The following is a 58362-nucleotide window of genomic DNA, read 5'->3' as shown; positions in this document are numbered from 1 at the left end:
ATCTCTTCTCCCCACCCCACCCCCACTAGGGCCATCTACCACTTGCTTGTGCAGCTTGCTACCCTTAATATCACTATTAGCATATTCCTTAGATAAGATCATCACTGTCAACACCCCTTTGTCCTTTTGTCATTGACATCTTTGGCAATCTCTTCTTTGTCTCCACCTATCACTGGCCCTCTATCGAGCTCTACCTGTCCCACCCCCCTCCAACAGCTTATATTTCACCTCACTTCTCTATTTCCTTAGTTCTGATGAAGATTCATTTGGACTCGAAACGTTAACTGTGTTCCTCTCCGCAGATGCTGTCAGACCTGCTGAGTTTTTCCAGCTATTTTTGTTGTTGTTGTTGTAGGCACAGAACATGAAGTACTCGCTATTGTTCAGAAGCTGCAGAGGTGGATGTGATCCATGGAGGGAGGGGGTGGTAAGTGTTGAAGAACACTTACCACCCCCTGGGATCTGAGGAGCACTAAAGCATCAAAGCCGAAGGCAGGATAACCGTGAAGGAAACTGAAAGGTATTTTTGTCAACATAGATGACAGGCCAGAGGTAGTGGAGGTAGAGAAGGTAGCTGAGAATGATGTGGCAGAGGTAGGGGGAGGGTATTTTTTTTCCCACTGTTAGAAAGTAACAGGGGTTTCAAGCAGACCGAGACAGGTGGGAGACTGGAGATGAGAAAGAGACTGGAGGTAGCCTTTTCAGGGATAGTAAATTCAAAGGTCTCCAGACCATGCCTGATCATGAAATTGAGGGCTGACCATATGTGGAAAGGGACGTGATGTGCAGGGTGAGTTTGAGAGAAATAGATAGGGTAAAGAAGCTAATGGGGGGACAGGAGGGTGATTTTCAGGTTAAGTTTAAATTCAAAAAGAATCAGAAATAGCTCAGTGAAGATGCTGAGACTGAACAGCAGGGAAGAGATGTCATTGAAGAAAATCAGATCGCGAGAGTAAAAAGACTTTCATTTATATAGCACCTTTCACAACCTCTGGAAATCTCCAAGTGCTTTCCAACCAATGAAGTGCATTTTGTAGTATAGGAAACGCAGCAGCTGATTTGCACACAGCAAGATCCCACAAACTGCAATGAGATAATGATGAGGCAATCTGTTTCTAAGCTGTTAAAACAGGTGAACTCCCCTGCACTACTTTGAAGAATGCCATGGGGTCTTTCACATTCATCTAAGAGGGAAGATGGGGTTTTGGTTTAAGTTCTCATACCAGAGACAGCACGTCCAACAGTGCAGTACTCCCTCAGTACTTGACTGAATTAACATCCTACATTATGATCTTTAGCCATTAGAGTGGGCCTTCAACCAACTTAAACTCAAGGAAAAGAGTTCCACAACTGAACCAAGACTGACACTTAGTAGTATCCTTAAAGTGGAGCTATTGTGGGCACTGGAAGGTGAGACATTCAAGCGTAGAGAAAGAGCCAAGACAATGAGACATGTTAGAACATCATGCGCAAACTTTTCGGCCTGAGGGTCACATCTGGGAATGGGAACTGTATGGAGGGCCTTAAGTGCTCAAGGAACTAACATTTAATACCTCTGTATTACATACAGAGGTCTTGTGGTTCAATAGGTAGCTTCCCTACCTCTGAAACAGAAGATTCAGGTTTGGATCCCACATCAGGAACTGATGACTAAGGAAGGTGTGTGTTCAGAATGTAGCCAAATAGGTTGAGTATCAACTTGTAAATCCTTCCAACATACACACCAATGTCAGGCAGTAAGAGGGGAGGGATTCCTGGTCATACATGTGCATGTTGCCACAAAGCAACTTGGAGTGGAATTTTACAGCCCCTCCTGCAGGTGGGATTTTCCAGTCAGTCCTGCCGAAGTCAATGGGCTTTTGAATGGCTCACTGCATTTTACACCCCCGCCCCCACCATGATGGTGCCAAAAAATTCCGCCCTTGGACCTCCTGAGTGAACTGTAACACACCAGCACACTGTTTATAAGTAGATTTTCAACAATGTCCATTTAAGCATTGTTTCTCGTGCTGATTGTACTTGTTTTTTGACTTATTCATGGTATTTATTACATTTTAGAAAATGATTGCACATCCACTTTAAGAAAAATCACATTACCTTACAAATAGGCCCATTTATGTATTATCATCCAGCAGAGCCAGGTTTTGGCCTTTGAGACCCAAAAATTGGACATTTGTCTAACTCTAAAATATACACATAAACCCTTGCACTCATCAAGTAATTCCTATTGATATCAGACTATCTTGTAATGTGGAGCATGTGGTCCAGCCCTCAATCACCCTAAGGTCAACAATACTTCCTTCCCTTGGACCACTGTCCTCTGAAACCTGCACCAAGTCAGCAAAAATCAGAGGCTTTACTTATACTGTGCTGCTCTCAGTGCTCCCTCTCCTGTCACACGGGCACTACACTTCTTAAAAAAATGCCTGTCCCCAGCCACCAATCATTGGCTTACCTTCAACTACTTCCTGTGGTCATTGGACACCCCTGGATGGCCTAGCATGGCTGTAGGCGAGATGTGTCCCATGGGCTGTGGTCTTCCTGCTCCTACGTTACAATGTGAAGTCAGGTGGAGGCAGTCTCACTGGGTTAGCAGGAGAGGAAGGAGACATCAGAAGTAAGCCATATCTGATTAGGCTCAGGATGCCTGATTTGTTTGGCCAAGGTGAAACCATGATTACATGCAAATAAGTGAACCTTTTGTGGGGTGTGACTTGAAAGGAAACTCATAAAGAGGGGGTTGATGGGGTGAATGTGGGAGACAGTGAAATGAAGAGGCAGGTGAGGATATTAGATTCAGAGGAGCAAGGCAGATGGAAGTGTCAGCAGAAGGGAATGAGACAGTTGGGGTGACAGTGGAGAAAAGCTTGTGTTGTGTGCAGCACAAGATTCCCCTCTGGAGACAGAGCCCACTAAGTAAGGGTATGAGTCTGGATTGCAGAGGGAAAGGAATACAGCAGAGGTGTATTGTGTGGCTTGAAAACAGGATAGCTGTGGAATAGTTTTGGAAAGTTTAGGCAAGGGAATCAAGGGGTGTCTTTGAATAGGGAATAAGAGATGAAAAATACTTGAGAGACTGTTTTAAAAGAGCTGGAAAGAAACAGCTTGGAAGTTAAATGACATCTGTACAGAGTACTGGAGAGACCCCATCTAGAATAGTGCATCCAATTCTTGGCATCATACCTCAGGAAGGTTATATTGGCCTTAGTGGAGGTGGTTGCAAGGTACAGAGCAGATTCACCAGAAGCGACACTGGGTCTAAAAGAGTTAAGTTCTGAGGATGGGTTGAATAGCTTTGACTTGTATTCCCTTTATATAGAGGGCTAAGGCATGATTTGATTGAGGTTTTAAGGCTGGTTAAATGATTTGATAGGGTAGATAGAGAGAAACTATTTCCACTGCTGGCAGACTCTACAACAAAGGGTTGTAACTTTAAAATTTGAGCTAGGCTGTTCAGGGGTGATGTCAGAAAGCATTTCTTCACATAAAGGATAATGGCAATCTATAATTTACTCCCCTATTGAGGCCGGGGTCAATTGATTCCTGTGAAATAAGGGTATTAAGAGTAACAGAATCAAGACAGGTAAATAAGATGCAGATCAGCCATGATCTAGCTGGATTCCACTTGAAGGGCTGAGTGGCCAAGTCCTGGTCCTATGGATGACTGTACATACTTAGAATCATGGGTTAGAAGAGAACAGGGAATTGGCACCAGTGTATGTGAAGTTTGGTTAGCTTGCAATCAAATGAACAGTTTGGAAATGTAAAGAGCTGTGCAGGAATGATAAGATGAAGATTTTCAGATGCCCAGTGGAGTCAGCTTTGAGATATGGTACTGACACTTGAGCATTTACTGGTAAACTAAGCCGTACCTTCACAAGAGAGAAATCTTAGATACCAGGTGACAACATCCTCAGTGAGATCCATTTGGAGATTTAGACAAAATAACAATATTTCTGTCCCATTGACACCAGTCCAAGTTCAATATTAAGGTAAAAGCAAAATACTGCGGATGCTGGAGATCTGAAACAGTTTGAATTTGACCAATTTGAAGAATCATATGGACTCAAAACGTCAACTGTGTTCCTCTCGGCTGATGCTGTCAAATATGCTGAGTTTTTCAAGCTATTTTTATTCTTATTTTTGTTTTTGTTTCAATATTAAGGGATTGGATTTTTTGCCACTCTCCTGCCTGAAGTCAGATGGGATGGCAAGGCAAAAGGGGGGATATTGGGCTGTGAGACCCACCGCTGAATCCCCTCACCCAGTCCATATCGGAACTGCTACTGGCTGCCACGTCCCCACCTACCCAATGTCAAAGCTCAGTGGAGGAGATGGAGGGACATGGGCTATGCTCTCCTTGGCCTTTTCCATCTTGCCAGTCTCTGTTCTCTTGGACAGCCAGCTGAACTATGGGGCACTGGTGGGAATGGATTCAAATGGAGAGAAAGGTGATCAATCGAGGCCTGCTCAATCTCCAAATAATTAGCTGATGAAGATCTCAGTCTCTGCGCAGACGTACAAAGAACAAACCAGGACAGTCTCTCTTCCTCAGGTCCCCTTTAATACTCCTCCTATTTCTGCTACAACATTACCTTGATTACCCTGAGGGGCCACGGTGGAGGATCCCGCTTGCTGCTGGAAATCCCATCAGTAGATCACCATGTCTACCTATTGGTCCTTAATGCCTAAACCCTGGTCTGGCATCTGGACAGTGGATGGAGATCCTAACTTTTATTATCAGGATGTAGGCATTGTATACAAGGCCAGCCTTAGTTGCCCATCATAGAGTAACAGCAAAAATAAAGTAAAGGAGAGACCTGGTAGTCATTCATTCAGAGCAAAAAAAGGAATGGGTTTCTGAATTATTACCCTGGGAATCCAAACCCAAAAAGAGAGATTACTCTAGAATCAAATAAAATACTCAACTTGTACAGGAGACAGAAAGTTCTCTCCTAGACGGTTCCCACTGTGCAAGAGGAATGAAGAGGTTGCAGTAAAGTCATAGGGCCACCAGCTGTTGTGAACTGATGAATGTGTAGTAGAAAAGAAGGGAGAGCTGGAATGGAGGAGATTGGAAATGATGGAGTTAATCAGCCAATAAGCATTCAGAGTGGAACAGGAACAAGGTTACAATAATGTTAGTATTAATAGGAGTTCAAATTGATGAAGTAAATGTACAGACCAACAAAATTTTCAGAGATTAGGAAACAGATGCATGCGCCTTTTTCCTCATAAACATACATCAATACATCTCCATCTTAGATCTCCAGGAATTGCAAATATATCTCGAGGGATATTTAACATTTTAAATTCTCGTCCTTGTGTTTAACTCCCCCTGTGACCTCCCCCCGAATCTGCATTTCTATAAACTCATCCGACCAGACAACCCTTCCACAGCTCAGTAATCATTCTTTTTTTGGAGTTTAAAAAGTCGCTTCTTCCTTTGCAATGCTGGAATGAAATCAAATGCTTCAGTGTAATTTGCAGTGCATTGAGTATAACATTGAAGTAGCATTTATCATCAATATAGATTGGATTCAAAATTCTTCAAATGAAATGGAGGTAGTCACTGGTAATTTAAGAAACAACAACGCTGTTCTCTGATGATGGGCCCTAATGGATTCTTCAACTAGTAGATACTTGTTTTTTAATTGCTGCTGAGTATTAATGCGCTCCATGTACTGGGGCACCACTTCAAGCAAATCTTTTATCTCAGAGTGCAGGATAGCTGTAATGACCTGATTTGGCTTTATTAGTGATGTTATCTTCAAAAGAAGCCTGTGAAACATGTTTCTCCAATTCACAACCATTATTCTGAAGAGATCTTGGTGTCAAGACATTAGGGGTTGGAATATTCAGTGAGGGAGCAGCTACAAATGCTTACTGTTCATGTATTATGCCCCAGTGACACCAAGCCAAGTTCAATATTAAGGGATTGGGTTCTTTGCCACTACCCTGTCCGAAATCAGATAGGATGGCATGGAAAATGGGGGGATATTGGGCCGTGAGACCCCACTGTTGAATTCCCTCTCCCAATCCACAACAGAACTGCTGTTGGCTGCCAATTCCCCTGCAAAGAATGAACCGGGACAGTTTCTCTTACTCTGGTCGCTTTAATGCTTCCTCCTTTTTCTGCTACAACATTACCGTGATCACCTTTAGGGGCCATGGTGGAGGCCTCCACTTGCTACTGGAAATCCCACCAATGGATCATCATGTGTACTTAATGGTCCCCATTGCATAAACCCTGGTCTGGCATCTGGACGGTAGGTGGGGATCCTAACTTTTATTACCAGAATGCAGGCATGATATACAAAGTCAGCTCCAGTTGCCCATCACTAGTTGCCCTGAGTGTAGATTTTTGAACTGCTGCAATTCTTTACCGAGGTGTGATACAACTTGAATAGCTTGCTAAGCCACTTCAAAGCGCTGTTTGGAGCCAACCACATTGTTGTGGGACTGCTATCAGTTTAGGCCAGATCAGGTAAGGATACCTGCATCCTCCAGTTTTTCACCAAAGTAACCATATATGCTGAGCTTTTTCAGCACTTCTTGTTTTTATTTCAAGCAAATTCTACTGCACAGCACTTCTCACAGTGAATTTCTATGACTCATCTAATAGCTTCCTTGTAACCAAAGGAGTTAATGAGGAGGAATATTGAGAGTCTCAACCCATTCCACATTATAGGCATGGACTCAGCAAAGATCTGCTTTAAAATGGGCCTTTTTTGCTAGATAAAATGGACATTCTGGACAATGAGATAGAAGTGTTTCAAATAAAAAAAGAGTTGGAAAGGTGAGATAGAAATAGGCTGTTTCCAGAAGTTGAGGGGTCTAGAATGATGGACCATGGATACAAGATTAAATGTCTGAGATTTGGAAGAGAGAAGAAGAAACGTCTTCATAGACAGAATTGAAAGGCTGTGGAATTCACTTTCAGGGTCAGAGGTTGAGGCAGAAACTATGTCAAAAATTCAAGGTTAGATTGGAGAAGTGGGTGAAGGGAAAGGGAGTGAAGGGATTTGGGAACAGGTTAAGTAAATGTGATGAGGACTATTTGCTTGTGTGGAAGCCAACCACTAACATGGGCTAGCTGGACTGAATAGTCTGTGAAATGATGATTCGGAATTCTGCACTGCTTGACAGTTCCATTTGGAGTGACTACAGGATAGCTGACATGGGAACTGATAACTACTTCAGTAGAAGGTCCTGTACCGAGGTTGGAACTGAATCAGGAGTTGGTAGAGCAGAGAGAGCTTTATTCAGCAATTGGATGGCTTACACTGACATGGTGACTGAAATGCAAATTTTCCAATAATAAAACCACTTACAGTGATTTAATCAATAATTCAAAATAGCCACATGTGTTAGCAATTGCAGTCAGGGGCGATTGTTCAGCTTTGGTGGACCATCACAGAGAGGCTGCAGAAGGGAGGTACAAGAGTAATCCCAAATGCATAGGATGACAAAAGATCAGAAATACCTGGGCAATAAAATTGGTTCATGCTATCAGTGTCAAACAGGCTCATAGTGAGTCACAGGCCAATCTTTTGTTTCACCATTTGACTTCTTTGGAAAAGATAATTGTTATTACACAGGCCTATGACTCGCCATGAGCCTGTTGGACACTGATAGCATGAACCAATGTTATCACTTAGGTGTTGGAAAATGGAGAATTTTGCATTTCAGTCACCATGTCTGTATAAGCCACCTGGTCAGGCTGGATACTGGATAAAGCTCTCTCTGCTCTGCCAATCCCTGATTCATCTTCAACCTCAGTACTGACATGAAAAGCAGATTATAGCCACAGCTTACTTATGGGCGTATTGACCTTTTTAAGGAAGGCTTGTGTGTTTCTAAAGAAATGCAAGCAAAGGCACTGAGCAAGAGATGGCTGATAAAGTAAAGTGACCACTTTCTGGAAGATCCCGATGTGGGTCTTATTGCTCTTTTTTACACACTCTGTGAAGGGTCATCAAAGCTGAATATTAAATTTGAAGCTTAGTCTGAGTAGCATCAGCAGTGACTCAGTGGTTGCACTATCGTTTCTGACGCAAAGGTTTGAGGGTTCAAGCTCCACTCCAGAGGCGTGAACACAGGCAAAATTTGCCCTTGGTGTGCAGGATCAACAGGGGCGAGTAGGGGCAGTCGGGAAGCCAACCGCTGCCTGTGATCGACAGCGCACTACAATTTCACATTGGCGAGCCAAGTAAGGCCAGCCCAGCAAGATACGTGAGCGGCAGTGCCGAGCACTGCCTGTGCAGACAGGGGGAAGAGGGCGATCAGGCCTAGCGCGAACTTTGCACATGCATGTGAGAGAACACTGAATAATCTCCCTGAGCCACGGAGCTTCCTCAGGGATATGAAGAAGATATTGAAAAAATTAATAAACAGCAGAAAAAATGGAATAAAACATGTCACATGAGCAGGGACATAAAAACATAAAATGTTATTTTATTTTTATTTGCTTTTGGAAACCTCATCTCGCCAACGGATGAGGTTTCCAAAAAGGTTCAAAGGCCGCTTAGCCTTTTCACCTGCTCACCAACTGTTAGGTTGAACAGGCAGTGAAAAATTAACATCAATTGATAACTTAATGGCCTTAATAGGCCAGTTAATTGTCAGTGGGTGTGCTGCCAGCTCTGGGGTGCGCTGGCCAACTGAACTATTGTGCAACTGCGCCTTGACATCATTTCACATGCGGTCAGGTCGGGTGCATGCCCGCCTGCCGAGCTCAAAAATTCTGGCCATAATCTAGGCTAACACATCAGTGCAACGCTGAGGGAGTGCTGCAACTATTGGCATTGGGTGCTCTCAGGTGACATACTAAACTGAGGCCCTGACTGTCCTCTCGGGTGGAAGGAAAAGATCTCATGTCACTACTTGGGGGTGTGGAGTGGAGTTATTCTGGACAATATTTATCCCTCAAGCTAAAATCAGAACATTTGGTCATTTCATTTCATTTCACTGTTGCCTGTGGGATCTTGGACCTTGCTGTGTGAAAATTGGCTGCTGTGTTTGCCTTGATTGTAACAGCGATTACACTTCAAAAGTACTTGATTGGTTGTGAAGTACTTTGGGACACCCTGAGGTAGTGAAAGATAGTATAGTAATGTGAACTCCTTCTTTCACTGTACCTCCTCAGCACAATCTCTATGGAGGGAAGCTGTCCCTGTTCCCCAAAATTCCTTTTCCTTTCTCATCTCTCCTCAACATCACTTAGCTGTTCAAAGTGTTGAGTCTTCTGTTCTTCTCCGGCACTTAACCGAATCTCCTGTTTCTAACCTTAACCATTGAGTATAATCTTTTTTGACCTATATGTAATACTGTATATTTACCAGAGACAGGGGTCCATAATTGTCACTCAAAGCTCCCACTGCCATTGTTAACAATTGAAAATAGTTGCCAAGATAGATCTTTTTAGCCATTTAAATTTGAATGACTGGGCAGCTAGCTATATAATTTGTGAGGTAGGTTTTTGTGGTAGGGCTTTGAATCTATCTATATATTAATATCTATCTATGAATTTATGTTGTTATCTCTTCCAGCTGAATTCTGCTAAAGTGAAAGCATCTCTATTGTTGCCAGGAGACACAATTTAGTTGCTGTAGCAAAAACTGAAGGGAAGCAGTCACTCAGCATAGCTTGGTAGTGGTAATAAGATAGTGATATGGGATTAAAACATGAGAAAGTCTATCCCCAGAGACCCATCTGACGAGCTTGCTGCTTTAAAGTGTTGGACTGAAATTGCTGTGCTGTGCTAGTGGGAAGTGAGTTAATGTTTAATGTTAGAGCCTGGTTGCTTTTCAAGAAGGGTTCAATACAAGTGGATGGTTTGGTTAAAATAGCGGATATAGCCATTTCATATCTTCATTACTAACTGGTCAGATTTTAATTTCAATGTTTTGACTGTGAAATGATGCATCAGACATGTAGTCAGCCTCTGACGTAAGTGTCGCAAATATAGGATTTTCCTTCATTGATAGCTCTGATGACTTATCAGCTTCATGGTAAAGATTCCATGGTGCACAAGATGTGTGTTGTGTCAAAACGTCTGAAGATGCAGTAGAGTCTAGCGGTATCTCTGAGATTCTGTGTAGCTTTATTACATTAGATTTGGATTCTATGAATTAAGTCAAGTTGATTGGGTTGGGTTAGATTGGATTGGGATAGTTTGGATAGGATTCACTCGAAAACTTGTATCAGGCTCTTAGAGGGGAATTTTAACCCTCAAAAACTAGTGGGTTTGGACTGAGTGGAATGTAACAATTTTAAAAATCTCAGATCCAAACTCAACCCACCTTGAAACTGCCCATTTATGGAAGGCGAGATGGGGCAGGGCAACCAATCCAGTCCCAGAGAGTTGATTTATTCACTTAAACATTTTAATGAGGCTGTACGCCTCAGATTTTATCTCTCTTCCAGTTTTAACATTGAATGGCTGGGTTTCCGGGCCGGAGAAAACAGAGCAGCTAAAGGGACATGAGCAATACTGAGCATTAGAGTTAAGGCCTTTCTAGTTCTATTGGTGGGTCAGGAGGAGCAAGAGTGCTTCTTCCCAGCAATTCAATCTACCGCTTCTCTCCACGATTTGACACCCATCATCATAAAAATTCCCCCTCTCCATGGTTGGAACCCCATCCCCCCTCCCCCCTCCCCCCATCCAATGATGTCACCTCTCCCTCTTAATCTCCCCATGGTAGTAGCCCCTCCACTTCCCATTATGGCCCTCAAACTGTCTGCAACCTCCCAAGAGGCCATTGAATGTTTTTAAGGCAGAAGTAGATAGATTCTTGTTAGGCAAAGGAATCAAAGGTTATTGGTGGGGTGGAGGGAACGTGGAAATCGAGACACAAGAAGATCAGCCATGATCTTATTGAATGGTGGAGCAGGCTTGAGGGGCCGAATGGTCAAACCTGTTCTTATTTCTTATGTTCTTATGTAAGATCACCCCCTTAACCTACAAGCTGCATCTTCAACCCCAGCAGGACAAAACTCAGCCTTATTGTTCCTGAGGCCCCACCCTCCCCCATTATAAACATGCCATGGACTGCCTGTAGGGCAAGTATATTTTTTCTGTATAAACATAGATGCACAATTAAACATATTTATCTGTTAATATTTTTGTTTTACCCACTTGATGAATAACATGTTACCGGTGCCGAACAATAATTCTGCCTTCGACGTGCCTACGCGTAAGTAATAATCGGCACTCCCCCACCTCTGTGCTTTGCTTCCATTGATGTCTTTGCTGAAGTTGCAGCTTCACATAGGCGGGTTTTATTAAATGGGACCAATGTTTCCAGTGCTGCTCAAGAAGCGGTGCTGTATTCATTGGAGCATCCACACCAGAATGTCTCCAACAGTGTTTCACTGGGCTTGGTGCGAGGGAGCTGCCTGATGAAATGTCAGTGAGCTCTTCCAAAAGCTTTGACAAGACGGAGGGCGACAGTTTAGTTTCAATATATTCACTAAATTGGCCAACCGGGATTATTCCACAGCGAGTTCTGGAAAATAAGTATTTGCTGAGTAGAACAGAAAAAAAAGTGCCTTCAGCTGCAGTTTGATTGTTAAAGTCAACTTTTCCTGGCCGAAAGAATGTAAGAGCTCAAACGTACCCTTAGGTTCCCCCTCCCTGCAACTGTCACCGGGACAGGCTGACAAGGAGGGTAAACCTTCATAAGGCTGCGTACATTGGCAGGATAATTGCTACTTTTTCAGTAACAAAAATAATCAACACAAAGGGATCGTTTTACAATATAAAAGATTTATACTTTTTTAAAAATCTGCCTTTCATCTCTTACATACTATTTTTTACTTGTTGGAGGGATGTGGGCATCACTGGCAAGGCCAGCATTTATTGGCCATCCCTAAATGCCCTTGAGAAAGTGGCGATGAACTTCTTGAATTGCTGCAGTCCATGTGGTGTAGAAAGGTTGGTTGGGAGGAACTTTGACTCAGCAATACTGAAGGAACGGCGATATAGTTCCAAGTCAAAACGGGGAGAGCTGGTGCAGACACGATGGGCCGAATGGCCTCCTTCCAAGCCATAACAATTCTGTGATCCTGTGGGTGATTTGGAGGGGAATTTGCAGGTGGGGGTGTTCCCATGTGTCTGCTACCCTTATTCTTCTAGGTGGTAGTGGCCTTGGGTTTGGAAGGTGTTGCTGAAAGAGACTTGGAGAGTTGCTACCATGCTTTTTGTAGATGATGCACACTGCTGCCACTGTGCACTTGTGGTAGAAGGAGTGAATGTTGAAGGTGGTAGAGGGGGTGCCAATCAAGCAGGCTGCTTTGTCCTGGATGGTCTAAAGCTTCTTGAGTTTTGCTGGAGTTGCACTCATTCAGGCAAGTGGAGAGTATTCCATCGCACTCCTGACTTGTGCCTTGTACAGACTCTGGGAAGTCACGAGGTGGATTACCCACCACAGAATTCTCAACCTCTGAGTTGTTCTTACTGAGTAGTCAATAAGAACAACTGAGTATTCAGTTGTGAGGGGAATTGAGTATTCAGTTCCCCTCCCAATAAACAATAACATTCTACTAGCTTTCCTAATTACTTGCTGTACCTGCATCCTAACTTTTGCGATACATGCACCATTACACCCAGACCCCTCTGCATCTCATAGCCCTGCAATCTCTCACCATTTAGATAATATGCTTCTGTTTTATTCTTCCTGCCAAAATCGACAGTTCCACATTCTCCAATACTATATCCTTTTGCCAGATCTTTGCCCACTCACTTAACCTTTCTATATCCTTTTGTCCTCTTCACAACTTACTTTCCTATCTATCTTTGTGCCATAAGCAAATTTAGCAACCATACATTTGGTCACTTCATCCAAGTCATTTACATGGATTGTAAAAGTTGAGGCCCCAGCACTGATCCCTGTGGCGCACCTTTCATCACAACTTGCCAACCAGAAAATGACCCATTTATGTCTATCTCTGTTTCTTGTCAGCTGACCCAATGACGGAAGGAAGTTCCATCATAAGGTCAGAAGTGGGGGTGTTTGCTGACGATTGCACAACGTTCAGCTGCGACTCCTCTGATACTGAAGCAGTCCATGTCTAAATGCAGCAAGACCTGGACAATATCCAGGCTTGGGCTGACAAGCGGCAAGTAACATTCGCGCCACAGACGTTGCCATGGAGAATGCCTCTACCAATCAGAATCCATTGACAACCAATGAGCACTCTCTTCTCAGTATAAAGTTGTTCCTTCTCTGACATTGGTATTCTTATGACTGTCCTGATGCATGCAAGATGAAAAGCTTTGGCAAAGTGTCTTTTTTCAGCAATACTCTGGGGTCAATTAGAAAACCAAAATATTCTTTTCTCAGTCCTGTGATCCTGACTAGCTTGGTTTTAATTAGCATTGCCAATCTTAGGCAGTGTTTTATAATCACTTAAACCAGGATTTAATGTTTATTCTCTGATTGCCATTCTCCTTGAACTATATTGGAAACGGTTCAGCTGATTTGGTATGAGGTCCTGTAATACCACCTATTGGTGCGGGAAGAAAACTGCAGGCAACATCAAACAATTCAGTAAAGTTCTGTCAGTGGAGGCTTTAACTTTTGAAATACATGAGCAATTCTGTCCAACATTTCGATTGCTAAAAAAGGTAGAGTAGTTTATAAAGCATTTTAAACAGCAGGACCTCTCTCTTTTGGTGGCACGGATGGTTAAGGTGAAGTGTAGGTCAGAAGGCCCCTGGTTCAGTGACAGCAGGATGACAACAGTTAAAAAAGGAAGATCTGCCTTTATAGTTTGTCTTTTAGCACCACAGAACACCCACAGTGCTTTACAGGTAATGAAGTATACTTTTGAAGTATAGTTACTCTCATGATGCAGGATAGCTGCCAATTTACACACAGCAAGATCCCACACACAGCAATGTGATAATGATCCAGATAATCTGTTTTTCCGATGTTGATTGAAAGGTAACTCCATTGTTCTTCTCTGAATAGAGCCTTGGGGCTGGATATTCCCATCCTGGATTGGGCTGGAATAGAGGTGGGCAGGAAATAAAAATGGCCGAGACATCGAAGGGCCAGAGGTCCCGCCTCCATTTTCTGCCTCACCGACCTTCCCGAGGGCGGAGGGAGATGTTGGCTTCAGAACTCGCCCGTGCCAATTAAGAGGCCAATTGAACTTGCTGAGGGCTTATTAAAATCCTGTCTACAAAAACCTTTGGTATATTCCCGGAGAGGCCTAGAATTCAACAGCTGACTGTCACACAGCTGAAAGGAGGCAAGGACCATGTCTGGGACAAGTCATGGAGGTGAGGAGAGTTTCAAAACGTAAGCCAAAATGCTTTTCAAAGGTTAAAAGGCTTAACCTTTAAAGTTAAAGTTGCAGCAGCCCCACACAGGTCAGGGGAGGAGTCAGGATTATGAACTCTGCCAGCCCAGGAGTCACCACCCACCTGGCAACAGGTGGGCACTGGAGCAGTGGACACAGCTGTTTGAAGCCCACCCGAGACATCAGGAAAGCAGCAGCTGGAAATGGGAGCTACACCGTCAGGCATTGAAGACCATTGGAAATGAGGAGCAGCAGCCTGCAGAGGAAAGGCAGAGCACTGGGCATTAGGAAGCCAGAGGCTAGAGGAGAGGGACAAGGAGCATGAAGGAGAAGGCAACACCACCCTGAGCACAGCATCAATGGACAGAGGCACAGAGAGCTGTGGATGACTGAGAACCAGTGCTGAAGGAGATAGTAACTCTCCAGGCAGATGATTACTGACATCACTGAAGTGGCAGCCTTGATTTTTGTGTTTGTGTCCTGGAGTGGATTTACACCCATAGCCTTCTGATTCAGAAGCAAGAGTTCTACCAACTGAGCCACGATGGACATGTATGACCTTGAGCTAGGGAAAGGAAAATTAGCCCACGACTCATGGCTGCCACCCAGCTGCTGTTGGAACGTCCCTGAGTGTAATCGTGGGGCAGGGACTGCACTGGAGTTGGTTGTGGTTCAGTCTATGATTAAATAGTAACATGAAGAAATGACAAGTCAGCTAAGGTATGGGATGGCATTTGTGAGCCATTCAATCAAATCTCGGTAAAGAACAAACTGATGGCCAAGATTTTTCCCTCATCGGGCGGGCTCGGTGGGGGTGGGTGGGAGCGGTCAGGAAGCTGACCGCCGCCTGCGATCGGGGCTGGACCGCGATTTCACGCTAGCGGGCCATGTGAGACCCACGTAGCATGAAACGCACACGGTAGTGCTCAGCGCTGCTTGTGGTGGGAGGGAGGAGGATGAACGTGCAAGTTCGCCATGCACGTGGATGCGCACTGGAAAAGATCCCCGAGACAAAGAACTGCCATAGGAAGATGAAATGTTTAAGAATCAAAAATAAATAATTTTAAATTGTTAAAAAATATGTCCCTTCATGTGACTGTCGCGTGAGCAGGGATGTGTTAGAAATTAGGATGAAATTTTAAATTTTTTTTAATGACGGATCAAAACCTCATCTCACTCGTGGATGAGGTTTAGCAAAAAATGCAAAGGCCGCTTGGTCTTATCGCCTTCCCTCCAACCGTGAGGTTGGATGGGCATCAAAAAATTTAAAACAATTACATTGTTAATGGCCTTAATATGTCTTTTAATTGTTGGCAGGTGCGCTGCCAATTCCTGTGTGCGCCCACTGACCAAAATATCACGGGACTCCACGTTAACTTTGGGACACTCACCCAACATCATTGCGGGTCATGTTATGCTCAAGTGGGTTGGGAGCGTGCCCACCCGCTCAGCGAAAAATCCTGCCCGATAAATCTCAGTGAAGAACGATTATAGTTATTTTGATTTTTAAACTGAAGAAAAGCAAGTTCCCAAATAAATGTACATAGTCTCAAAAATACTCAGACAACCTTTATTTCAATGTTTTTCCTTTACAAATTGTGATTCAATCCAATCCTTTAAATATTTACACCATAAACGCGGAATACAGCAGAAATCCCAATTCCCTTTATAAAATACTCAGCTCGTTTTCCTTCCCATAGCTGACACACTGCTTTCATTGGCTTTTGCAGCACCTTATTGAACATTAGCACCTTGTATACCTTTGAAAGCAACACACAGAAGGTTTCAGTTGCAATGACCCAGAATGCGAATCTGCTATTTAGTACAGATGTGCTTCTTATACCAGACACCACAGGATAGGTCACATCTGTTGAACACTCTCAGATGAAGTGAAATATTGCTTTATTATGAACAATTACAGCCCAAATGTAGACATGGTCAACAGTGGAGCATGGGCGCTTGTATAAAATTCTCTGGGCTATTATTTTAGAATAATGTTAATCCATTTAAAATAAAGTGACAGTTATGTCAAAATAACAAATAATACACCAACATTTGGATAAAATAAAGAAAGAATATGCATTTATATAAGTGACTTCGACAGCCTCACAATGTTCCAAGGGTTTTCACACCCAGTACAGTACTTGTGAAGTGTAGTCGCTGTTGCCATGTAGACAACGAGGCAGTCAATTTTGTGCACAGCCAGCTCCCACAAGCAGCAATGAGATAATGAACCAACACTCTGTATTAGTGATGTTGATTGGGGCCAGGACACCGGGGAGAACTGTCATGCTCTGTTTCGAATAGTGTCACAGGATCTTTTATACAGGCTCTTTAGGACCTCTGCCAAAAGATAGCAGCTCCAGTAGCTAGTGCAGCACCTCCCACGGCATTCCACTGCTATGTCATTCTGGAATATGTGCTCAAACCTCCAGGGTGGTTTTCAAACTAACAACCATCTGACTCAAAGCTCAGAGGGCTAAACCTGAACCCCAGATTAAAAAATACAGTGTGCCCAAGGTGAGGTCTGAGATGGAGTGGTTCATGAAATTACATTGTCTGATTAATAAAGGGCCTATTGCTGATGCTGTATAGATTTTGTATGTTTGTATTTCTGTGTAATATTCAGCCACTAGTCTTGCCCACAATAACCTAGGCTGCTCGTCTAATCCCCAAGTTGACATAATTTCCTCCACATTTTTCCCAAGTGTCTTTCTGAAGAGGGTCCTGCCCTTTGCTCGGATATCCAATTGGGCAACCAAAGGATATTCTTGACTACGTAACTGAGGGCCAAACACTTGTTATGAATTAATTTTAGAAACCACACCTGCACCTGTCAGTGGCCTGCAAGCTTTAAGCAAGCTATGCATCATTCATAAAAAAAAATGTTCTTGTGGAGCAGGAGGGCTAAGAATGCTCCTCAACTCCACAGCAGTCACAATCACCCCTTCCCCAACATACTGAGGGGTAGTGCCAGCAAGGCAAGCCGGGGAAATTGCAATCTGGCTCAGGCAAACTGTCTGTGGAGGTCGGAGGATGAAGGATTCAGTTCCATGGATCCTTGGGCTTCTTGGTTCAGGGGCAGGTTGGCTGACTCACTTCCACCCCACAGCATCCTCCTAAATTCAAACCCATCACTAAACACCACAGTCTGGGCTCATGGTTTTAGAAGGGCAACTTGGGTTTGGTGCCCAGTTAGGTACCGACTACCTGTAAAGACCAGAATCCCATTCTTTCCCTCCAGGAGAGGAATGGCAAAAATATTAATTAATTCATCAAATATACAAATATATTTTTCATATTGGTGTTCAAAGCCTAGGGATGATTCTTTTTCCTCACCACACTGTACATTGTTGATCTATGTCACAGCTAGAATTAGAACAACAGCTAATTAATCATTTGTATATTTTCTCATTGTATTATTTGAAAACAGCATGTATTTACAACAATAATCTGCATTGACATAGTGCCAATAACATCCCGAGGTGTTTCACAGCATCGCGATCAGACCAAAGTTGACACAAAGGCAAAGGAGGATATGTTAAGGGGTAGAAAAGGTGTAGGTTTTCAGGAGGGGAATGAAGAGGCAAGCTTTAGGGAAGGATTTCTGAGACGGAGTCTACATTCCTGAAGGTACGGCCATCAATGCTGGAGTAAAGTTGGCGGTGGATGCGTGAGAGGCCACAATTGGAGGATCATTGAGATCGTGGAGTGTCATAGGTCTGGAGGAGTTTACAGAGATGATAAAGATCGAGGCTGGGGAGGAATTTTAATACAGCGATGAGCATTTTAAACTCAAGTCATTGGTTGACCAGGAGCCAATATAGGTTGCCAAGCACAGAGCTGATGTGGATAGGATATGTTCAGCTGAGTTGCAGATGAACTCAAGTTTATAGTTGGGGATCGGCAGGCCAGAAGAGCATTGGAATAGTCAAGTTTCATGGTAACAGCGTTTTTATTTAATGGCGAATTTCATCACAGTGGGTGTTTTTATAAAGGATACATCAGATTTGCAGAGACAAACAAATCATCTGACCTGCAGTGAACTGGATACAGATGGGTTAATATTCCGAACCCATATAGCTATTGACATATGGAAGGCTGCACTGCCCACAATTTTCTGCTCGTTGGTATGAAGGAGTAAAAATGACATTGTTAATATCAACCAGGGCAAGGAATGGCAGCTGTCACCAAGCACTCCTGGAGGTGGAGCTCTAACTTAATGCCTTAAGGAGAACACAATGGAAGAAAGCCTCAAAACAGAACACTGGGTCATTGTTGCTAAAATGAGCCTTACTGTCAATGGAGCCAGGCAACGACGGAAATGCAAGCAAGTCTTCTGTAGATTGCAGACCTTAGGGAATTTGTCAAATAATGTTGGGGGATCCAAGAGTTCATCAGCATTCTGCCTATCTGAGTTCAATCCACCATGTACTATGAACACTGTGTTTTGCAAACCCTGCATTTGATAGCTTTTTTTTACTAACATGCTACTTGTTGTTTGTTAATATTTGTAGGGTCGCTTATGTTGAAAATTTCAGAAATCCCTTCCTTGTATCGTCATATCTAAGGTATATTTAAGTGGGCCCAGTAAGAACTTGTGAAGATATAAAATGTTGTGAAAGGATCACAGGGCAAGATATTTTTGTTCGGTTGTTGGCCTTTGGGTCAGTACGGATTTGAGACTCACACCAAGGCTTGAGCTTACCTTAGTTAACATTCCAGCATGAGGGAGATGCAATGTCAAACACTGGCCTGTTTTGGTGAGTTTGGTAAAAATCCCAAAGCACTGGGTAGACAGTTCTCCTAGAGTCTTAGTTAACATTGGTCCCTCAACCAAGCAGCACCAAAATGTAGGATTACTGCTTATTCAACTTAAGACTGAGGGGTATCACTGGATCAAAATGGCTGCCCTGCTTGACTACATGACAGCAAATGTATGTTGGATATTCAACATGCTGTACCATACAAGTGGAAGCATTATTAAAATCTGCATGGCATTAACTAGAAAATTGAATTTTGAGCGTTGTATCAAAATGTTTTCACACATTAATTAATGTTAACATACGCTTTGGTGTCAAACACATAAACAAATACCGGAAAACTACAAGGAGCTTATTTACAAATTAGGGTTTCTCATTCATGATACTTAAGGACCACATCAGAAAGTTGTTTTCACAGTCGGATTTACTTATAATGAAGGTAATTTTTATATTCAACGGCTGGATGATTATCCATTGGAAGAGAGAGAAACTTCTTTTTAGAAGCCATCATTTCTACAATGAGTGAGTTCATTGCAGGCAGTGAAAGTGAAAATTACGTTCACTGTGCAGTGAGGATATTTGGATTATCAGACCACTAGTATTTGCATTCTATCCAGGATAGTGAGGACTGCCTCCATTTCCAACAGTTTCTCTCATGCTTCATCCTTGCCATGTCAGCACCAAGAAACATGTAGAAAGACTAAGTAAAAGCCTTTACATCTGTACAAAGTACAAAATATGTCCACAATATAACAATATATTCAAACAGACAACAAGGACAGCAATGCTGAACACAACATCACCAAGGAAAGAGCAAATGTCAAGGAAGCATTTTCTGTCCTCAACATTTTTAGAAGACTGCAGAGTGCTCCAAAAAAAAATTAAGTTTGGTACAACTCTGAGTCCCTAAGAGGAGACCCGTTCGAAGGGATCAGAGACTGGAGTGAGCAATTCGGTGCATCCGATCTGCCATTCCCGTAAAATTCCAGCTGTATATTTTAATGAATGGGACAACTGAGACTGCCATGAATCAGGCCCATCATTTCTCCAATCTCTATTGCTTAAGACTACAAGCTGGAAGTGGAGTCTCACAAAAACAATCCTCAAGTTTTCTTTTTTGCTATTGTGAAAGGAGAGATTGCTTTTCCAATGGCTTTTCTGTTCCTCTGTCCATTGCCTTGGGTAGACAATCTCTGTGATTGGTTGCTGGTCAACTTGCTTGTAAACATCTGAAGATAGGAGTCAATCTTTTGCAACAGATGCAAGAGTGAAATTGCGCCATGTGATGTAACTTAATCATTGAAATCATTTGTGTGAAATTCCTTGAACCATTAAGGATTAACAAAGTGGGTGGGGGCACACACATGCATACATACAGTAGTATAGAAGAGGGTAACGACAAATCAGCAACCTATTTGCACCCTGCTCATTGACTTCGATCGAACAGAAATTCAGATGGGGTGTAAAACAGGCTGCTGATTTGCTCTGGCCTGATTTGTAGTACCCACCAAGTTAAATTTCATCCCCACTGTCTCAACTCATAATAAAGGACAAGAGAATTCCATATACATACAAATTAATCACTGTACACTAACCTCACACAGTATCATTTCAGTGTACAAGTTTTCCCAAATGTAATTCTCAGCTGGGTTTAGGGAGCAGTATGTTTGTCGACTTGAGTCATTGCATGAGGTTCTGGGATCGTTATCATAAGCGAATCTAGATCACTACTCTTTAGTTTGCTCAGCTTGCGGCATGGGAACTCTTAATAGAGGCCCTAGAGTGACCGCACATTGCAACTTCAAACCTCATTATTCCTGCAATGTCTATTTCTGTGGAAAATTTCTGGCATTGAGCTGATCCAATACAAATCATTTCAAACCACAGGAAGCAAAAGTTGGACAATCATGTACGTTCCTTAAGGCTAGTAATCACTGCTGGTGATGAATGTAAAAGGTAGGATTTTTTTAATTGCATCCATGGCTCTCCACATGGGAAACTGAGTTAAGGGTCCAGGAAACATAGTTAGGGCTACAACGCTGCAGTCCTGGGCCTGGAGTTAGTTATTCACCTGGCGCGAGGCACAGGAAATTAGACCCAAATGTGCACCCAATGTATCTGCTGCTCTCTGATTCTCCAACCATTCCAGGGTTGGACTGTGAATGGCTCACTCATGTGACATCGCACCCACTTTTTCAATTGAGGTATCAATCCACTTTCTTCTGGGGGGTTGAGGGGGGGTGGGGCAGGGTGCGGTGGTGCAGAGGTATGGGGAAGTGGAATGGTTAGCAGGTAAGACCTCTGCTTTCTAACAGAGTGGTGTCACCCGAGCGAGCTCGGTACTGATCACTTCTGGCCTTGTATATTTTTATTTTGGGATTGCTATTATCAGCATCTGTGTAGAACTTCTACTTCACTTGAATTAATACTACTGTTTTTACTATTAGAGAGCAGCAGAGTTGCCAACCCTGCATTCTCCTGGAAGTCGAGAATACGCTGCTGGATATTTCTGGGAGCAATCTGGAAATAAAATAATTATTGGGCATTAAATAAACTATGTTTTGTTTTCATTTTGTTTGAACACTTTTATTAGTTCTAAGAGATATTGGAAGTGACAGGGTGTGGGGCGGTCAGGGAGGGAGATCTGTGTCGCTGGGTGAGGCAGTTAAAGTCAGTAGGTCCGTCTAATGAAACTTTCAGGAATATGGTCAACCAGACTTAACAACCAAAGTGGGCAGAGGTTTAGTGGATTCACGTGACATTCCTTCATCCGTAATTTTAACAGGGCCTTTAACTCATTCACTTTGAACAGGGTAAGGTGTCTCTGCTAAGTCAGCTGGGGAGCTGTCAGGCTATCTGCAACATGGATCCTTCCACTAATATAGCAGTCACTTCCGGCAACATCTTTTCACTTTGTCTGAACGCGAAGGGAAAATGGCTCCCAAGAACTTTCAGAAACATACTTGCACAGTCTGAGTTGGGGGATCTGGGGGCTGGAGCAGCAGGGTTTTCGGAGTGGGATGGGAAGGTGAGGTGGGAGAAGGGGGAAGGAAGAAGAAATCTGCAACTTTGAAGAATGTCAAGGAAGCAATAGGAAACTCGATCTGGTGCTACAGGGGCGTGACATCCAGCACAGGCAACCTGTTTAATATGGGAGACGAGGCCCCGACTGAAATTTCCTCCAAGTAGGTGATGGCTGGGTTGTCACAAGCAGTTTTCATCTTCATCTGTGGAGATTTCTCACTGCAACTGGCACCTTCCCGGGTCTCCGACTTGTCCGAACAAATGCAATGGTCCGTGCAGCAGAGGGCAGCGTTAGTTATCACACGGTCCATTGGCTTCAAGGAGTGCATCCAGACTGGGAGGAAGTCCCATGACTGCAGTTTCTTGGGCAGATAGCTGGGCCTGCGCGTTTGCAAGACGTTGGTGATGCCTATGAAGACAAGGATACCCACAAAGGGGGCACCCACTCCTATAAGAACCTGCCAACCAGCCATGGAGAGTCCAAAGATGAGCGAGGGCAGCAGAAGGAAGCAGATGATCAGATATAAAACAGCAAACCAGCGATACTTGGCAGTTCTTTCTCCCAAGGTCTTTGCCATGCGGATGGGGAAACGGGTGATGGGAAACGGGTACCACAGTATAATCCCAGCGATATTGAAAAAGAAATGGGAAAGAGCAATCTGCAAAAAGAAAGAGTTTGAATGTAAATAGGTGCTCCTCATTATTTAGGCAAAGCCACCTTGAACTGATCCAAGAACAACACTGTGCAAGATCCTTTTCAAGATGAAGAAAGACTGCAAATGCTGGAAATATAAGAGGCCAATTAACATCCAGAAAGAGCAATGACATGTTAGTGTTTCTGGTGTAGAAAGATAGGGAATGCTAGATGGGAATGACCACAGTCTGTTTAGTTTGCCTTCTAGGACTTTGGATGCAATGACAGTGAAGAATAATTCTCAATCAATCAGTCTAGAATAGATATGGGGTCTAATTTTGAATCAATTAAAGACTTGAGGCAAAAGTGCTACCGACTGGGCTACAGCTACCTCTGTGTGGCTTGCTGCCTCAGTTGCATAGTTTCATTTGAACAGGCCTGAAGGCAATAATAGAGAGGGTTCCTAAGTAAATCACCTCGATAGCAAATCACTTGTCTCTATCGGTCACACATTTTTCAATGACATCATGTTTCCTTTCACCGGACCAATCGACTTGTTTAGCTTGTTCAACTGCATGATTCTTTACATCAAATGATCCTTTATTATTGATCAGTTTGAAGATGCAAGGAAACGTCTGCAATGTCAGTGAGTGCCTGAAGGTCTCACATTCAGCCCTTAGTCTGCTCTGCGCTAACAGCCTCGGCCAATGAAAAAGAAGGGAACTACAACTGGTCTCAGCACTCTTTGTCTAAGCAGACTTAAAGTTAACTGAGCTTTCTGCTCTCCACTACCATCTATTGACTTCTGCTGGGAAGTGTGTATTAGAACATGGTGTGATGGACCTCCATGGCTGAATACTGGCTGAAGCACATTGGACAGACAGGTGAGCATGTGAAAGATGAGCACTTGGGTTAGGTGTCAAAGGGCTGCCAGTGCTCTATACAACCATGGCCCAGCCTAGGTCTGCACCTCCATGAATGAAGCAAGTTAGGGAACATAATCTTGGAAGTATTTCCACATTTGTATTCATCATCTATTACAAACAGCTATAACTTATTGACAAAGGTTAGGTCTTACCTGGAACGCACTTGGTAGCATGTCACCTGGACTGGCCAAAGCTGCCAAGACTGCAGTGGTGGTGGTGCCAATATTGGATCCCAAGGTCAAAGGGTAGGCACGTTCAATACTGATCACCCCAATACCTAGACAACAGGAAGGAGCACCACAGGCCCAATTCAACACAATCCAACTGATCAAACAGTACATACAGCAACCATTAACTTATCAAGTATTAAAATATCCAAGCTAAGAACCCTTGGTGGTCAATAATTTAAGATTTGAAGTCAGGGTTTGCCACTGGAGTTATACTGATTGTGCAGTGAAATTCTAATAGGACAGGTAGAAGGTTTCCTTTAGGAGCCATTCTGACAACAAGCTGACTTACATACAGTACTTCCGGAATTCTCTGCTGGAAGTAATAGGGGAATGTTGCGTAATTGGTGTCACTGATGTCCTCATTGTGTAAAAGGAAATTCTGTGTCTTCCTGGAGTCCAGGAGTGTTGGGAAGGGAGTTAAATTTTAAAGGTCTACAAAGGTGTGGAATCAATCATTCTCAGAAAGATCAAACTGTCTCTCAAACCTGTAAATTTAAAAATGGCACAGCCTTTACATGACCCATGAAAATCAGAATGCTGTGGTAAGGGGGTGGGGGCAGGGGTGGGGGGGGAGGTTGGAGGGGGAGCAGGAGGGGTGGAGGGGGTTGCTGTTGTTGGGACCATGAGGGACTGCCTTTCCTGCCTGTGGCTCCCTCTTTGGACCATGGAGCCTCTGGCTCTGATGGCCCCGCAGGCTGCTGGAAGGAAGCTGCCTCCCTGAAGCTGCCGGTCTACCCGTGTGGCAGGATGCCAGAAGCTTTGCAAAATGGCCCTTAATAAGGCCTTTAAATATCAGGCAGTTGATCCGCCTCACAGCCCACCACTGGGAAACGTCCCCCAGCCGATGCAGCCCCTGATTATTTCACTGGCCATCCCTGCCTTAAGCCCACCAATTGGGGATGGTAAAATTCTGCCCTTTGTTTGTTCATGGGACGTGTGCCTCAGCGGCAAGCCAACATTTGCTGCCAACCCTTAATTGCCCTTAGACTGACTGGCACTGGGCCATTTCAGAGAACAGTTAGGAGCCAACCACCTTACTGTGGGCCTGGAGTCACATGTAGGCCAGACCGGGTAAGGATAGTAGATTCCCTTCCCTAAAGGGTATTAGTGAACCAGATGGGTTTTTACAACAATCAATGATAGTCCCATGGTCACTATTAACTGAGACAGCTTTCAATTCCAGCTTTATTAATTGTATTTAAATTCCACCAACTGCCCTAGTGGGATTTCTACACATGCCCTGAATTTTTTGGATGGTGGAGTCTTCCTCCCCACCATCCGAAGAGTTAGTGGGGAACATCTCCCTACCGACTCCGAGTGCCCCACAGCTATTTCACACTCAAAGAAGCGTCAACTGGCTGCAGGCGGGATATCTGCCCCTTACTCAGGAGGAAGTCCCACCTTAGGAAGCTGCCAGCCAATCTGATTGGCCAGCAGCTCTCTAGTCCCTGCAGGGACAGAAGCTGCAGTGGACTGAAGGGGAGCTTTAGGGAGATGCCTGAGCCTAAGCCCCGGGACCGGAGGACAAGGTAAGTTTAAGGGGTCCCAGGGTAGGGAAGGCCTCAGTGGGGGTAAAGAGGATGATCGGGGTGTCGGGGGGAGAGGCTGGCAGGTGGGGAGGTCGGGGGAAGGTCGGACCAGCAGCCACTGGACTTTAAAAGGGGCGGGTGGGTGGGGGGGGCCATGGGGGGTGCATGCCTGCAGTCAAAAGGGAGCTTCTGATGGAGGTTTCCCCAACCCCCCTTCCCTTCCTGAGTAAATCCCCCCTTCCAGCCTAAAAATTGAGGCTGGGTGGGAAACAGCCTTAAGTGACCAATAACTGATGACTTAAGGGCCTCAATTGGAGCAAGGGCAGGCTTCCCATCCAAGGCCTTGCCCGGTCCAGCATAAAATCACTGCGTGGACAAGGTGGGCGGGAACCCGGAGGGAATCCCATTCTTTCAATTTCACGCAACCCCCCCTGCCTAAAAACCCGCTGGCAGGGGAGCGTGAAATTCAGGCCCATGTCCCCAGAGCCTTACCCTCTGCCTCAGGATTACTAACTCATTACCACTATGCCACCATCACCACAATCCTGCTATAATAAATAAACCTGCTACAATTTTAAAGAGATTAGGAGGAACCGAGAGACTTGGATTCATATGCAAATTTTTGAAGATGGCAGGGCGAGTTGATAAGGTTGTGAAATCAGCATTCTGCACTTTACAAATTGAGGCATGGGCCAAAATCTTCCAGATTTATAAAAATCACAAGCTTTGTATCTATTTCCAGGTCCCAACTCTGTCCATGTCAGCGGTGCACTCGTGTGCATGATCTTACAGGAGGCGGCTAATTAACAGGGTGCTTTTGAGTTTGCCATCCAATTTGGGCCGATGGGCGACACACAAAACCAGGGAGGACAATCAGATGAAAGAGCCAGCTGGCATTATGATCTGGCAAGCATTGCCTGAAAGGGTGGAGGAGGTAAATTCAATAGCAACTTTCAAAAGAGAATTTGATATGTGCTTGAAAAGGAAAGAATTGTAGGACTATGGGGAGTGTGACAAGCTCTAACAAAGCTCTATCAAAGAGCTGGCACAGACAAAGTAGGCCCAATGGCCTCATTCCATGGATTCATTCCATGATTCTTCCTCCAGTTTATGGATTGGCCACCAGGATGGCATGTTTTCTAGTTGTTGGTGAACTTACCAATGAGGGGCGTGATGGCCGAAGTAAACACTGAGCTGCTTTGGACAACAAATGTAATGCCAGCTCCCACAACCATGGCAAGGTATCCTGCCAACCAACCAAATGGATATGGGAAGTCTGAAATCAAACAGAGAACATGCATTGAAATAGGTTCCATCTGCTATCTTTCAGAACATCAACTCTTTCCTGAGTTACTGCAACTTATTGCATGGTCTTTCAAGATTTGATAGACTCCTCAAATAATAATGAGTCTCGATAACTATTTGATGGCCATTGACATTAACTGGAAATTCCTTTATAACCAGCTATCCTCAATTGCAAATTAGCAATGTAGGATTTGTTTCTTCTTAATATGTTTTTATAACTAGTCCTCAAGTAAGGTAATTGTCCTCCACAATAGAATGTTTCTTTCATCATTCTTTGGGGTGTGGGTGTCGCCAGCAAGACTGGCATTTATTGAGCATCCCTAGTTGCCCTTGAGGTGGTGGCCTCCTTCTTGAACTGCTGCACTCACTGTGGTGATATGCATCACACACTCTGTCAGGTATGGAGTTCCAGTGTATTGACCCAGTGACAATGTTAGGTTGGGACTTGTTGTGCACATTTTCAGGCTATCTTGCACATTACTGCTCAGTTACTATTAATTTTGACACCAAGAACTTCCAGCTTCTTCTGTTACTGTGAGAACCTGTATTCCTTGTTGTCCTACACATATGACCTTGTTAACTATCAAGAGTTGGGTGGGGGGTTGGGGTACATGGGCTGAATTGCTCTGGTCATTATATTGAGCAATAGTCTGTTCTTTTGAATACAATTACAGTCACTTTATATGTAATGACTGCAACTCTTGTTCCTATGTGTGCTCGTTGTCCCAAATGACTGAAGTTCAGTTTCTGCCTGTACCCTTGATATGATGAGACCCTTTGTTGAACTCCTGCGTTGACGTGGATATTGATATCTTCCCAGCTTTGATTTCTGTCAGGCAGCTTACAAGATTGGTGCAAATGGCCGCCCTATCCATTAGGCATTGCAACTTCCCACTCCCTATTAACTAGCTATGTTAATTCTTGGTGGGAGGCAAGCACACCAGACATATAAAAAAAAATTCTGCAGTCAATTTCAGAAAGAGCAGTAGGATGGTTGGCTTTTACTGCTGTAACATTCCTACCGCTCTGGCAATGAGGATTGACACCTGGGGCAGGACTTTACGTCCCGCGGGAAGGTGGGCGCCTGACCCGATTGGGCGTAAAATAGTGCGCAATATTTCGGTCAGTGGGCATTCGTGAGAGTTGGCAATGTGCCCGCTGACAATTAAGAGGGCTATTAATCTCATTAATCAATTAATCAGTATTTTTTGCTGCCCGTCCAACCTCACGGTTGGCGGGCGGGCGGATCGGCCAAGCGGCCTTTGGAATTTTTGGAAAACCTTATCCACAGCGGGATGAGGTTTGCAACAGTGATTTTAAAAAAATAAAACTTTTAAACAACATTTTTAATATGCCCCTGTTCACGTGACTGAGTCACGTGTGGGGACCTGTTTCTCTCATCTTTAAAATCTTTAGTTTTGAATTTACAATTCTTCAGCTCCCTGACGCAGCTCTTTGCCCTCAGGGAGCTTTCAGTGTGCGCTCCCCCACAGATGCACAAACTTTACCTCTCGACCTCCTCCTGCTCCCGCACGTTTCGTGTTAGCTGGCCGCTAATTGGCCAGCCAGCGTGAAATTGCTGTGGGGGGGGTCTGATGGCAGGCACCAGACCGCTCCCTGGCACGCCCACCACGCCTGTCCAATGAACGGAAAATCCTGGCCTTGAGTATTACTTAAATTGGCCGAGATCCCTGGTTTCAGAGCCTGACCTGTGAGGCTTCTTATGGGCATTTTTGGACCGGTCAACAGTTCATGGTGAAAATGTGCATGTTCCGTTTAAGAAGCTAAACTGTGATACTCTGAGCTCAGTTTCAATAAGACAAAGAGTGAAGTATCGCAGATGTTGGAAATCGGAACTAAAAGCAGAAGCTGCTGGAAGAGCTGATGAGGTCAGTCAGAATCTGTGGTGAGGGTATGGTAGAGTTAGTATTTCAGGACTATAACCCATTAGATGAAGATTCAGCGATCTAAAATGTCAACTGTATTTTCAATATGGTGCCTGATCTGCTGAGCGTTTCCTGTTTTTATTTCACTTTAAATTTGGCTTGCTAAACTTCTCCTTAGAAGAAATGGCAACACTTAAATATTTGCGTTAACTGTTTGCCTGGTACAGGCAAGTCTCCGAGAGTAACAATGGGGAATACAGCTCCTTATGTTGTGATATGATGATATGTACCTTTAAGGGGGCATATCAAACAGCTGTCAATCACTACTACTACTGACACAGAATGTGATGTAGTAGTCCCATGACTGGTAAACAGTCTGCAAGCAGTAGCAGTGGAGATTAGCTGTACCATACTTAGCCTCCCAGTTAACTCTATCTATATGTAGTCTTATCTTCAAATAAAAAACCCACATTATTGTTTCACCAATCTTTGTGCATGATTGGCATGTTTACGAGGACGAGAAGAAGAACATAGCATTCACTGTAGTTAGCAACTCACCGGTATTAATGACTCTTTTGATGGCTTTTGCAACCTGCCCTCTCAGCATTGCATTCAGCAGCTTGACAATTAGTACCAGGCAAGTGCAGAGAACCACTAGGGAGCCAGCCAGCAGGATCAGGCCCACCACTAGATCGGACATGGTGGAGTTCACAAACAAATGGTTACCTGGAAACAAGGCATAAACATTGCAGAATCAAGCAATTATTCCCGATTATGGCAAGTGGTTCCTGCACTGAATAAAGATGGATAGCTCACTGCGCAACATCATCCCCAAGCTCTTGTCAATCCAATGGCCCATTTCCCATTCTGTGACTACAACTGCTGAAACACACAGGAAGTTTCACCATTGTCTAATTAAAGATTAGTTCACACACATAAACATACACAGAAGAGCAGTTCAGGAGTGGGACTGGGAACCTTGCAGTTTGATGAAGAGGGAAGGCCAATTCACTCAACTCTGAGTCAGTGCCATGTGTTAGCATGCTTAAGTCAGTCAGAGTGTTATTTCTGTATCTTGGCACACAGCATGCTGAAACAATGAGATTTCAATGAATTTAGTAGGTTGCAGTAGGAGATAATAGTCCCAGCAAGAGATTGCCATGCTTACGAAGAAGTGAGTTTCCAATTTTGTTGGTGACCTAGATATTGGCTTGGCTACACTTCTGAGGTCTGTTGGGTAATGAGACCACCCACATCATCAGTCAGTGGCATACCACACAGATAGGAGTATAGGATCACACTGTTCCATCATTCATATAATTACATAGAATTTTACAGCACAGAAACAGACCCTTCAGCTCAACTGACCCATTATGGCGTTTAGGCTCCACACAAGCCTCCTTCAACCTTACTTCATCTCATCTGTTCAACATATCATACTACTCCTTTCTCCCATATGGACTTATCCAACTTTCCTTTAAATGGACTGATGTTCAATTCAATTTGGTCTGTACCTCGGCTGCATCGATTCACCTTTGACAAATGCATCTTAAGAAGTCACTATGAAAACTTGAATTGCAATCATTCCATCATACACTGCATTGGCGCCATCTTTAACATAAATGGTCATTTAAATAGGAAAGTGGGGTTTCCAAAAATGAAATGGGATTTACTAGTTTTTTTAACTGCAGCAAAATGTTCCCCTCTTCCTTGCTAACCTGGTGTTCTATGACAGACATGTTCCAGCAGCTCCACTCTTCTACTGAAGGCAGAAGCTGAGATAATTTCATTAACCATTCCTCTATAATTCACTCTTCTGGGCATTCTTCATGTTTGAACTGTGAGTTTTCAGTAGTGGGGAATGGTTTGGAGGTCCGACAAAACAGGAATTTTGCTGAGGCCAATCTAGTCCTTGCCTCAACATCCTCATATCCCTTTCTCATGAAGATGGCATTGAACCTCAGTAGGGGCAGTAACTCTGGCTTTTCCTCTCTGATTTCAGCACCTCAACTGCCAACTAGGCAAAATTAACTCTGCAGACCTGAGATCAGGATATTGCCTCTCCTTCTCTCTGAAATTCTCCCAGCAAACCATCGGAGGGCGCCTGGAGGATGAATTTCACCCAATGTATGACAAAGATGTCCCTAAGTCTCAAAGTCTCTCATTGTTCTGTTCCAGACTCTGCTGTGGAGTCAGCAGAATCGCAGCAAGTATTGATAGCTTAGACACGTACGTTTATGTGTTTGCATGTGTGTGTCTGAGGTTGGCCACTGACGCAGAACATGCCCGCCAAAACCTACATTTGCATACTCGCAGAAATGGTGACAAACTTAAGGTCTGTCGATATTTAAATGAGCACAGCACAGCACATAGCTGCAATTGCATTAATCATTCTATTGATTAAGTTTAAGTAATAATTACCAATAATAGCTGTACTAATAACTAATGTATGCTGTAAAATAACCAATACATATAGAATAATACCAACCTAGAAATGATTTTGAATGACTGCCATTGATATTAGCCATTGAAGACAACATTCTGCATTGAAAGTGGTGTCAACAGGGGTATAGTTCAAGTCCAATGGAACTTATTTTTGCACAATCACCAAACTGGAAATGATCATGATTGACATTTATCCATGAGGTTGGTAGGGTAACTATTTGGAACAGCCCAGCCTCTAATTGGTTGATTTTGATGTCATTCATTTTGGAACCACCTCCAGATTCGTTGGCAAGTGCCCACGAATGGACGGACCTTCCCTGAGGCTGGGTCAAAGTGCTGTGAACTATGTGAGCTTCAAGATACCAGACTTATGGACGTCCAGTGCTGAAATATGCTGAAATCTTGTCTGGTCATCCTAGTATGCCTGCATGTGCATGTATGTGTGTTTAAATGCATGTATTTCTGTGTGATCTTATGTATGGGAATGTATATGTCTTCATGTATGTATGTGTTAATGTGCACATGTTGAGAACTAGATTAAAACATATTGTGACATGGCAAGGCCCTAGACAAAAGTAAATACAATTCTTGATTCTTTCTTAACAACTTGATCACAAAATTATTGCATGTTCCTTTCAAGCAAAGTACACATTTTCACAAATATGTCAACCAGCAGCAAATTCTGAAAACTATTTTCACACTTACATTTCTCAAAGTTTTCTTCATATGTCCTGTTGACTAAAGTCCAGGTGTGATTCTTGTCTTGCCAGCATGATTCAGGTGATGTGCACTTCTCCATACTGTCCACGATGATGTTGTCCTGTAGCTGGAAGCAAGAGTTAGTTAACAGCACATACCAAGAAGTCTGCAAAAGGCTACAGTAACAGCCAGGTGGTTTAATCTTCCTTGCAAGTTCAGTATGGAAACTCATTCAGCTCATCCATCCAGAATGAACATTTACAGCATCTAGCTGCCATTTTGAATGATTGCGAAGTTTTTGCCACTACCCAGAAGTCTATTTCATGCATTGGTCCTTCTTTTTTGCAAAGCCGAACTTCTTGACTTCAGTTCTAAATTTTCACTGCACTAGTTTATGATATCTCTTGTCCAATGTAGTTTTATGAGCTGGAAGTCTGGTCTCCACTTGCCACAACTGCCTGTAGTGGGGCTTGAAACCCTATAACTTCTAACTCAGGGGCAGGCATGCCACCACCATGGTTAAAGTCCCATTCCATCTCAAATGGATGAAAAGGTAAAGATATGCACTGTAACTTCCAAGCTGCTGGGCAGTGTATCAGTGGGGGGGTACCCTAAAGATGCGCTGAGGAAACCCCACCCTGGAGGTTCCCAGGTAAGGATTGCACGGCAATTGCCTGGGAAGTGCAAACATCCAATGGGCAATTGCCCTGCACTGGGAACCATCTGAAAATGTGATTTAAATCACAAACTTTGAATTGCTCCGACTGTCTTACATCAATCGTTACCTAGAAAAAGTTAGAAAAATTAAAACCACTTCTAACCTCTGGGTAACAATTGTACAGACCCACACTGACTCCCCCCCACCCCCCAACAGGACTTGCGCAACATTCCTGAACTCCCAGTAGACATTCCCTACCCCCCTCCCCTCTAATGGGACTGCACACCCTCCCCATGTACCCCACCCCGCCATGGGCCTCTTCCCCCCGCATTGAACTCCTGACCTCCAACAGGACACCCCCTAACCCCCGACAATCCTCCCCCCCAGCAACGTGGGACTCCCCAATGCCACGGGATGCTTTCTTCACCCTGCAGGAAGCCCCCTATGCACCCAAAACACCCCCCCCCCATCATGGGACTGCCTCCCCCAATCCATGGGATGCCCCCTAGCCCCCAAGGAACTTCCCCCAACCCTCAACTACCCTGCCCAGACCTGAGTCCCTATCCGCCGACTGTGCAAACGCCCCCTAACATCTGCACAAATCCGCCCGACTGACGGACAATAACCCCCTCCCCCGACTGGCTGACACCCCTCCCTGACTGGCTGAACCCCACCCCGACTGACTGACACCCCCCCCTCCCCTGACTGACCAAAGATGGAAGCAAGAGTTAGTCCCTGACTGTACATGCTGCATCCCCCCACCCCCTCCCCAATTGGCTGGACACCCCCTACCGGGCCCACACCCCCTCTGACTGGATAGAAGCCCAAACCCACCGACCCAATCCCAAACAGGCGACCCCATGAATATCCCCCACCCCATAAGCAACTGGCCAGACATCACCCCACCATCTCCCCAACTGGCTGGAGACCCCAACCCCTAAACTTTTAAGGTAAGGAAGTATGAGCGGAGTGGCAATCTGACTCTGATTGCCACTCCACAGAAATTCATGTACATAAAATACAATTATTTATCTCATTGTTGTTTATGGGACCTAGTTGTGCAGAAACAAGTGGTTATATTCACCTGTGACTTTGTTGCAGCCTGACCAAAATGCTAAGGGTCATCTTGTGCCATGTAGCATGTTCCAAGCTGTACACCATGCCATACCTGTACTTAATCTTGCTGCCAGGCTGTTTCACCACCGTTGTACACCACATTGTGTTGTTACACTGATATAATGGCACCAATCACTCATAAGGGATTGGGTAAACACAACGTGGGTTCATTTATTTAGGCTAGGCATATGAGAACAGACATACATGGATGGAAGGCTTGATGACATCAGCAGCAGAGCTGCGTGAGCTGTGTTCTAGTCACAGGCCAAAGTGAAATTGAGGCTGGATTACATGACACACTTCCCTTCTACTGATGGCATGCTGCTATCCCTTAAAAGCATATTACAACACTGTTCGCTTAAATTATATCAGTAACAACACTTCTAAAGCACTTTCTTGGCTGTGAATTACTTTGAGATACTCTGGGAGCTACATAATTGCAAATTATTTCTTCCTGCTCTGGACTGAAATGCCAGTGTTGTGAACAGCATGGAAAACATGCCTTGAATGTAACCCCAGAGACTGAGAACCAATTGGAAACAATACACTATATGGAATAAAATTAGCCCTGAGATGTTGGTATGGCTATCGCCTGCCTTATTGCTCAAATTAGTACATTATTCAATACCTAAAATATATTAATTATATTATATGAAATTGATAGTACTTCATCAGGTGAGTAGTTTTAACTCATCTAATGCAGGGCAGGAAAATGACAGTCTCCCTGGGTTGAATGTTCTGTAAATTTTCAGCTCAGTGAGGTGAAATAAACACAAATGGCTTTGACTGAATGTCCATTATAGTTTTATCATGATAACAATGATTTAAATATACAGAGATAAAAAAAACAGAGCAGCTTTGAGTGATATAAAATGCATTGTAATTATGTTCCCTGTTATTGTTCCCTTGATTCTTTGCGACTCTGACTGCCCTTTTTATTTTATTAGCTTTTTGCTATTTAATCCATTCTCAAGAGTTTTTATTTTATAGAATGAGATAAGACATGCAGCCCATTGTCTGTGTTGGTCATCAAAGAATTATCCAATCTAATCCCAGTTTCCAGCCCTTGTCCATAGTCTTATAGGTTAACAGCTCTTCAAGTACAAATCCAAGCTTTTTATTTTTCTAAAACCCAACATCAATGGCATTTGTCTTTCATTTACTTATTTTTTCTTCTCCTTTCTTTATCTTTCACTTTTTCCTTCCTTTTCTGACTGTCTCTCATTTTCTTTCTCTTCCCTGATTCCCACTTTCCTGTTTTCTGATCGAGGCATCATGTTCGAAGGAAGGAAAAGGTAATTTCAAATGGTTAATGCCAAACTGCTCTACAAGACATTCTTTTAGCCAATAAATATCTGTGAGAATGAGGATTGATGTGCAGGCAAATCACGTGACAAGTCACAGGTAGGATTAGATCATCATCTGTAATTGTTTTTAGTGATATAACAAGAAAGGGATGAATAAGTTAGAGGCCAACAAGAGAGAAACTGCCCAGAGAATTGAGCTCACCTGTAACATTCACGCCACACAAGTGTCAGGCAATGGCCATCTTCAACAAGAGAGAATCTAACCATCACCCATTGACATTCATTGCCGCACCCACTATCAACATCCTGGGGGTTACCATTCACCAGAAGCTGAACTGGACTAGCTATATAAATACTGTGGCTACAAGAGCAGGTCAGAGGCTGGGAATCTGGCAGTGAGTAACTCCCACCCCGTGATTCCCTAAAGCCTGTCCACTATCTACAAGGCACAAGTCAGGAGTGGAATACTGTCCACTTGCCTGGATGAGTGCAGCTCCAACAGCACTCAAGAAGCCTGACACCATCTAGGACAAAGCAGCTCGCTTGACTGGCACCACATCCACAAGCATTCACTCTCTCCACCATTGATGTACAGTGGCAGCAGTGTGTACCATCTACAAGATGCACTGCAGGAATTCACCAAGGCTCCTTAGGTAGTCAAACCCATAACCACTAACATCTAGAAGGACAAGGGCAGCAGATAGATGGGAACATCACCACTTGGAAGTTTCCCTCCAAGTCACTCACCATCCTGACTTGGAAAGATATTGCCGATCCATCACTGTCACTGGGTCAAAATCCTCGAACTCTCTCCCTAACAGCACTATGGGTGTACCTACATCACATGGACTGCAGCGGTTCAAGAAGGCAGCTCACCACCACCTTCTCAAGGGCAGTTAGGGATGGGCAATAAATGTTGGCCTAGCCAGCGATGCCCACATCCCGCGAATGAATAAAACAAAGCTTGCTCAGGTTTAATAAGAATATATATAAGCAATGACAACACTATAGGCTTGTCAGTGTTTTAAGCTCATGACCTTATTTTTGCCTATCTCTATAATCACTAAGTTACAGTGCCCCCAAACTCTGTTTCTCTGACCGCAGCCTCTTGTGCATCCATCGCTTATTCACTCCACCTCTGCAGTCATGCCTTTAGCAATCCCACTCTGTGAAATTTCTTTCTTATTCATTGGTAATAAATGCTTGCCTTGTCACCAATGCTCACATCCCATGATCTCGATAAATGATGGAGCAGGCTCAAGGGGTTAAATGGCTTACTTTTACTCCTATTGCCTCTTTGAAAGTGGTGGTGAACCACCTTCCTAAAGCTCAAAAGTCTATGTGGTGAAGGTACTCCCACAGAGCTGTTGCGTACGCAGGATTTTGACGCAGCAATAATGAAGGAATGGTCATATAGCTGCCCGCCCTTCAAAGTAATACCTCGAGTTGAAGCAATATTCGACATTTCTCACAGTTTAGGGCGCTTTCTTACTTGTACAATCCTTTTGATGCACCAAATCTTCACGAGACTCTTATTCCGGAAACTTTCATCCCCGATCGCTATTGCAGTGATTACAGATTTATCAAGCTAAAAGTAAAACACAAGTTCATAGAAAGAAGGAAAGCACATGCCTTTCCCAAATATTCAGTTTAACCTAGTACTCGTGCACTATCATGGCATTGCTCATTTTAACAGAATACAGTTTTATTGGTGGATGTTCTGCGGTGATGCATACAGTGAGTTACAGGGTGCAGTGAGAGGTCATGTGACCTCTCCTGTGTTGTTGTGGGATACCATGTAAAGATGATTTTACTAGCAGCATTCCCATGTTGTAGCTCAGTTAACTTGTAGCCTTGTGCCAGGAAAACAAGCATGAATCTCTGTTTAACAGTTACATTCAGCTACTGGACTTATTCTCCAGCTTCGTAAAATCTTACTTCAGTCTGTTAAAATGGTAAAGCATCAGGTTGGATTTCATTTGAAGTTAAAAATATTAAAAGTTATGAAATCAGCAATGAGCAAAACACATAGCTAGCAGTAGTATAACATAGTACTATACTTCAAGTAGATATTCTCCCAACTTATTCCTTGAGTGAACTCTTTTTTTAAAAAAGTTACCTGACAGCTAAGCTTATTCTTTGTAAACAAATTTTAAACTTTGAACAGTGATTATTTTCCTTTAATATCTTGTCACTCTGGCAGAAAAAATGAATCTAATTGATTTCTTGGAAATTCAGTTCAATTTCATTTTTGCTCAGCTTAAAACAAACTCTTTAGTTTGGTCTGGAGAGATACCAGGGACTTTCAAGATTTTGGTCATCTGACCATTGACATTTCAAAAGGAGCTGTCAGTAATATAAAAAGTGAACCAATCGTTGCTTCTTCTTTAGTTCTCTTCCCAAAGACAAATCCAACCTACAGTGCCTACCGTGGGCAGGGCCCAGGTCCTGAATCTACCCCAGCTGGAACAGTGGCTGAACTCCATGCTGTTGGCCCCAATCTGACCAGGTGACTGAGTCAACCACCCCCTATAGGGCCCAGGTTGCTGTGGAAACATACACTTTTACTTACATAATAGAGCACCAAAGCTATAAATAAGCAATGGCTGATGCTCAACTTTTTTTTTTCCTGTCACTGGAAATCTCATGGTCTGAGCTGTATTTGATCTGGAAGGCCCCATCACATGGCTGACCAGGAATCTCTCTTACTTTTGCCACGTGCTATTGGCATATGTTGGAAGGTCTTGCAGGGGTAGCATTCAACCACTGTTTGGTTATGTTGTGAACACACCCTCCTTCGTCATCCTGGACATAAATCTGGATCATCTGGTTTAGAGTCAGGGACACTACCACTGCACCACAATACCTCTTTGACAATGTTGCTTAAGTTTGAATTATTCCTCATTCCAGCCTGTAATTAACAAAATTTACAACATGCTATTGTAACATTTTTTTGGAATAAGTTGCAGGAATCTGAACTGCAGTCATATTTTCTTCCCTTTATTTATTGCATAGAATCACATGGAATGCACAGCACAGAAACAGGCCATTTAGCCCAACTGGACAATACCGGTGTTTATGCTCCACTCGAGCCAAATGCAATATGACTGGAAAACCACTAATTTAAAATTGAACTAGGTGCATCATGCTCAAACTAAATGGGGTAAATAATAGATTCTATTAATAGGATAACTACTGCCCATACCTGTATAATGTGGTCAGTGAATGGATCTGTAATGATACCAAGGAGGTTTGGTGCATCCTTTCCTGTCTGGATTTTAAAGCTCCCCACTACAACCTTAGTGAGTCGATATAAGAAGCCGCTGGCTACCTCAATTGGCAGCAGCACCAACACAGAGAGCCAATTGAAGCAATCATGTACCGTGGCACCTGCGAAAGCCCTGTAATTAATTGAAAAGAATGTGTGGTAATGGCTTGAGTGACTTTTGCTTTAGAAAATAACTTGAATGATCACACTTTGGTCCACAGAGTGATAGGAAGATGATTCCCAGATAGCTCATTGATAAGCGCGTGGCCTGAGTTCTGTATAGATCTGAAAGACCCCATGCATGGGTTTCTGGCCTGTCCTGGTCCCGCCAGAGCTGGTGAGACAATTTGCTTCAAGGTTGCTAGGTTAGAGAGAAAATCAGGTCAAGGTTTCCATGACCTGTTTGATATCTAGTGACTCTGTTGGAAATTAGGGCCAGGATATTTAGGTGGCGAGCAGGGGGCGGGGCCCGCTCGCCGACACATAAAATAAAGCGGGATGACGTCTGGCGGAACTCCCGATGTCACCCCGTGTCATATCAATTTTCAGGTCAACCTGTCAATGGCCTATTAAGGCCATTTAAAAAGTTATTGAAATAATTAATGGACCTGCCCATCCAACCTTAATGTTGGTGGGCAGGCCGGGAGCCTTGGCGGGCTTCAGAAAAAGCATGAAACCTCATCCACGGGCAGGATGAAATTTCATGAGGTTTTTAAAAACTTAATAAATGTTTGATTAAAATTAAAAACACTAAGATAAAAGTAAAAAACTGCGGATGCTGGAAATCTAAAACAAAATCAAAAATACCTGGAAAAACTCAGCAGATCTGACAGCATCTGCGGAGAGGAATACAGTTAATGTTTCGAATCCATAAGTCTCTTCAACAGAACTAAGGAAAAATAGAAAAGAGGTGAAATATAAGCTGCTTTAAGGGGGGGAGGGGGTGGTACAGTTAGAGCTGGATAGAGGGCCAGTGATAGGTGGAGATAGCCAAAAGATGTTATAGACAAATAGACAAAAGACAAAGCGGTGTTGATGGTGGTGATATTAGCTAAGAAATGTGCTAATGGTAGAAAGGAGGACAAGCAAGGTACAGATAGCCCTGTTGGGGGTGGGGAGGGTTCAACAACTTTAGATCATGAACTTGCTCCTCTATCCCCATTCCCTTTCCGATCCCCCTTTTTCCAATAATTTATGTATATATTTCTCTTTTCCCACCTATTTCCATTATTTTTAAATGTATTTCCATCCATTGTTTTATCTCTACCTTTTAGCCTACTTCGATCCCTTCCCCCCACCCCATCCCCACAAGGTTACCTTGCTTGTCCTGCTTTCTACCCTAATGTCACCTATTAGCACATTCCTTAGGTAATATCACCACCTTCAATACCTCTTTGTCCTTTTGTCTATGACATCTTTTGACTATCTCCATCTATCACTGGCCCTCTATCCAGCTCTACCTGTCCTACCCTCTCTTAAACCAGCTTATATTTCACCCCTTTTCTATTTTTCCTTAGTTCTGTTGAAGAGTCATACGAACTTGAAACTTTAACTGTATTCCTCTCCGCAGATGCTGTCAGACCTGCTGAGTTTTTCCAGGTAGTTTTGTTTTTGTTTTTGATTAAAAGTGATGGGGACATGTCCCAACTTCTGTGACAGTGTCACATGAGGGGACATGTCAGGGTAATTTTATTTTTGCCCCTTCACCATTTTTAAATTTGGCCATGATCTCCCTGGGGCAGCACTTAGCCTCAGGGAGATTAGTGCGCTTTTTTGCGCAGTCACTCTCGGCTGAGGAATTCCGCCCACCCCCCCCCCCCCAGCCCGCACAGGGAGCACATAGTGCTTCCTGGTGGACGTCACGCTGGGCGGGCCTTAATTGGCCTGCCCACATAAAGTGGCGGCCCGCCCCCGATCGGAGGCACTCCTGCACATAACCTCTCCTACACTGCCCCCCTGACAGTGGCAAAATTGTTCCCCAGATGTACAGGTTGTCAAGGATAGGATCAGGATCCGCTGAGGTGTGCCCCCCACCAACCACCCAACATGCCCCCCACCAACCAACCCCATCCTCCTGCATAGTTAAAATGCCCACTGATACGCAAAACTTAACTTGAGGTTTAATGGGCTGCAGATGGTAGGCTTGTGTGCAGTTTCACTCTGAGTTTAGAAAAGGAAACTCCACCCCTGGCCTTGAAGGATGGCCAATTGAGAAATGCGCTGGAGAATTAGCACAACCTAGATGACCATCCATCAGTATGACTCCGTGTTTTCAGGACAGATGGGGAGTGCACTGATGGTGGAAACAAAATATGTGGATTTACCTGTCAAATACATTGTTGCTAAATAGTCAAGGTTAGTTATTCACTGATTTTCGCATTGCAACAAACTCTTTTACCACTGCTGCTACTCCTGAACAGTATTCTGAGATCCAATCTATGTTCTTGACAGAGATACATACAAATGAGTTAGATAATCATGGAAAGACCACAAGATTGTCCTCTAATAAGAAATCCTTACTTTTCATTGCTGTACCCACTGAGCCTCTATTTGACGGTTCACACCTCACCACACAGGTAAAATGTGGGTCAACATTGATATATCTGTTCAGGCACAATTTATTGACACAGGACTATGGAAAGTCTAAAGTCCCTTATTTTGATCATTACAGCAGTAGATAGCCTGAGTATTGAAGACAATTCAACATGAGATTAAGTTATTAGTCCTTTCCAGGACTGAACTCATTGACCCTCATGGAAACAAGGCTACTCAGATCCCAGATGCTTTGGAAAAAACCCAAGCCCAATGGCTTCTGATTGCTGCAACATAATTAATGGACCATCTTACCGTTTGAATTCATTTCTGTCTCCAGCTTGCATTAGGGCTACAATAGTGTTTGTTACTGAGGTTCCAATATTGGATCCCATGATAATGGGAATCGCAGAACGCACTCCCAGTACTGAAAAGCAAAGTCATAAGTTGAATTTTTCTCTTCAGTATACTGCAGAAGTAGAACCAAACAATTTTACAAATGAGCACAAATTCCTCCATTGTATTCCTGATCCATTGGAACACATCTGGCATATCTGTCTGCACATATTCACTTGTATTCATCATCATCAGATTATCTGTCTGAGGCAGTCACCATCTCATAATGTAAAGTCATGTAAAGTCACAATTTGGCAGAAGTTGGTTCTTTTCCAAGAGTATTGGTGTCTGGAAGAGGTTGCCGATCATGCAGTGAACGCAAATTTGCTGAATTCTTTCAAGCGGCAGCTGGACTTAATTCTGGCTGGGGTGGATTTGACATTGTACAACACTTTATATCATTACTGTGTAGGCACTTTATATCATTATTGTGGGCTAGTGGTGTCATAGGCTAGTTTTGATGGCCTAACGGGTCGGGGGAGGAACTTCCTAGATTTTTTCCCCCAAATTGGCTATAATTTTTATTTGGTTTTTCGCCTTTCTCAGGAGAGCACGTGGTTTTTGGATGAGTTAGGGAATGTATATCTTGTGATGCACAAGGTGAGAGTTAGGTGGGAGAGTCAGGATGGACCATTGGGTCTTTTCCTCTCTGTATGTACCGGGTGTATCTGTTATCAGTGCACAATTCCTTCAGCATCATTTATTTAATTGTTATTGAGAAGCCTAAAGGAAGGGCCAAGACCCACAATCACAAGAAACCACCAAGGGCTGGAAAGAGAAAAGGGTAGATTCACCAATCCCACTCTGCAGCGCTGGTTGTCCGACCTGCTTTCTCTCTCTCTCTCTTCAAACACAGCCCCCTCACTGGGAACTTGGGTTCGGTGAGGATGAGGTAATCCCGGAAGTCGTGGTTGGGTGACAGCAGGTTTATGTTTTAATAGCCTGTAGATTGTAGGAGGAAGGGAAGAAAGAGTGAGGTATGGAGCTCCACTGCACTGAGGTCCAAGGACAGAATGGGATAGAAATTCATCTTGAGTGGAGGTGCAAAATGGAAGAGAGAAAAGCAGCAGCTAGTTTTACACTCTGTCTGATTTTCTTATCCATTGAAGATCAAGACGAATTTATAACCCAATGTGTTAGAGCAGATGAGTCACAATTTCATTGACATCTTAAAACTAAGGAATCTTGTTTCCTCTCCAAAATGGGATTGTTCAAGGATTCATCCAAACTTTAATGGAACCCTTTGTTAAAGTTAGACAAGCAAGACATCAGCACCTTAGAAATCTTAGATAAGCAAACCTGCACAAGTTTATGTGATGGAAACATCTATATTTTTGCAAAGTGCCAAGTCAAAGCCTTGTACCTGATCATCACAGGGGAATCTGACTAAGGCTAAGACATGGCAAGATAACTCAAGAAGAATTCAAACATTATTGTGGTCAGCCAGTTTAAAGTAAATTCAACAGTCACCACCAACAACTTCAGTATGTATTTATATAGTCCCTTTAACAGAGAAAAGATGTTTCACAAGAGGCAATTTCCCACCCTATCCGAGCATCATATGATCTCCTGGGAGTGGCGAAAAACAGGTATAAACCCAGAGCAATTTGTTGAAAAAGTATCGGGGAAAGTTGACAGCAAGACAAAGAAGAAGATAGTAGAAGGATTCACCAAAAGCTTAATAAAAGACATAGGTCATAACAGGTGACTTAAAGGAGGGTGAGAGAGTTGGTGTAGCGAAGAGGCTTAGGAAGGAAATTCCAGAACAAGTGGTCTAAATAGCTGAGGCTAGAGCCACCAATGAAGTGGGGGAGGATTCAGTCAATGAAACAGTGGGCTGGGCTTTGCACAAATGCATTGCCACCACCCACCAGTTGAAAGGTCAGGGGCAAGTCTGCCTCTGCCTGTTTGGAAAGCCCTGACCAGATTTTACAGTTACCTGACAGTTAACTGCCTGAGATTGTGGCTTCTGCCTCCATTTGGGAAGGTGTCCAATAATTGGCCACTTAAGGGCCTGAACAAGGGTGGGAAAACTGCCTAATACCTATCTTGCCACTGGTAAAATACCAGTGGAGGTGGGTAGGCAATGGACATAACGCGAACCCCAACACCACCCCACCCAATTTTACCTCCTACCTTCTTCCTGCCAACCCACGCCCGGCAGGTGGGAGGTGGAATAAAATTCTGGCCAGAGAGCTTGTGGGGTTGGGGGGGGGCAGGAATAGAGCTGTTGGTGGTTACAGTCGTAGAAAGACAAAAAATATATAAAAGGAATTAACATCAGGATGAGAATTTTAAATTGGAAGTTTAGGCTGATCAGTCATGGTCTAGAATATGGTATGGGTGGCAGATCTTTGGATGAGCTGAAATATTTTCAGAGTGAAGAATGCGAAAGCAGCAAGGAGAGCATTCGAATAGTTGAGTCTGGAGGTAGTAAAGACAATGGATTTATGAAGGGTCAGAGGTGGATGATGTTACCTAGGTGGAAGCACTTCTGTGCTTGAAGGTATATGGGGTTAATATCTCAGACACCAAGATTGTAGAATTCAGCTAAAATAGCACAGGGTGCAATGTCATCCATACCCTAGGCCTGTTTGATATCCTGGTCGCCATGTTCCACTATCCTTAATGTCTTGAAGCTACTGGCTGCAGAAAATGTGGGAGCTGAATCTCCTCTTCAAGAACACTATGAAATTTTGTTCCAGCAGCTTCATGAATGGGTGGCCTGGGCCTATGGCCAGCACCTTCAAAATCTTGGAGTCACCAGGTGGAAACTGGGAATTACAACAAGGAGCAAGCTAAACAAAACTTCTATTCTCATCTCTGGCAAGTAGATTATGGCATAAAAGAAACAAAAGTGAGTTTGAAAATATTTATATGTGTGCAAACGCCTGTTTTTCTGATGTTCTCCCAACAGTAAGGTCTTTGAAATCACCATTTCATAGTATTCATAGTTTTCAAGGGTGCTAGTGATTTAAGATGAATCAAGAGACCGCTATCTCCCTCCTATTGCCTTCATTTCTTGTGCTGTCCTGATCTTCTTGTATACAGGATTGGTTTACTTACATCCTGATGACACCATGCTGACAATGATGGATGTTGACGTACTCGAGCTTTGGACTAAGACAGTGACCAAGATTCCAACCACAAGTCCAGCCACAGGATTAGACAGGATTGCGTTGTCTTTAAAAATGTCACCAGCCACTTTGCCTAAAAGAAAGAGACTTCATTGGCACAAGCCCATCAAGATATTCGCACACCTGTCTGCCAAGGCAATGCAGATTGATAAGAAGTAGGAACAAGGGCATTTGGCTCCTCCAGCCTACTTTGCAAATCTGTAATCCCTGAAGTTTTGCATATTTCATTGGTCTTATTCTCTTTTGGAAAATGGAAGACTTGAAGGTGATCTCACTCAGAATATTGGAGCAGAACTTGGCGTGCATTCCGTCCATTTTACGGGTATGAATAGGGCCCAATGCTGACAAGTTCAGTAGAGGGAGGGCTTCTGTCCAATCTGTGTGTGCCTTTGGGCTGTTGCTAAATTTATTAGGCTCATAGCTTAGGTATACCTGGGCAGCTGCCTAAAACAGAGGAGGTAGTTTCTCTGGAGTGAGGATAGGTTGGGGGAAAAGAGTTATTATTTTTTTTAAAGCTTTCATCTTCAGCCCATTAATGATTCCTGGCTGTTCCAGTCAGAGTGATGTGGATTCATTCCAATTCTTGTCAATCTTTTGGGAGGAAGGCACCTGTGGACTTTCTATATATGTTCCTTGTCCACACTTGGGACTTGGGACAGGACCCATGTCCTCAACTGGAGTCAACCAGGAATCCCATTTGATCGCACTTCTGGCATTGAAATAGGGATCATAGAATTACACAGTAATGCACCATAGATTTTCACAGTGTCGTGGACTCCTCATCATAATAGAAAATAATAAGCAGTTCACAACGTCTACACTGAACTATTCTATAAATAACTATTTTCACATTACAGATTTTTTACCCTTTTTCTTCAGCCTTCAGACAAACTCACTGATTGAATAAGACAGGCTGATAAATACATTTATGTTGGGATTGAGCAGAATTTAATTAGCTGTCTGCTTGGTTCAAAAGAAGGAACAAATTGGGAATATATTTGACCAAATGCACAGGATATATGTATTATTGCACAGAGGATCCTTGCAGCTAAAGAACAAAGCAAACTTACACCCCATCATTCAGGGCTTTGAGACCAGGCCCGAAAGATAAACAAGCACCATCCATACCCATGTACTGCCCAATTTCTGGCCCCAGTTGATACATAGTGACAGAAGTAGGCTATTCAATGCCTGCAATCTGCTCTGCCATTCAATTAGATTATAGCTGAACTGAGCCTCAACACCATCTTTAGCTCCATGTCCCTCGATAGCCCTACCCAATAAAAGCCTCATGATCTCAGTCTTGAAAGCTCCATTGACCCAGCATTCATAATCTCTTGTGGAGCAGAGCATTAGATTTCTTTTACACTTCGTGTGAAAGAATGCTTGCTAACTCTACCCCCGAAGTTTTATGTCTAGTCTACTTTTTAGTGTACTTTTATGATTATGTTTGTCTCTCCTGTTTCCTGACCAGAGGAAATAATTTCTCTGTACCTACTGTACCAAATTATTTTAACATTTTAAAAACAGTTATTTCCAGCTAGCTTAAGGTGCTTTGATATTGATTTTCACCAATGACCATCTTGATTTTGTCCCCCATAATGTTTGACTGCAGCTAGAATGAAGATATTTGTCTGAAGATCGAGTGAAGAATGAAGCATCCAGTACCTCCAGCAAGCTGAAAGGCTGCACTGAGGACATCAAGGGAGCACACAAACATATAGAGAAAGCTAAATAGTAGCAGCATCTTCATCATCGAGTTCAGAATGAATTTCACTTTCCCTTTGACATCCAGCCCTGAAAAGCAAAGTAAGGTCTCAGTTTCTTATCAGTTGTGTCAAAAATTAACCTCACCACTGTCTTGACTCAATGATTTCAATAGTCAGTTCCACATACGCATTCAAGTTTTGTCAAAAGGAAATCAAATTTTAAAATTTAATGAATTAAATTTGACGAATTTAAGGACAAAGTTACAATTTCATCACCGTCAGGTAGCTTTCTCATTATGTGGTTCAGCCAAATTTTGTTTGGTAACGCTCCTTGTGAAGTGCCTTGGGCTTTTTTACTACATTCAACTATTATAAAAATGCAAGATGCTGCCAGGATTGGTGTGTCTCTTTATACCTCTCCATTTTTGAGTTCAGTGCTACCTAAGGGCTTTTATCTTCCATCACTTTTCAAGTCCGAACAGGTCTGATATTTCCAGCATTTGAGCCTGAATGCAGGCAATACCAGTCTTATTTCACTGCTTCCATACTGACATCCATTTGGTTCAGTGATGTATTTGCCTAAACCTTTAGCTTTTAAGTTCTTGCCCATTTAATCTCTTTTATTCGACTAGTAATCCAGAGGCCGAGACCATTAACCTAGAGGATGAGAGATCAACTCTTGTCTTGCCAGTTTTGGGGATTTGAATTCAGCTTAAAAAACTGCTGAAACTAAAAAGTCGGGATCAGTAAAAGTGACCATGGAGCTGTTGGATTGTCACAAAAAATGTTTCACCACTTTCTTTAGAGGAGAAAACTTGCTGTCCTTTCCCTCTCTGACATTTATGTGATGCCATTCCCACATTATAAAGTGGTTGACTCTTAAATGCTCTCTGGTGTGATCTAGCAAACTATTCAATTGTATCAAACTGCTACTGCCACAGCCCAAGAAGGTCATATATCATAAAAGACAGCCTGACCAGCAACACCTCATATCCTGATACTGAATTTTTTAAAAAATCCATGGTTATCTATGCAAAAATTTACAAAATGTAAACCTCTCCTCATATTTTAAAACCTGTCAGTAACTTGTACAAGCTCGTTAGCTGTTGTCATTAATAGATTTGAGTTATTGATCTGTTTCTGCAGCTCCCCACTTTTCTTTGTTGTTCTCATAGATACATCCTGACCAGTCTGAGCAAATTCATGGCATTGGGAGATGTTTGAAAAGATTACCGCAATGAGGCAAAGGAAAGACTGAAAATGTGACAATAGTTAAAGTGATAAAACAGCTTGGGGGTGAAGCAATCATGGAAAATATCCAGAGAACTGTAGATATGGGATGTCTGACTGAGGAATTGCTGAGTTGATTGTGAACTGTATTTTAATAAGCAGAATATTAAACCTTTTAATTCATCCTTTGGGTGGAATTTTACAGCCCCATCACGGAGGTGGCGTGGGCTGTAAAATGCAGCGAGCCATTCAAAAGGCTGTAAAATCCCGCTGGCGTAAAGTTCCACTCAATGTTTTGGATTTTCATCGCTCCTATCTTGGCAGCATTGTTCCAGTTGCAGGGCCCTATCCTCTGAAATTTCTTCCCTAAACGTCTTGATCTTTCTGCCTCTTTCTCCTCCTTTTAAGCTATTCCTAACCAACCTCTTTTACCAAAATTGCTGGCTGTCTGAATATCCCATTGGGCAGAATATTATGAGTCAGACAAGCGCGCGCCTGACCCAAATGAGTGTAAAATAATGCGCGATGATGTCAGGTGAACGTTGCAACGTCATCGCACGCTCATGCGATATTTCGGTCGGCGGGTGCGTGTGGGAATTGGCAGCGCATCCGCCGACAATTAACAGGCCTATTAAGGCCATGAAAGATCTAATTAAATGAAAGTTTCGCTGCCCGTCCAACCTTACAGTTTGCAGGCAGGCGAAAATCCAAGCGGCCTTTGGAATTTTTGCGAAGCCTCATCCACAGGCGGGATGAGGTTTCAATCAGTCATTAAAAAAAATTTAAAACTTTTCAAGCTAATTTCAAACATGTCCCTTCTCATGTGACAAGTCACATGAGGGCCATGTTATTAACAATTTTTAAATCTTTTTTATTTTCAAAGATCTTCATCTCCCTGAGGCAGCTCTGTGCCTCAGGGTGCTTTTCCTGCGCACACCTGTGCACATGCGCAAGCTTCTGCACTTGCCCTCCTTTCCCCACACACAGGCAGCACTGCAGCATGCATTTCACACTGGGCGGGCCTTAGTTGGCCCGCCAGTGTGAAACTGCAGTCGGGCCCCAATCACCGGCGATGGTCACTTTAGTGTCCACTCCCAGGCCTGCCCGCTACGCCCTCCCGATGATTGCAAAATTCTGTCCATTATTTTAGATTTCCAGCATTTGCAGTATTTTGTTTTTATTCAGCCAAATTTTGTTTGGCAATGCCCCTTGTGAACTGCCTTGGGCCTTTTTACTAGATTTAATTGTTACAAAAATGCAAGTTGCTGCCAAGATTGCTGTGTTTCTTTTTACCTCCTTTTTTGAGTTCAGTGCTACCTGAGGGCTTTTCTCATCCATCACTTTTCAAGTCTGTACATTATTCCATCCTTTATATTTATAGAATCTGACTGACTCACCATGAATTCTCAGTATATCTTTTGTGCACTGATTAAGTGACCACTAATGCGACATCAGAGCTGACTTACTGTTGTGCACGCTCCCACACTGCAGAGCCACTCCCACTGGGAATGCACAATTGTGCAAACAGTCCTATTAACCAGCATTGATCGATAAGTTGTGGTAAAAGTTTATCAATGAAAAAAACTACAAAAATAGATAAACTCCAAGTTCAGGAACTATGCACCCTTAAGATATTTGAGTTGAAAGACACTTACCTCTCCATTGAGGCACATTGGAATTGTCCTGTTTTGAGAATGCCCAGGTCAAAGCTGAATGGGTGTCAATCTCAAACTTGTCCATGTTGTCGACCAAGTTGACTGTCGAGCCTGGGCAGAGGTAGCCATGATCCGAGTGTGGAATTCCTCCGACCGCCGGGAGATGGTACGGTTTAGTGCCAGCAACCCCGTTCATGCCTGCCACATTTGAATAAAACAATGATAATTGTTGCACTTTGTATTATCCGGTCTGATTCCCCTATGGCAGAGCACTCGGAGGGGCTCTGACTGAGAAATTGCTGGTTCCCAGTTCCAATACAATTTCCATATATTCATTTAAATAGATCGGAAACTCAGGATTGCAGACTCACAACTCCCTGAACAGAACTCGCTGGAAGTTTTGCTGCACTTAGTGATTTTCAATTGGGGAGGTGGGGAGGGGAGCTTATGAACCCTTGCATACGTAAAGAATCCATAAGGAAGTATTCAATGAATGGCAAGACACTAGGAAGTTCTGAGGAACAAAGGGACCTAGGCGTGTGTGTCCATAGATCTCTGAAGGCGGAGGAGCATGTAAGTGGGGTGGTGAAAAAGGCATATGGGACACTTGCCTTTATCAGTTGAGGCATGGATTACAAAAGTAGGGAGGTCATGTTGGAGTTATTTAGAACCTTGGTGAGGCCACAGCTGGAGTACTGAGGAGATTCACCAGGATGTTGCCTGGGATGAAACATTTAAGTTATGAAGATAGGTTGGATAGACTTGGGTTGTTTTCGCTGGAGCAGAGAAGACTGAGGGGCGACCTGATCGAGGTATACAAGATTATGAGGGGCATGGACAGGGTGGATAGGGAGCAGCTGTTCCCCCTAGTTGAAAGATCAGTCACAAGGGGGCATAAATTCAAGGTAAGGGGCAAGAGGTTTAGGGGGGATGTGAGTAAAAGCTTTTTTACCCAAAGGGTGGTGACAGTCTGGAATGCACTGCCTGGGAGGGTGGTGGAGGTGGGTTGCCTCACATCCTTTAAAAAGTACCTGAGCACTTGGCACATCATAACATTCAAGGCTATGGGCCAAGTGCTGGTAAATGGGATTAGGTAGGTAGGTCAGGTGTTTATCACGTGTCGGTGCAGACTCAATGGGCCGAAGGGCCTCTTCTGCACTGTGATTCTGTGATTCTGATTCTGTGATAAGAAGGAGCTAAGGATTCCCGTCAGTGACCCAACAAGCTTTATCAGTGTTTAATTAAGCCATAAAGCTTGTTTTGTTCTGAGGTCTAAATCCACCTTTTAGGTGAGACATTAAACCGAGGCCCCAGCTGCCCTTTTGGGTGGTCATACAAGATTCCCACAGCATTGCTTTGAAGAAGGTCAGGGGAGTTCTCCCCAGTATCCTGTCAGTGTCTATCCCTCAACCAATAGCACCAAAACAAGTTAATCTTTATCATGTTGCTGTTTGAGGGAGATTGATGTGTGCAAATTGGTGGCCATGTTTCCTACATTGCAACGGTGATTACACTTCAAAAGAACCTCATTGGCTATAAATCACGATCCTGCCAGCAAGTCCTGATGATATGAAAGGCACCATATAAATGTAAGCATTTATCTTCTTAGGGAGAGGAGATATTGCCAGGGTTCCTAGCCCTGACTATCCCAACTCAACTCAATTCCCACCGACAGTGCTGCCCCAGACTGCCTCTTGACGACAACTCGAATAAGCGAATGCAGAGCCGGTGAGTGAAGCTGCTCCTTTAAAATGGCAGTGATTTTTAGATGTGAATGCAATTCCCACGTTCACCAATGAACTTGTAGCTCCAATTTTGTCCACTTCTTTTGAGTTCTGAGGAAACTTCTTCATATAAATATTGGCTGTGTGGTTGTTAATAAGAAAGAAAGCCACAGGCCGCAGGAAGATATCAATGGACTGGTCAGGTGGGCAGCAAAGTGGTAAAAGGAATTCAACCCAGAGGTGAGTGACACAATGCATTTGGGGAGGGTAAACAAGGCAAGAGAATACACAACAAATGGTGGGATAGTGAGACGTGTAGAGTAACTGAGGGACTTTGCAGCGTATGTCTACAGATCCCTGAAGGTAGCAGGACAGGTAGTTACGGTCGTTAAGAAGGCATACTATTAGGAAATAGATATAGTTTAAGCAAGTTATATTAGTATTTGTGGGTGTTAGGAATGAGTTTTAGCTTTAATGCTTCGGTTTGATTCATATTTCTGTATCTGTGTGTTAAGATAGGTTAAATTGAGCTTTAGTTTCAGTTTGAAATGTGCCTGTATTTCGAATGAGAGATTTATGACTGTAAGCTAAGGTAAACAAACAAAAGTAGAGAAATTGGGCTGTTGCCTAGCAACAGGGATCCAGAGAGGCAGGTCCCTCCCACAGACATACAGAAGACACTAGAAACAGCAGTTTGATTTGGAAGCTGTTTGAGTTCAATTGGTTTTGAAGACAACTGCCAGGAGAGACTGGAGCAAAGGGCACAGACAGCCAGTCCCAAGCTAAAGAAAGAAACCCAAAATCCATAGGACTGGAATAGGAGAAAGTCCAAAGCAGACCTTCTAGTCAAAAGAAGGAAAGGAACCTAGAAAAGGCTCTGTTAAGTTAAGAATGAGGAGCAGAGAGAAAGGCTCCAAGCTTCAGATTTAAAGAGGCAAAAGCTGCAGAAAGCAGCTTTAAAGCTTGCAAGAGGAAAGAAGGTCCAAAGAGATGGCTATGGGCATATGAAACAGTGGTGTACTGTTGATGGCAGAGTCAGTGAGGGAGAGTGCGTGGAAGATAGCTTGAATGAATGTGGTGACCCAAGGGAGAGGAACATCAGAGAGAGAGTTCAAAATCTTGGGGATGAACCTTTGCAGAAGGCATCTGAGACAAAGCATTGGTTTGGGAGAAGGTTCCAAGGCAAGTTCTTGGAGGATGGAGATTGGAAACCCTTGTGTGAAAGACGGAGTGCTGTGAGATCGGTTGGCTTATGGTGTGACAAGCGTCTGGGGAGAGCTGAGGAGAGATCCATAGCATCTGGATGAGGTGGCATTGGTTTCAGAGTGTGGTGCATCTGACCACAGGTCGCCAGTTGATTTACGTGGACTGTGTACTTACTGTGAACACTAGACTATAAGATAGCTCTTAAACTTATGTTACCCTTACAAATCTGTACATATCTGTAAAGGTATAGTTGTGGGTAAAGGAGTATTATAATATAGCTAATCTTTTCCTGTTTAATACATGTTTTATTCTTCTGTTTAAAGTTCATTAGCTGACTCTGGTGACTCTGTTCAGTAGCCTCTCTCCATGTATCTAAACAAATAAATAAAAGGATAAGGCTTGTCCAGGGGTAACCTCAGCTGGGGATCATAACAACATGAATTTTTTCCTTCATTAGCAAAGGCATGGATTATAAATGCAGGGAGGTTATGCCAGAACTCTGTAAAACATGAGTTAAACAATAGCTAGAGTACTGCATACAGTTCTGGTCATCACTATACAGCAAAGATGTGATTGAACTGAGACAAAGCAGAGGAGATTTACTGGTGTTGCCAGGACTGGAAAATTTTAGCTATGAAGAAAGATTGGACAGGCTGGGGTTATTTTCCTTTGAATTGTGGAGGCTGAGGGGAGATTTAGTCAAAGTGTATAAAATTATAGAGGCCTAGATAGTGTAGAATGGAAGGAATTATTTCCTTTAACAGGGAGCTCAATAACCAGCAAAGATTTCAAGCAATTGGAAGAAGGATTTGAGGGGAGTTGAGGAGAAATCTTTTCACCCAGAGGGTGGTAGGGGTCTGGAACTGCCTGAAAGGCTACAGGCAGAAACAGTCATCACATTTGAAAAGTGCTTTACAAGAAATTGAAGTCTGTAACCTACAGAGCTACAGACCAAGAGCTGGAAAGTGGGGTTCGGCTGGATAACTCTTATTTGGCCAGGACAGACACAATGGGCTGAATAGCTTTCTTTTATGCTGTAAATTTTTATGGCCAGAATTTTACTTCCCCGTCGTGGTGGGGACGGGGCTGTAAAACGCAGCAAGCTGGTCTGAACTCCTTGGACCTCAGTGGGACCATAAAATCCCGCAGGGCATAAAATTCCACCCTATGACTCTACAGGTGGGCAGTTATGCATAAATCCCTGAGCCACTGGCCTTGGGATGAGATGATGAGCTCCAGATCAGCACCAGCAGCAGGAAATGACTGGCGTTCTTTGTTTTTCTTTAAGCATTTGTGACAAATTGAAGTGGGAATATGAAGTGTGAAGGATATACAGTTAGCACAAAGCTTTAATAATTACATATAGAATCTATAATACAGAAACAAGCTACTTACAGGCAGAAAATAAAAGCTCATGGTGTTGGGGGTAACATATTGGCATGGATAGAAGATTGGCTGGCTAGCAGAAAATAGAGAGTATGCATAAATGGATCTTTTTCTGATTGGCAGGGTGTGACAAATGGAGTCCATAGGGGTAATTGTAGTAATTGTGAGTAAGTAAAAGCATTCATACTGTTATGCCGATCATGTGACTGTAAAGATGAATCAGTCCTAAGTACGGGTATTCTTAAGGGTGGAGATTTTTAGCCTTGGTCTTGGTGCGAGCATGTAGCTTTATCAGGAGATCTGAAAAAAAACTTTACTGATTCTAACAAGAAACCTGTCCAGTTCCCCAAGTTTTTTATGATTGGCAACAAGGATAAAAGCGCTGACGCTGCATCTCACCTCGTGTATGGGAATATTTCAATTTTTAAGGGAAGAAAGAAAAGTATATTCACCAGTCATGCCACTCTTCGGCAGAATTGACACATATGACATATGACTCGTCCATCGAAGACTGGAGTCAGTGCTTAGAGCACCAAAGTTTTTACTTTGTGGTGAATGAAATAACGACAGAGGAGAAACAGAAGGCAATTCTCCTAAATGTCTGCAGGAGCAAAAGGTATAAACTAATCTGTAGTTTAACGGCCCCAAACGTGCCAAATTCCAATCCTTCAGCAAGCTAGTTGAAGGCATATTTTCAGCCTAAACTTTCGGTGATCATCCAAGTTCAACTCTAGAGTAAGGGCTCCCTGTGAATCACTTGCAGACGTTAATACAGACTTGAATTGCACCATGGAGATAGCACTAACAATAGAGAGTGCTGAGAGGGATTCACAGGCTTTGCAGAGTGTGCAACAAGGCGCCTTTCTTCAGTTAGGGCAAAAACCTGCCGCTGGGTGTGGCGTGAAAACCAGAGTTACAACCGCAAAGCAGGACACGGTTCCTACAGCTCAAAAAAAGAAATACTGGAAGCAGCTCACCAGTACTTCAAAAATTAAAGTGTTACCAATGTGGGGATAATCATGTACTGGAAGCCTACAGATTTAAAGAGGCAGAATGCCACTTCTGCCACAAAAAAGGGCATATTATGAAGCAATGCAGGGTGAAATCAAGGCGGCTAATCAGACAGAATGCCAAGTTGAATGAAGTGCACAATATAGAAGAACCAGAAGCTGCTGATACTGATATCCAATCTTATCCTATATACACTCTTAAGGCCAGGAAAACTGAACCAATCACCATCACCATTCAAGTCAATGGGAAGCCTCTAGTCATGGAGGTTGACACAGGAGCACGATGGTGGGAGAATACATCTTTAAATATCTCAGAGAAGCCATTGAGTTTGGAACAAGCCACGGCTCAGCTAAAAACGTACACTGGAGAGGCAAAACAGGTGAAAGGCATCGCCCCTGTGCCTGTATCCTACAGGCAACAGACAGCCCCGCTGCCAGTGATTGTTTAACAGGTGAAGGTCCGAGCCTTCTGGGCCATGATTGGCTGAAAGAAATTAAACTCGACTGGTCAGAAATTTTTCAAGTCAGAACAGGAATTCCTGAGTTGTTAAGAAAGTATGACAGGGTATTCAGAGATGAGTTGGGAAAAGTAAAAGGCCCACAAACTAAAATATATCTGAAGCAACACCCTGGTTTCTTAAGACAAGACCTGTACTTTGTGCCCTAAAGGAGAAGGTAGGTGTGGAATTGTGTTATTTGGAGGAGTTAGGAATAATCCAGCCAGCCCAATTTTCAGAATGGGCCGCACCCATACTCCCTGTGATGAAACCAGATCAAACCATTCACATTTGCGGAGAATATAAATTAACTGTGAACAAGGCTGCTAAACTAGAAAAATATCCAATCCTGAGGATTGAAGATCTGTATGCTAAACTTATAGGAGGAAGACCCTAAATTAAACTGGACATGAGCCATGCATACCAGCTAGAGTTGGACAACACATCTGGAGGGTATGTTACCATAAACATGCACAAGGTACCAATATACATGTCCGCCCTTTGGTAAGTCCTCTGTGTGATTTTCCCAAGAGCCATGGAAAGCTTACTACAAGGACTTCCCCAAGTTATAGTATTGCATGCGTTGTGATCACAGGATCAACAGAAACCGAACATTTGGCCAACCAGGAAGATGTTCTGAAGAGATTTTGGACACTGGCGGATGTTTGAAAAATGGGAAGTGTACTTTCCAAGCAACTGAAGTTATGCATTTGTGGCATCGAGTGGATGCCCATAGGTTGCTTGCAGTAGAGGAGAAAGTCAGGGCAATCAAGGAAGTGCCCTCTGCTACCAACATCACTGAGCGCAAGTCTTTTTTGGGCATGATAAATTATTATGGTTGCTTCTTACCTAATTTATCTACAGCATTAGGCCCTTTACACTTGCTATTGAAGAAGAACCACAGATGGTCCTGGAAGCATGAGGAAGCCTTCATAAAAGTCAAGAAGCTTTTACACTCATCAAATCCACTGGTGCACTATGACCCTTCAAAGGAATTGATACTCACTTGTGATGCATCGCCCTACAGACTGGGAGCAGTACAAGATGGAGGATGGATCTGAAAGACCAACAGCTTATGTATATAGGACCCCCTCAACAGCCATGAAAGTTTACCCACAAACTGAAAAAGAGGGCTTATCCGTCATATTTAGAGTAAAGAAGTTCTATCAATATTTGTATGGTTGGCACTTCACCATAGTGTCAGATCACAAACCACTGCTGGGTTTGTTTAGTGAAGGTAAAGCAATCCCACCGACAGCCTCTGCTAGGATTCAAAGATGGACTTTAATTTTATCGGCATATGAATTCACTTTTATGCACCATCCAGGTATACAAATGGGAAATGCAGACACCCTCAGTTGTCTTCCTTCACCAGATAACATTACATATGTTCTGGTAGCTTAAGAAGTTGTACTTGTGTTGAATTTCCTGGATTCCTCACCGATCTGTGCGAAGCAGATAATGAATTGGACAATAAGATAAAAGCAAAAAAACTGCAGATGCTGGAAATCCAAAACAAAAATAAAAATACCTGGAAAAACTCAGCAGGTCTGACAGCATCTGTGGAGAGGAACATTGTTAACGTTTTGAGTCTGTATTACTCTTCATTAGGACTAAGGAAAAATAAAAGAGAGGTGAAATATAAGCTGGTTTAAGGAGGTGGGGGGGTGGGACAGGTAGAGTTAGATAGAGGGCCAGTGATAGGTGGAGATTGCCAAAAGATGTCATAGACTAAAGGACAAAGAGGTGTTGAAGATGGTGATATTATCTAAGGAATGTGCGAATAGGTGACATTAAGGGTAGAAATCAGGATGAGCAAGGTACAGATAGCCCTGGTGGGGGTGGGGTGGGGGGAAGGGATCAAAATAGGCCAAAAGGTAGAGATAAAGCAATGGATGGAAATACATTTAAAAATAATGGAAATAGGTGGGAAAAGAAAAATCTATATAAATTATTGGAAAAAAGGGGGATTAGAAAGGGGGTGGGGATGGAAGAGTTCATGATCTAAAATTGTTGAACTCAATATTCAGTCCGGAAGGCTGTAAAGTGCCTAGTTGGAAGATGAGCTCCTGTTCCTCCAGTTTGCGTTGAGCTTCACTGGACCATTGCAGCAGGCCAAGGACGGGCATGTGGGCATGAGAGCAGGGAGGTGTGTTGAAATGGCAAGCGACAGGGAGGTCTGGGTCATGCTTGCAGACTGACTGAAGATGTTCCGCAAAGCGGTCACCCAGTCTGCGTTTGGTCTCTCCAATGTAGAGGAAATCGCATTGGGAGCAGCGAATGCAGTAGAATAAATTGAGGGAAGTGCAAGTGAAATACTGCTTCACTTGAAAGGAATGTTTGGGCCCTTGGACAGGGAGAAGAGGGGAAGTAAAGGGACAGGTGTTGCACCTTCTGCGGTTGCGTGGGAGGGGGCTGAGGTGTAGGAGGTGATGGAGAAGTGGACCAGGTTGAACCGGAGGGAATGATCCCTGTGGAATGCCACCGGGGGGGGTGAAGGGAAGATGTGTTTGGTGGTGGCATCATGCTGGAGTTGGCGGAAATGGCGGAGGATGATCCTTTGAATGTGGAGGCTGGTGGGGTGATAAGTGAGGACAAGGGGGACCCTATCATCGTTCTGGGAGGGAGAGGAAGGTGTGAGGGTGGATGCACAGGAGATGGGCTGGACACAGTTGAGGGCCCTGCCAACCACCGACGGTGGAAAACCTCGGTTAAGGAAGAAGGAAGACATGTCAGAGGAACTGTTTTTGAAAGTGGCATCATCAGAACTTATGAGACGGAGGTGAAGGAACTGAGAGAATAGGATGGAGTCCTTACAGGAAACAGGGTGTGAGGAGCTGTAGTCGAGGTAGCTGTGGGAGTCAGTAGGATTGTAATGAATATTGGTGGAGATTCTAGCATCAAAAATTGAGACAGAGAGGTCAAGGAAGGGAAGTGTCAGAGATGGACCATGTGAAAATGATGGAGGGGTGGAAATTGGAAGCAAAATTAATAAATTTTTCCAGGTCCAGACAAGAGCATGAAGCAGCACTGAAGCAATCATTGATGTACCGGAGAAAGAGTTGTGGGAGGGGGCCAGAGTAGGACTGGAACAAGAAATGTTCCACGTACCCCATAAAGAGACAGGCATAACTGGGGCCCATACGGGTACCCATAACCACACCTTTTATTTGGAGGCCCGAACAATCCCCATCCACCACTAATCTTCTCCGTCTGGCTGAAATTGTTGTCTCACTAAACAACTTCTCCTTAAACTCCTCTGACTTCCTCCAAATAAAAGGTATGGCTATGGGTACCTGCATGGGCCCCAGTTATGCCTGCCTCTTTATGGGGTATGTGGAACATTCCTTGTTCCAGTCCTACTCAGGCCCCCTCCCACAACTCTTTCTCCCGTACATCAATGATTGCTTTGGTGCTGCTTCACGCTCTCATCTGGATCTGGAAGCATTTATTAATTTTGCTTCCAATTTCCACCCCTCCATCATTTTCACATGGTCCATCTCTGACACTTCCCTTCCTTGACCTCTCTGTCTCAATTTCTGGTGATAGACTATCCACCAATATTCATTACAAGCCGACCGACTCCCACAGCTCCTCACACCCCACTTCCTGTAAGGACTCCATCCCATTCTCTCAGTTCCTTTACCTTCGTCGCATCTGTTCTGATGATGCCACTTTTAAAAACAGTTTCTCTGACATGTCTCCCTTCTTCCTTAACCGAGGTTTTCCACCCACAGTGGTTGACAGGGCCCTCAACCATGTCCGGCCCATCTCCAGCGT

The 58362-nt window shown here is 43.5% G+C and overlaps 1 protein-coding gene across 1 annotated transcript; it reads right to left on the bottom strand.

Annotated features, from left to right (window-relative positions):
- Nucleotides 1-22183: 22183 nt before the first annotated feature.
- LOC121281463 (sodium-dependent phosphate transport protein 2A-like) lies at nucleotides 22184-48955 on the bottom strand. Its single transcript, XM_041194410.1, has 11 exons — nucleotides 48760-48955; nucleotides 45834-45989; nucleotides 44095-44238; nucleotides 40948-41059; nucleotides 38038-38233; nucleotides 36325-36420; nucleotides 31758-31878; nucleotides 29166-29333; nucleotides 26576-26692; nucleotides 23810-23934; nucleotides 22184-22756 (listed from the first exon to the last, which is right to left on the bottom strand). Exons 1-11 carry the CDS (start codon nucleotides 48953-48955, stop codon nucleotides 22184-22186), a joined length of 2004 nt encoding a protein of 667 aa, XP_041050344.1.
- Between the last annotated feature and the right edge of the window lie 9407 nt (nucleotides 48956-58362).

The sequence above is a fragment of the Carcharodon carcharias genome, chromosome 8, assembly GCF_017639515.1.
Source record: "Carcharodon carcharias isolate sCarCar2 chromosome 8, sCarCar2.pri, whole genome shotgun sequence".
Taxonomy (NCBI): Eukaryota; Metazoa; Chordata; class Chondrichthyes; order Lamniformes; family Lamnidae; genus Carcharodon; species Carcharodon carcharias.
This window is presented reverse-complemented; position numbering and strand designations above follow the sequence as displayed.

Coding starts and splice junctions, on each gene's coding strand:
- LOC121281463 (XM_041194410.1), bottom strand. CDS start 48,955: ATGAACGGGGTTGCTGGCACTAAACCGTACCATCTCCCGGCGGTCGGA. Junction 41,060..44,094: donor CAGCATGGTGTCATCAGGAT/GTAAGTAAACCA, acceptor TTTGCTTTTCAG/TACTGGGAGTGCGTTCTGCG. Junction 22,757..23,809: donor TGCTACCAAGTGCGTTCCAG/GTAAGACCTAAC, acceptor TTCTTTTTGCAG/ATTGCTCTTTCCCATTTCTT.